We start from the raw sequence: 72,089 nt of genomic DNA, 5'->3' as shown, positions 1-72,089 counted from the left end.
ACCACATATCACTAAATTATCACTTTGTTCACGAGCTAGTCCAAGCTGTGGGAAGCTTCAAGTATCGCATGTCCCAACCAAATCTATCTTTTGTAACTATCATTACATCTGAAATTGTCTTACCTATATCTTTAATCTTTAATTACTCCATGTTGTTACAATAGTTTCCTAGAATCATAGGTTAACCACTTGTATATATTTGGTCATTAGTACTAGAATAAAATTAATTGATTGAAACATATTTCATCAATTCTCTATAATAATAATAATAATTAATAATGATGATAATAATAATATAATAATAATAATGACAATAAATAATAGTTATAATAGTGATGACAATGATAATTATTATAACACTAGTAGTAAAGACAATAATGATAATAATCTCATAAATTATAATTAAATTTTAATCTTAATAGTAATTTTTTTAATTATTATCCAAAAACTATCATTAAATTATCTCAGTTTTTGGAACTGCTAGACAATATATCACTATAAAACGTAATGTTGTATTCAAGTGCATAAAATGGATAATGATTTGCATATATTGGGTACGAACTTCACTCTTCACAGACAAGAATAAAGGAAGATTTCGATTGCTTTTGTTTTTCGTATCCAGCGCCAGCGACAAAAACCGGAAGATGTAAATCATAAGATTTAAATTAAGCTGAATATATACAAGGACATTTCAAATGAATAACTTTAAGAATGAAAAAAAAATGTCCTCATTAACATTACGTTTTGTAGTAACCTTAAACCAGTACTTAATAATTATTTAATATTGAACTTCTGTAGGCGAAACTGTACTCCTCATTCTCTCAAGTGAACACATGATCATTTAATAAATGTAAAAATATATTTTCCAAGAGATCCAGTGCATGCAGGTTGCGTTACTAGTTACTACAAATGGAATGAAGGCTTATAGAGTACACGGTATCCGTTGCTAGCTTGTCGCGGTAGTATACTCTTCGAGTGGAACATATATTCCCTTCCTTTAACCTTTAGTAATATACAAATATTCCTTCCTTGAAGATTTTGAGAACAAACATACCTCCATCTTTAGCAAAAGCAAAAGCTGCATGAAATCATTGCCAAAATCCCGACACTGTCCCTGCTTACATCACATGAATCATGAACGTACAAGGGTTATACCGTAAAATCCAGCGTGGATGTCACAAAAAGAGTTGGCTCATAGATTCTCTCTGCTAAAGCCGTTGAGGCAAGTGTAAACTCTAGCTCACTCTCAGAGTTATAAATAAGCGAAGCAGCGAGAGAAGAAGGCACCACCATTTGCACCAAAGCCTGCGAGAGACCCAAAGAGGCATCAACAATGGCTTTGGCAACTTCACTTTCCCCCACGACCCCTTTGGTCCAAGCCGGTTTGAACCCATTAGGTTGGTCTGATGATCAGATCCTTGAGAAAGTTTACATCACCCACGTCCACACCGCTGAAAGGTACGATGTTGAGTCGCTTTTCAACGTTGCTTCCAACATCATCAGGCGTGCCACTGCTGTTGCTGATACTGTGGCTGTTAAGGTAAACTTCGACTAATTAACGAATCTATTGCTTCCACAAATATGCATGCTTTGTATATAGTTATCTTTATCACTTATAAGTTAAAAAAACTAAGCATTTAATTACTACTTGTTTTGCAGACTGGTACACCCGTTGGTGTTATTGAGGACAAGGTTCCTTTGTCCACTTTCGACCCACCGTTCCTTAAACTTAAGCATATTGCTTCTCAGGTTATAACTCTGCATCATAATATTGATTACTATTGGATTTGTTTTATATGATTTTTGAGGTAATACAAAAACTTTAATTTAGCCCTTAACTTTATAAAATGTTATAAAATATCATTCACATTACTTTTCAAGCATTAATCATGAAAAAAAACTAAAGTGAATAACATTTTGTATTATTTTAATAATATAAAATATTACGACACTGTATTAATGATAATCGAATTTAAGCTCTTGTACATCTAAAGTGAAGGCTTCTGTCGTGTAAGAGATAAACATATTTTATTTATGGATATTTTAATACTACGAGAGACATCCTATTCACAAAATTAAAGACACAAAATACAATGTAACATACATTTATATATATCCCATTTGTGAATAGTGTTGTTAATAATGAATTTTGAGTTGTAGATGATGAACACACCTCACGGTGAGCATCACGCACACCAGACAGCGATGTCGATACTTGAACAGCTGAAAAGCTACTCGTGGGATGGGAAAGCAATAATAGTCCTGGCTGCTTTGGCTTTGGAGTATGGGAATTTCTTCCACCTCGTCCAGGTTCCAACCGGAGACCACCTTGGAAGATCACTGGCTCAAATAAATCGAGTTCACATCATCGAGAGGAACAGGCAAGCCGTTGCTGATTATAACAGTTTGGTGAAGAACTTGTTGATCGCGGTCGAGTGCATCACTGAGTTGGAGAAGCTTTCCACCAAAGGTTATGACTTAAAGGATGTGCCTGCGTTGGCTGAAGCCATGCAAGAGATCCCTGTTGCTGTCTACTGGGCAATCGTCACCACGGTTGTCTGTGTTAATCATTTTGATTTCCTCCTCGGTGAATCGTAAGTTCATATTCCACCATTTCTATCTATATATTAAGGGAGTTATTGTTATTAAATTGAATACACTGGGAACCAACAATTCGTTGATATGAATTGTATTCATCCATCTGAATTATATTGGATTCGGTTTTTTATATAATATTTTAAATTTGAATCTTATTAATAAAAAAGATATGGTTGAAAAAATAAACATCAATCAGTAAAAAATTTTAATCGAGATTAACCATCAATCAAATCTTGAGATACTTTGCATCGTTAAAAGAAAAATTGAATATACGATTTATAATCAACTAATTCTCTCAAGAATTTTATTATTTATGCAACTTCTTTTCAGTATCAGTATCATATGTTAATTTGCAATTATTTATATTTGTTTTTCCCCTTCTCTGATGTCACAATACTAATCTATCCGTGTCGTCAGTATCTTGCAAGATTTGATAAAACAGCATTGTCTAATTATTAATTTATTTTATGTCATTTGTTTTGTAAATTTTCCTATAGGTCAACGACAGTAACATTCATTGGCCTGTTTGCTTTTGATTGGCAGCTGTCCCATTGCACTTTTTTTGTATAACAAATTATGTATATAATATTTCATACAACATTAATATACTTTTGTTCTCTTTATCGTATTAAATACCATATCTCATCTCATACTTTCTATCTTTTTTCTCTTTTTGTCTCATTTCTATAAATAACATTATCCTCGTATTACTTTCGTGCAGGGATGATAGGTATGAAATAGCGAATTTTGACGACAAGCTTGCCGCCGTCATCAGCAAATTAAAGGCGAATCTGACCAGGAGCAGAAAGAAAATAGGTTAGGAAAAATACTATGATCAACCCTTTCATAAGGAGGATAAGAAGAAGAAAAAAGTAAAAATAGAAAGTAAGAGATGAGATAAGTACGATGATTAAAAGAGATAAAAAAAATTAAAAAAATAGAGTAAAAATATGATAGAAGAAAACAGGAGTATAAGTTTATAATTAATTATGTAGCACAGCAGGTTATATGTACTTAGCATTTCTTTTGTATATTTTTATTTTTAAAGGGATAGATAAATACCCAGTAAAATAAGCAGCGATCCACCTGTTCATTAAAATGAGGTTTATTTTGAAAATTAAAATAAAGTTGCACTAGTTAATTAAAAAAATAATATATACTTGAAAATATTGTAAAAATCAATCATATGTTTAACAAATTTTCATATTATTTATCGTCTCAAGAGGTTTATTTTTAATCACCGTAAGTATATTTTATCTTCCAGCAGAGTGCAGTCTTTTCCTTTGAAATAACAAAATCCAAACACGGTATCAACAATGGATGACGATGGATATATAAATTCAATGCTGATATTTAAGGGATCTTCTCTGTTCATTTCAGGTGACCTAGAAGACTACTGGAGGCGTAAGAAGTTGCTCCAAACTCCCACAGAAATTGTAGAGGTTCTCAAGGTTCTGATCTACCACAATGAAGTTCACGACCCCTATGTTTTTGATGGCCTCACTAGACAAATGGTAAGTAAATACTTGAAGGGTATCATCGTTTTGCAAAATGAATCCTTTACACTACAAAGGTAGCTTAATTAGTACTCTGGTGTCTCATTAAATGGTGTACTATTCTTTGAAACATGCATGAGATAGAATATATGTCACCATTAATTCACCATAAATCAACTGTATACTCGTATATATGATCGAGATTTTTAAGAGTTTAATGGTGTTGTATAGTGTAAGTGTAAAACTGTTTATAAAGTAAAATTGTAAACTAATTAGAAATTACTATTCATACAACTTTTAAAAGTAATTATCGTAAAAGTTAATAAAATAATTTATTATAAGTGAAAATTTATGATTGGATAAAAATATAAGTGTATAATAAACTTTTTTAATAAAATTTATATAAAAATTGGTTAGAATAAAGTAATCTAGAATCATGTAATAATTAATCTTGAAGCACCATAGAATTCTCACTTCACATTATTTTTATTTTGAACCCAAACAAACAGGTTACCCTCGAAGTGTTTAGGAAGAAACACGTGTTACTGTTCATTTCGGGCCTGGACAGCATTAGAGACGAGGTTCGGCTTCTGCAATCTATCTATGATGGATTGCATGAAGACCCTAAGGAGGTGAAAGGATACAGGAAGGAGGACTTCAAGATTCTGTGGGTCCCAATTGTGGATGAATGGAATCTTCTACACAAGGCAGAGTATGATAATCTGAAGCTTGAAATGCCATGGTACGTGGTGGAATACTTCTATCCCTTAGCAGGAATCAGACTCATAAGAGAGGACTTGAACTACAAGAACAAGCCCATCATCCCTGTGCTGAACCCTCAAGGAAGAGTGGTTAACTACAATGCTATGCACATGATTTTCGTGTGGGGCATCGATGCCTTCCCTTTCAGACCCTCTGATGATGACGTCCTTACCCAGAAATGGAATTGGTTCTGGGCCGAAATGAAGAAAGTCCATCCAAAGCTACAAGACATCGTAAGTGCAACTTTACATTTAATAATTAAAAGACCAAAACTTAAGAACAGGATGTAGGTGTTATCCGATTAAAATTAAATTTTTAATTTACATACATAAATATATGTTATTGTGTTGCATTAAGTGTAAGTATATATTATGAGGTGCAATTCTAATTTTAATTGAAAAACATGTGTAACTGTATAATTGAAATTTCATAAATTAACATGTATATCATCCTATAGCATCTATTATATGTTATTTCTTTTAACCTTTCTTAATTTAAGTAGTTTTTCTATCTAACGGTATTTCTCTAAAGATTCATCATATTACTTCATATTTTTGCAGCAAATCACTATTTTCGAACAGCTAGCATAGAAAGATACATAGGATGTATCCGTTCCTTAGTCAAAATGCCAACTCAAATCACTTCATCCGTTAAGCCTTGAATGCAATCGATGTGTACAAAAAAGACATAACAATAGATAAACAATTGAACCTTGTTAGCATTATTATCAGACACTAAAGTTTCGTAGAATTAAACAAGCATTTCTTACATTTTTTAATGTTTAGAGTAACATCTTTTGCATGGGGTCTCCGTGTAATGTTTATAGTAACTTTCCTTACGAAATCTGAAGAAGTGTATGTGTAATTTACTCTGTATCGTTGAACTGAGGCAATGAAAATGAAATTGTGTGAATATATATATATATGCTTCAGATCAAAGCAGACAATTTCATCTTCATCTATGGAGGCAGTGACAAGCAGTGGATGCAAGAGTTCAGTCTGGCAGTGGAAAAGATGAAAAGGCACGAGATCATCAAGAGGGCAGACGCAGTAATAGAGCACTATCCCTTTGGAAGAGACGAACCAAGGATCGTTCCTCGCTTCTGGATTGGCATAGAGAGCTTGTTCGCCAACATGATTCAGAAGACACACAAAGACCCTACAATTGATGAAATCAAGAGCTTGCTTTGCCTCAAACAACAACAACCAGGGTGGGTTCTTCTCAGCAAGGGCTCAAACGTGAAGCTTCTGGAGCGTGGGGAACCAATGCTTGCCACTGCAGCTGATTTTGAGATATGGAAAGACAAGGTGCTGGAGAAAGCAGGGTTTGACGTGGCTTTCAAGGAATACTTTGAGCACAAGCGTTCCGACTACCCTCAGGAATGTTCACACATGCAGTTGGCTAACTATCCTGCGGATATTCTTCACCCCATTAATTGCCCGGATGCTACTTGTGGCAGATCCATGGAAATTGCTTCTGTTAGCTACAAGTGCTGCCACGGTATCACTCACAATAAGGCTGAAATTCCCGAGAGCGGTGATGTCATGATTGAGAAGAAGTACGCTCCTTCTTGAATGTTGAGTTAGTTTGGCGGAGGGAGAGACGAACTTACAACTTTGGTATTCATTTTGTGTGCACTGCTTTGTCATATTATCATTTTTTACGTGTCGAATGCTGTGGTGAAGCCTCTTCTGTGCCCTTGTGTGGGTTGAAAATAACGGCTTCCAACACCGTCTGTTTGTTTTAATTTACTGAATTGATTTTGATTCAATTATAAAGAAAAGAGTCGGGCTTGCACAAAATCGAACAATTCTGCGTTGTTATGCTCCTTTTTCTTTTTTGGATATGCTGAGCTACTTGTTATCTATGGGACTTTGGTTATCCTGTCCACCAGAATTCCTTTTTTGTTTTCTAGATAAGCCAAAATATTTCGTTAAGAGCACAGTATTAGAAGTACTTAACCATGCGCAGTCCGGTCATATTATCGAACCTGAAACAAATCTTAAAGTAAAATTCTTAAAATTAATAATATCTTTTAATAAAAAAAAATAATATTTTAGATATAGATCTTGAAAAAAATAACTATATTTACATATCTTTTTAGAGATAGATTTTAAATTTATTTTTAAGAATACAAAAAGTGACTTTTATAAAACTTAAAAAAAAAAAAAATATATATATATATATATATATATATATATATATATATATATATATATATAAATATTTTTTTAAAAGAGTCTAAAGTAAAGGTTTTGTTAGTCTCGTTCTTGAGCTTGTCCTGTACACACCATAACAATGAACAAAAGACTAGCTAGTTTCTTAGATAAATTTTAGAGAGAAAATGTTAAATTGGAAATGAAGTTTTCATTTCATTCAATCCATTGTAGAGAGGGGCCATTTATAGTAGCTACTCTTATTTATACAACTTCAAAAAGATGATTACAAAAATAATAAACTATGACAACGTACACAACAAACCTACTAGAATATTCTATTGTTATAACAAAATGAAAAATAATAAAATGAAATAGTAATATTTGTCATATTACACTCTAATACCCCCCTCAAACTCAAGGTGGAGGTTGTGTTAGAAAATTCTTTACATTGGGTTTGTCTCTAAGAAGTTTAAATCTGGCTGGAGAAACGGGCTTGGTAAGCAGATATGTTCATTGATCCAAAGTTGGAATGTGATAAATCAGAAATTACTTGAATTGAACCTTCTCTCGAATAAAGAAGACATCAATTTCATATGTTTAGTTTGACTATGAAGGACGGGATTGTGAGCAATAGCTAGTACATTTTGGTTATCACATAACAAGACAGGTTTAGAAAAAGGAACCTGGAATTCATGTAACAAAGCTTAAACCCAGGCTAACTTGGTTGAGCTCTGAGCTATACTGTGATGTTCAACCTCGATCCAGGATTTGGATGTAACTTTTTGTTTTCTTGACCACCAAGGAATCAAGTTAGGTCCTAAGAAGATAGTAGAATCAAAGGTAGATCTTTTGTCATCAATATCAAAAACCTAATCAACATTACACATAGTTGTGATTGATACCGGTATGCCAACAACAGTTGGTTGCATGAGAAAACCATGAGAGAGAGTGCCCTTAAGATACCTTAGGAATCTTTTTACAGTCACCCAATGAGAATCTAAGGGGTTTGCCATGAATTGGCAAACTTTGTTAACTACAAAGCTTATTTCAAGTCTTATAAGTTTAGTATATTACAAGCCACCAATTACAGATCTATAAAGAGTTGAATCTTCACTAATGAAAAATCAGTCTTTTACGTCACCTCTTTGTCGTCGGACATACAAAAAACTGACGTAAAAAAGATGCGATGACATTTTTGTAATTTTTGTGAACTCTTTTATGTCGGACTTAAAAGGGTCCGACGTAAAAAAGGTTTCTATATATGCACACATTGCAGGCAAAGGTGCTTAATTGACCAGCATGAAAAAGAAATAGAGTGGATTTTACTGCTTCTTTCTTCCTGTTGATGAAGGCTTCTTTATGCCAAAGTTAAAAAGGTCATGACTTTCTTCTGCACCCTCTCGTTTCTTCTCTTTTCTCTCTTCCTGCGCACACTATTTGTAAACAAGAGAGTAAAGATCCCTGATTTTCTTCTACACCTTCTCGTTTCTTCTGCACGTTTTTTCTGCACCCTCTCATTTCTTCTGCACCCTCTCGTTTCAAAAATCCTGACTTGCATTAGCTAATTTGTTGATTTTGCATCTAGAACGGGTCGTTCTGCAACCAGAATGACTCGTTCTGCTTGCAGTCATTGTGTGTTAATTGTCCATCTGGAACGGATCATTCTACAACCAGAACGGGCTGTTCCAGATGGATAAGTAACACACAATGGCTGCAAGTAGAACGGGTCGTTTTGCTTGCAGAACGACCCGTTCCAAATGCATTAAATTTATGCCATCACAATTTTACGTCGATTCTTGGCTTGTTCGACATAAATTTACATTGGCCATTACAACCGACATGAATTTACGTCTCCCGCATCGATATCAGAGGTTTTTCCGACGTAAAACCCCTAAAATAACAAACGTAGAATGTACATTCTGTACTAGTGCTTGAAATAAATCACCACCAAATTTAGAAAATTTGCAACTAGAAAGCATAGGAGAAGAAATAGGATGAGCTTCAGCCATATAGGTTCTATGTAGAAGATATCTAATGTACTTACTCTGAGTTACAAGTAGAGTTTTGTCAAGTAGGTGCTTGGTCTCAATACCAAGGAAATAGTCCAATTGACCTAGTTATTTCAGAGAAAATGTTGATTTAAGTTGTTTAGTAATATGCTGAATGAGTTGAGATGAGCTGCTAGTGATGATAATATCATCCACATAGACCAGAATAAAAATAGTGTGAGCTTGATGCCTGTACATGAACAAAAAAGAATCACATTTACTAGCTTGAAATCCAAATTGAATGCGAGTGAACTTATGTCTGCCAAACCACTACCTAGGATCTTGTTTCAATCTATAAAGAGTCTTGTTAAGCTTACAAACAAGAGATTTGTCTTCAACATCAAATCCTAGGGGTTGGGGTTGCATCATGTAAATTGTTTCTTCCAGGAAGCCATTAAGAAAAATATTATTCACATCCAATTGAAATAATTCCAATTATTAGTAAAGGCAAAAGTAATGATGATTTTAGTAGTGATAGGTATAATAACAACATAAAATGTCTCATAAAAATCAAAACCATGAACTTGGTGAGATCCTTTAGTCACCAACTGAGATTTATATTTATTTATAGATTCATCTGCATTTTTTTTGACCGAAACACCCATTTACATCCTATTGCCTTTTTGTCATAGGGAAACTAAATCCCATGTATGACTTTGCATTAAAGTAGTATATTCTTGTTGCATAATAGAAAGCCAATTTGGATCAGTTAGAGCTTCTTTAACACCTTTTGATTCACTACGAGCCATAAATAAAGAGGGGTGCAACCTAGAGTTATGAACCCCAATCTTGGACTAGGTTTGCATGGGATGGTTATTAACATTTTTGAGAATAGTATCAGTGTGAGAAAAAGACTCAGGTGAGGATGAGCTCAAACTTGTCTATGATACACTAGGTAACAAGTGGCACAAATGAAAAATTGTCTTGAACACCATGGTCACTAGTTTTAAAAGAAAAAATAGGCTATTATGAGGGTGCAGTAGGATTATGACATAAGGGAGACAAATCTAGATTGAGAGTGAAGTATTGATAAGAAGAGGTATCTTTAGTAGAATTTTGTAGGAAAAGGTAAGAGTAGTATGCAAACTTTTGTTCATTAAAAACCACATCCTTAGAAATATAAATTCTACCTGAAGTAGAAAGACATTTATAGCCCTTGAAAAAAGTTCAATATCATATAAAAACATACTCTTGGGATCCAAAATCAAGTTTGTGAGTAATATAGGGTCTTAAGAAAAGGAAACAAGCACAACCAAAGATCCTTAAAAAATTTGTAATATGGTGTTTTATTCAACATAATAATAAAGGGAATGTCAAAATTCAATGATGCAGTTGGTAATCTATTAATCAGATAAATTATAGTGAAAAAAGCAAAATCCCAAAAAGTTATAGGCAAAAAGGCATAACAAAGGAGAGTAAGACCAATTTCAACAATATGACTATGTTCCTTTCCACCACACCATTTTGATGATGTGTGTGAGGGAAAATCAATCTATAAGTTACCATGAGTGGCAAGAAAGGTAGTAAAGGGTTTGTATTCCCCTCCCTAATTAGATTGAATGCTTTTAATTTTAGTATTTAATTGAAATTCAACCATAGCCTTAAATTGTTGAAAAACAAAGAGAGTTTCAGATTTTGACTTCAAATGTTAGATCCATGTGAATTTGGAAAACACGTCAATAAATGAAATGTAGTAGACATAACTAGAATGTGAGATAACATGAACGGGTCCCCACAAATCAATGAAAATTAATTCTAAGGGGGTAGAGTAAATAAATTCAAAAGCAGAAGAAGGGGGTTTATGAGACTTTCCAACACAATAGGAAGAATGAAACTCATAAATATTTTTATTTGATGGAACAAAATTACAATGATTAAGATTAAGTTTGAAGAACATGAGAATTAGGATGACCAAGTCTAGTATGCACTATAGTGTGAGAACTAGGGTCAGTGACACATAAAAAAATTTATTTACAATAGTAGAAATTTATCATTGGGTGCAAGGTCAAGGTTGGGTGAGATTTAGGTTTAGGATTTTCATAAATTGGTTATTAATATTGGAGTTGGAAAAATGAAAATAATATCTTACCATGTTTTAGTGGGGAATGTCATTTTAAAATGACAAATCAAGTGTTTGATGAAATGTGTCTCTTATTATGTTTGTTTTCAAGTAAGCTTTGTATATTTAAATAAGACCTCCTACCAGGTTTTATTAAGTGGGTTCAAATCTTTTGCTATTCAAAGTTAGAGTAAGTATTACTTAAGTGTTTCATGACTTTCACAAATGGGATCATTGTTATCACAATCAAATCAATCATCGACTTGCTGGTCAAGGTATTGGGTTGATGGGTTACTTGTCAAATCGATGGTGTTACTAGTTGAATTGCATGAACTAGTGTATACAATATATAATATGTTTTAGCTATTGTCTCTGTATATTATTCATATCATTTATTAATCAAGTGGTTAAATTGGTTTGGTGGTGACTTGAATTGTCCAAAATCTTTAGTGATGTGGGTTTGAGTCTTGATTTATGATTCTTTTTACATTTATTTTATATTTAAATTTTGTTTAACAAACACAACATACAAGAAAAGCACGTAGTACGAGATTTGAGAGGTGCTTACAGAGAGACTTGAGAAAAATTGAATTGAGAAGCTAGTTCTTAAGAAAATTTGAATGGAAAAGTAGTAGTAGGTTTAATTCCTAGTTAGATTGGTTTGATCGGCCAATCTTAGACGAGTTTAATTACATTGAATGAGATTGTTAGTCTTGTGACAAATTTAGGGGTTCTAATGGTTTTGCAATAATAACATTTTTTGTCTAAGATTTTCTAATATTATTTTAACATGTGTTTTATGTCTTGTGTTCTATACAACATTATCTATGGAATGCAAAAAAGTCTTGAAAAATATATGAAATAGTTGAAAGGTAAAAAAAAATAACACTTTTACTATTAACTACTTCATTAGTGAAAAAATGATTCTAGTACATCGATTGTTTTGAACTTATAAAACTAGTTGTATAACAACATTGTTTCTGTCAATATAGTATTTGAGCACATATAACATCAGGTGACGACCAATATTACATACCGTATCGATTGTTCATATATACTTAATGTTGTATGGTGCATATACAACATTGGTTATAGTCATAACCAATGTTATTTATTACACATACAACATTGGTTATGATCATAAAATGTTATATGTGCAATTTTTTAAAAAAAAAATGTAGCATGTTTGTTTTGGGTGATCCGAAACTTGAAAATTCAATTTTAATTGTACAATTCGCACACTACAAAAAAAGTTAATTTAGTGGCCAATTTTATTTTCGTCGCTAATAGCGACATAATTAGTTGCAATTTTTATTTAGTGACCGAATGTTTTCAGTAGCAATTTTCGGTCGCTATTCAGTTTGTAAATTACATATCCTTTAATGACCAAATTATATGTAAATTTGCGACCGAATATTTTTAGTAGCAATTTTTGGTCACTAATTCCATCGCTATTCAGTTTATAAATTACATATCCTTTAACGACCAAATATTTTTAGTAGTAATTTTTGATCGCTATTCAGTTTATAAATTATATATCCTTTAGCGACTGAATTGTATGTAAATTTGCAACTGAATTGGTTTCGGTGGCTAAATTAGCGACGAAAAAATTTCGGTCGCTAAAAACAATACAAAAATATTATTTATAATAATGGTAGCGACCAAATAAAAATCGGTTGCTAAATGTAAATTTTTAAAAAAATTTAAGATAGTATTTTTTTAAAAAGAAAGCAAATATCAAAATATATAATATTATTTTTATAATGATAAAAAAATTAATGATAAGAAATAAAAATCATGACCCTTCCAATAAAATTATTTTACTTTTTAAAATAATACATATTATATAATTTAAAATAGATAATATATCATAATGTATTAAAAAATGAGAAACATAATGTTATAAAAGAAATTTAAATAATATTTTATTTGAATAATAATTTATCTATCAAATTTATTCATTTTTCTCTTGAGAAATTTATTTCTCTTTTATCATACTTAATATTTTATTTTATTATATAATAATAAAATACACAATTTATTGTGCCTTTCAATTTTGTTAAGGTAAAAAACTTCTTTTTAATTTGTAAATCATATTTTATTTTAATTATTTTTTTAAAAATTAGACTTAAACATCTAGTTCAGTTGATATAAACGTGTTAGTTACATCAACTTAAAAATAATTTGTTTATATAAGGATTAATAAGAACTTATCAAACAAATCTAAAATCGATCAAAAAATTAGATATTTTTTAAAAATAATTATTGTGTTAACATAACAATAACCATTATAAAATTTTAAAATGTATTTTTCATTTAATTATTCATAAAAAAATACTTTTAAATTAAGAATTCACCAAAAAAGATACTTTTAATTAAAATGTTTTTTTTTAATTTTATTAATTCATTGTCATCCTCTCAATTGATTAAAAAGTAATAAAATATAATTAATGTTCAGTTAGTTTAATAAATAAAAATTAGAAAAATAAATTATATATATACAAATATACACACCAATAACACGTGAGTTATATTACTGATGAAATATTTCTAACAAATTTATATTTGTCAAAAATGTAAGAATTTCATCGATTTAATTATTAAATTAAAAGTTATTAAATTTTACTAATAATTAATATAGAAAATATTGATTAGCGTTGGAATAAATTATTTGCAAACAATATAGTTGAAAATTAATTATTTTAAATTATTTAACTAGAATTTTATTAATAATTTACTATATGATTTTGATATTTTTGTATAACTAATATCTGGTTTTAAACTTGATATGAAAATATTATGATATAAATTGATAAGATTTTAAATTAGTATTTTATGAATGGTTGATAATTAGAAAATAAAACAAGGATAAATATATTTTTTGAATTTAATATCTTAGATTTAAGATGAATAAATGTATTAAGTTAATTAATAATTTATTTAAAATGTTAAAATTTAATTTATAAAAATAATATTTTAAAAGAGAAGGGTTATAATAACACCGGTGTAACTTTTACTAAGTATTACATCGCTCAACAACTTTATATTAAATGTGAATTTTATAAATTCAACCGTTAGATTGAAAAGTTTTTACTCTTAGATCATACATACAAAATTTTATATGAATTCAAGATGATTTGATACTTCATTCTGGTAAAACAAAACTGATGTAATATATACATTTCAAAATATATTAAAATATGAGCACTTTGATTACCTTCAAGTTGTTCAATTTTAACAAAACTTGATATAAACATATAAAGTGATATGAACTTTCAATCTAACGGTTGGATTTACAAAATTCACATTTAATATATAGTTATTGAGCGGTGTAATACTTAGTAAAAGTTATACTAATGTTATTATAACCCTTCTCACTTTAAAATATATAAATTATTATTTAAACTTTTAAATTTATAATAAATAATTTAAATTGTATCATAATATAAATTTTAAATAAAAATAAGTAGATTGTTAATTATAAAAATAAGTATATATATAGATAAATATTAATTAAATATAATATAATATAATAATAATTATTATTAGTAATATAATTATTATATATATTATTATATATTTATAACGGTCCGGACACACCGAAATGAGAAGGATTCAAAGATAATATAAGTACGAGATTGTATAGTTGAGGATGACTTAAATGAATTAATTTGTACTACGTATACTAACAAAATGCATTTGCTTTTCTGTGACTTATCTCATCAGAACTCTACAGTTAAGCGTGCTTGACTTGGAGTAATATAGGGATGGCTGACCTTCTAGAAAATTTCTCAGAAATTGTGTAATTAAGGACAAAACATGCTGAAAAGTGAAGTATTGTGAAATAGAATTCTTGAAAGGCCAAATATGAATGGTTCGTAGCGATCAAATTTGCAATGTCTATAAAATTTAATAAAATAAAAAATAAATATTTAACGACCGATTTAGCGACTGATTTATTTGGTCACTAATTTGTTCTCCATACATATCAGCGACCAAAATCATTTCAATCATTTTGCGACCGAAAAATTTTCTATCGCTATACAACTTTACGACCAAGGTTTTAGCAACTACTTAAATTCTGTCATTAAGGTTAATAGTGACTGATTTTAGTAATTTAGCGACCGACTTTGGTGGTCACTAAATGTCATATTTTTTGTAGTGAAAATTAGATATCAAGCACTCAATGAGTCTTCAATATGTTAAATTACTACATATATTACTAGGGGCTAGAGTTTGTGCATTTCGTCTAGAGAAGGTAACTATTTTGATGTTTTTTCTTGCAAAACTTAGTCCAAATTTTGACATATGGTTTATGGAACCTTCTCTGGATATGCATGAGTTGCTCTCGTAGTAGACTTAATGATGTTGCCTTTTCCAAGACTGTAGTTTTCTTCCTTTTATTTCTTTGCTCGTTACCATTTTTTTTGGGGTCAATTTGATCAAGATTAAATTGAATCAATTTGTACGAGACTATTTATACTTGCTCAATTCCACAATGTTCATTAACAAGTTCATAATTTATATAGCATTTGATTAACTATTCAATGAATAAAATTTCTAATTACTTGTTTGCAAATTAAAGTCATAGTCGAAATTGTAAATTAAGATTTTTAATTCATACACATGCCATCCAAATAAAAGCTAAATTCTCCCAAACTTAAAAGAACCTAAAGTGAATTTTGATTCTGAGTCCAATACCGTCATTTATACGAAGATTTTGAGTCAAGCATAAACCAAAATTACATAAAAATCCTCAAAGTTAATTTCACTATCAATACCTACGAAATCTTCTTACCTTGAGCCTTTGGACAAGTGATGGAAAGCAAAAGGTTTCAGGAAATTACAACAAAGGAAACAAATAATTAATTATTGTCATCTAAGGTTTGTTTGGTAACATTCTCCGGTGTAATCTTCTTGCCTTGAACCCTTAGACAAATGACGTACCATCTTTTTAAAAAGCAAAAGTTTCAGGAAAATTCCAGCACTAGAAGAAAACACAGTAGTTTGTTGATAACACAAGAAAAAGCCAATTATATCCTTTACTATATGAAAGTAATGTACGAATCCATAAGGGTAAAGCTGAACTTTGAATAAAAGTGCGACGTTTCACGTTTGTTACACAGCCAAAAAAGCAAATGCGTATGTTATATGTTTTTTAATTTTACTCTAAATCTCTCTCTTCTCAGCTAAAGTTATTAATTATTCCAAGTGTAACACATCGAAGAATCTTAATCTATAAATAGGTGGAGCGAGCAACAAACGATAGCACAAGCCCCAAGACATCATTTGCATTCAAACCTACGAATTAGGTTGAACTATCGGCATGTCTACAACCAAAACTCAACAAAAGCCTCGGCTGCCTAACCCCTTTAATGATTTGAGCGACTCTGAGATCATTGAAAAGGTTTATCTGTCACACACATACGATGATGAAGTGTGCAATAAGGAGACCCTTTTCAAGGTGGTGTCCAACGTTATCACGCTATCAACTCGAGTTGTTGGGACTATGCTTAAGGTAACAAAATGCAAATTTTAAACTTTTACAGAGACCTTATTTAGATAGTATATGATTCTTGTATGCTGTTTCAAATTTGTTTTTTTTATTGGAATTATTAAAATATTTCCTTTTAATTTATTCTAATGAATTTAATGTTTAAATACAATTTTCGTGTATATATATATATATATATATATATATATATATATATATATATATATATATATATTACTTTTATTCTTTGTAAATATTTTTTGGATTATAATATTTTTAATATATAAACCTACTTTTTTAGCCTTTGATTACAAATCACTGAAATCAGTTACATAGCTTTGACATGTGATAGCATCACATTACATAAACACTTATGTTGCGATGCTTGATAGAGCAAGGAAGTAATTTTGTAATGAAGAGTGAGATGAGACACCAAAACGAAAAAATAAACATTAGATACAAGAATTATAAATATAAAATATACATAAACTAAAACCAAAAATAAGTATATTACAATGAAAAAGTATTGAAGTTTAAATTTCATCATGAAATTTATGCAATTTTTTTTATTTGTTTTCATCATGAATCTTTTTATTTTTTATTTTTATTCCCCTTTTTAATCATTTTTACAAAACTGTCTCGGTTATTAGGAGTTAGGATTGCTGTGGAAAATTGTGTTTCATCTTTACCATGTGTGAAAATTTTTCAAGCTAACGGTAAGAATATAGAAATAAGATTTGTTTCTAGTCCAATAAACTAGAAAATACTTGTAACAAGACTAAGAAAAAATATGGAGAGATAGAAGTGTGGAGGCAAATTTACGTGAAAAGATAAATAGTGTAAGATATAAATGTGATGCAGATTCAGAGTGACAAGTTATATAGCTGCCTGATTAAAATTTTTTGGTGTCTTAATAGACAGAGGAGCAGAATGGATTTATAGAAAGCACAGTCATAAGCAGTGATTTCAAACCAGAATTCTCCACACTGAAGCTGATGTCATGCCAGGTACATATATTTCCATATAATTAGATTTATGGGTTGTCAATAGATGCAATATAATTTCCAAACCTGCCTATAGTATTAGTTCATAAGTAACTCACAGCACCTAACTTATTTATCATATATAAATCTGAAACATAAATTTAGGAAGATGTCTTTACCTTTCATTTTACATTGGTACCTTTCTTTTTAACAGATAGCATATTTTTATGACCAATTTTTTTTTCTTTCATAATATTTTTATGACCATGTCATGGGAAAACTGGTCATTTTTAGTGCAATATCTCTTTCTAATCATATTTCTTTTGTGTATAATACTAGGATTTGAGGTATTATAGATAAGGTGTGGCAGAGTCCAATTCCACTCAGATGTATGATATCTTAGTTTCTCCCTCTATTTAATTACATATTAACTACTAAATTTGTGGATGATATATAACAATTACGATGAACTACATATGTGAAACGTAAGATCATAAAACAAAATTGTTGTTATTATTGTGATGATTAAATGAGCTAGGCAATTTGAATCTAGTTATGATAATTTATGTACCATGCACGTACGGTGGCAGATGATGACAACAGTTGCTGGTTTGGAAAACGTACACCAAACAACATTGAGGATTCTTCAGCAACTGAGAACCTTCTCGTGGGACGCAAAGGCACTGATAGCTCTGGCGGCTTTCTCTTTGGAGTATGGAAATTTCTTGAACCTTTACCAGGCATCAGACTATCTGGGGAACTCGTTGAAAGCGCTGAATCAAATTCAACATAGACTGCAGCTTCAAGTGATTGATCTCAGCGTCAATACAGCAGTGAAGCTTGTATTGGAATCGGTTCAGAAAATCAACCTCTGGGGAACCTGGTCTTCTGATGAACGCTATGACACTGAGGATGTTCCCGCTCTCTCTGATGCCTTGCACCAGATTCCCCTTGTTGTCTATTGGGCCGTCGCTACCCTCGTCGCTTGCAATAGCAACATCCAAAGCTTATCGTAAGTTATGGAATAAACTTCTTCATATATATACTTTTACAGGATCCCAATTTATTTTAATAACTTCTAAGTTATTTTATAATAAAGTATGAACTCAAAGTAATTTATGAAAATAAGGTAGTTTATACTTTTTTTTTTCACTTTTATTCTTACTAATTTACTTGAAATTTATTTTAAGTCAGATAATTAAATATATTTTTTTACGTTAACAGCTAATTTATTAATATAAATATTTTTAATTCCATCGGATGTTTTCAGCTTTTTATAACTCGTATAGCTTGTAAATTTTAGCTAACTTATAAATTTTCTGTTAGTTAATTTATAAGAACACATCTTAAAAACAAACAACTTTTATAAATTGAACATACATGAATTTTAAATTATGGTTCTTGTGAAATGTTATTTAATTGATAAGATTTCGTGTTTCAGGGACTATTCAATCAAGACATTTAGTACCAAACTTTCTACCGCAGTGGAAGAGTTGAGCAGGCACCTAGTGACATGCGAGCTGCAAAGAGGTTGACTGCTTAGTTAAATCTCTCGCATGCTTCCTTCAACCTTAATCTATACTTTCTACTTACGTAAGTTACGAAAAGAAACTCCCTCTCATCTATTGCAGCTATAATATTCGACTACTTGGACCGCAAGAGGAGATTCAGAAACCCTAAAGGCATTGTAGACTTCTTGAAGCTTTTGATCCATCAAAATGGGTCTCAGAACGCTCAAATATATGACGGCAACGCCAAAAAGATAAAGGTTGGTACCATTGAATTATTATATATCCATTTAATTATACTGTTTATCACCATCTTTTATATTTTGCAAATTTTACTACCCAAACTTTAAATTTGTATATTTTTTCACTTAATTTCTTTTCACATAGTTAATTATTAACATAACATATTAACTATCACAGAAGTTAATTAATATAGCATATCATATGAAATGATAACATATGAAATATGAGTAACAAGAAAAGTGCAATTAAGAGTTGTACATATAAGGTGAACTCATGTCATGTATGTTCTTTTAGAATAGTAACTTTGTGCTGTTGTTGCATGGTGGATAGAGTGTTGATGTTTTCAAGGAGAAGCACGTGTTGCTATTCATTTCGGGGCTGGACAGGATCGAAGACGAGATTCGGCTACTGAATTCCATTGACGAGAGGCTGGTGGAAGATCCGAATGAGAAGAGCGGTTACAAGAAAGAGGAGTTCAAGATTCTGTGGATTCCGATCGAGAACGTATGGGGCGGTGCGCGAAGGGAACTGTTGGGAACGCTAAAGGATGGAATAAGATGGTACGTGGTGGAGTACGTTCAGCCCTTACCTGGCATCAGGCTAATTGAAGAGGACCTCAACTTCCGGAACAAACCCATCCTTCCGGTGGTGAATCCGCAAGGTGTCGTCGTGAATTATGATGCACTGGACATCATTTTCGAATGGGGCATCGATGCATTCCCTTTTAGAAAATCTGATGGTGATCGACTTGCCCAGAAATGGAAATGGTTCTGGGATGAAATCAGGAAAACAAATCTTAATCATATACAGGTAAAAAACCAAAATTAAGCACCTTCCCCTGTTTCAAAAAGACTTTAACTTCTGTGCACTCTTAGTGCAAAATTATGATTTAATAAAAAATTTATTATCAATATCATTTTTTAAAAAAGAATTTAACTTTTATGTTATATATCTTAGATTAGTTTCTATCTACTATAAAAAAAAATCATTTTTTATAAAATAAGTTCGTCGTTTGAGACAATAATTTATAATTTTCTTATTTATAAGATTTTTTATGAATATTAAAATTTGAAATTTATAACTATTTTTAACAATTTTTGTATCCTAATATTAATTTATTACATAAAAGTTGATTTTTTTATTTAAATAAAATTAAATATCTTCAAATTACTATATTTAGTATTTACTCTTTAAAAATAGAAAAACCTTACTAAAAATATTTATTGTATAGAAAAAAAATTGATAATTATTTTTTAAAACAATTAAAAGTATTTATATATTTAGTGTTCTTTTAGTGTTACGTTTAGGATTCACTTCGATAATATTTTGTTTAATTATTGATTAAAATATATATCAGCTAGTGGTTACCAAATTAATTACATGCAGAAGTTATTAATAAGAGAATGATGATAATGTGAGACTTGATAAATTTTAAAGAATGATAAACATGTAGGCACATTTATTTAATTTGATGCTACTGAATTAAGCAAATATCCAAATGTAATTAATTGTCTGTGTTTACCATGTGATCAAATAAGGTGAAAGGTGATAGGTATATCTTCATATATGGAGGTAGCGACAAGTGGACCCAAGAATTCACTTTAGCAGTGGACAAAATCAAGAGGCACCCAACAATAAGGAATGCAGACGTAATAATAGACTATTATCATCTGGGAAAGGATGATCCCAAGATAGTTCCTCGATTCTGGATTGGCATAGAGGGGAAGAGACAAAGGAGGCACTACGAGAATTTGGAGCCTGAGATTCAAGAATTTGTCAAGAGTTTGCTTTGCCTCAAGCAAGATATTCAAGGATGGGCCATTCTCACCAAAGGCTCCAATGTCAAGATTCCGGGTCACGCTCAACCCATGTATCAAACTGTGGCAGAGTTTGACTCGTGGAAGGATAAAGTGCTCGTCAAAGAAGGCTTTGACATTGCCTTCCAAGAGTACTATGAGGTCAAACGTGAGGAACTACCTGCTCCTCAACCATGCGCATACATGAACATTGATAACTACGCTTCGAATAATGTCCTAGCAACCATAACATGTCCCAATGCCTCTTGCGGACGTGTCATGGAGGTGACATCTGTTAATTACAAGTGCTGCCATGGTAATGTTTCCGACAAGGTTAAAGTTTGAGTTGTTGAACCAGGTTAGGCTTGTTTTGGAGAAATGTCAACCTGAATGGATTCAAACTCTGTTTTTCTTACTGTATTTATGTATGTGTTTATGTATGTGTGTCTAAACAAGTGCCTCAATTGCTTATCTCTTGCGGCCACTTGATTTGTCCTTAAATGGGCGAAATTAAATAATGGCATCTTCTATATCTTCTGAATTAGATATATGATTGAATAAATAGTTCTGCATGCGCAGAATTTGAAATTAGGAATTGAATTCTCCCTGATCTTTCTCTTCTTCAATGTTCTAGTACCCTACTTCTCTACTCCATTCAATTTCTTTTATTCAGAAAAATGATATATAATATATAATTGAACATAAATAATTTTTATTAAGAAAATTTGGATCTATATATCTATATATATATATGCAATGTTATTAGGACCACTCAATTTAACTATTAGGTTAATAAATTATAGGTTGAATTATTAGATCATTGGTTGAATTGCATAAACTAATTAAATATATAATTTTATATTAACTATATAGTATTAAAATTACTTTTTTGACATATATATAAAAGTCACGTGTTGATGTAGTGGTTTGCTATCTTTCAAATATTCAAGTGACTTTGATTTTACTTCCATAAGACATATAATTTAATAGATAGTTCAAATTAATTAAGTGGTTAATTTCTAGGTTAGTCTGAGTTGACATTTGACACATTGTAGAATGCATTCTTTTTCTCTAGAAACTTTTTGCCTCATTATGAGAAAAAAAAAATTGCATATTAAGCACAATGATATATAGAGCGTAGAACTCATACAAAAGTATGCAAACTAGACATGATAATTAAACTCAAGCTCATGGATACCTATTTGCAACACAATTTTGATGAAAAAAACTTGCTTTGATGAATTCAAAATTTTGGTACAAATTTTTCTCAACTTGTAAATTCGAGTTTATGTTTGATAAAACCTTGTATCTTGCTCTAATTGCTTTGATCATCACTAATGGTAGTTGGTGACCTTTCAGTAGTTCTTTCCTCCATGATAAACTATAACCATCAAACAATTTCATCCATAGTCCATTAACTAAGTTGAGACTTTGTACCTCAAACTTTGTGATTAACTCATTTCAACTTTAAGGTCGATAGGTAAAGTCACATTATCTAGGAATCTCTTAATATTTTGGAAGATTTTTTCATATTTATTTTATCCAAAAATAACATATTAATCAGTAATTAAAAGAATGAAATACCATAGTTTTGAAACCTTAATTTTAAAAAATTTGGTCGACCTTAACAAATTTAGCAACAATCTTTCAATAACCATTACAATAATAAAAGAAACAAGTTTTACCTAGAAAAACAAGAAATAGAGTAAATGTTGAAGATGGAGAGAAATATAACGAACAAGCACTTCCAATTATGAACTCACCAAAAGCTAAAAGGACTTTGTTCGCCAAGTTATGGTTGAAAGGAAACGATGGTAAGAAAAGAACTTTGAAAAGTAAGAACCATTTATAAACCTAATGTGTTATCAACATCAAAAGATGCTTGAAACCACACTTGGCAATGTATTTTGAATTTAAAACACATACCTCCTCAATCGTAAAATTTAAGTGACAGTTATTTAGGATAGCAAATGCATAGTCACAAATCGATTTGTGATAAGTGTCTCAAAGTATAATACATTGAATGATGAGAAATACATCCACTAAGATACTGAAAAACATAAAGTTCGTGAAAGAACTGAGGTCAACACAATCCAAATCAATCATGGTTATCAATTAAATTTTAATGTATTTTAAAATAAATTAACAATAAATAAAATTATTTTGTGCTATAATATTAATTATTTATAATATAATTTATATATTTAAAAGTATTTTTTTATATAAATTTTAAATATAATTTATATATTAAAATATAATGACTATTTATATATATAATTTATTATAAAAAATTTAGTTATATAATAAAAATATTGTATTTGTACCTTGCATAAGCTAAAATAATAATTATGTAAAACCCTAAAAGAAATTAAACGAGTTTTCGATCATATGAATAAGCATAAAAAAAGGGGGTTTTTAAATAAGCTAATTTTAGAAACTTCTTAGTTTCTCGTTTTTATTAGAAATTTTAAGATCTAAGATTACCAGATAATTTTTAACTTAAAAGTAAATTTTAAGTTAAAAACTAAAAAATTATTAAATAACTTATATATTTCCTTGATAACAAAAACCTGAATTAAAAAAAAAATCTTAATGGTAAGATTATTTACACGGGTTATTGCCAAGTAGGATTAATTTTTTTTCTTTGCATTTGTTATCCCCCAATGGGAACGAAGTTGACTAGTAATAGATCTCGAAAGGTGGGTGTTGGGTGAATTCTTGATCGGGGGCTACCACCATCACCATGGTACTAATTGGTTGAAGCTTGATTACATGTATAAACTTTGACCCACGAGTGGTCAAAACATTTTGATTGACCATGTTTTCAATGTGCACGTGCCGCACCCCACATTCTCAACATATAAATACAACCTTCGAAATACCCTTTGTCTCTTATACAACTAAACTAAGCCCAACAACAAGAATACATGGATCGTTTTTTTCCTGAGAAACTTCTCGGTGAGATTTTCTGGGATGGACCTCTTTTGTCCACTGGTCAAAGTGATTCAGTTCAGTATTCCCAAGACATCAAGGGTGAAGAAGCTTTTCCTCTTGCAACTGGAAGCGCTTTCGTCCAATATAGAGACCTACCCAGAATTAAATACCCCCTAAACGGTTCAAACTCACAGAACATGAGTAAGAGAATGCTTGCGTTCTTGAGAAAAAGTTGGCCTGTGGAGAGGAACAGGGTGGATGAGATTGAGAATGAAAGAGAACGTGGTTTCAGGCACATGATTAATGAAAGAATGAGGAGGCAGAGGCAGAGGCAGTGTTGCTTGGCCCTGCATTCAATGTTACCACATGGAACCAAAGTATATATATTTGTATAGAAGATTAATTTACGTAATACATATACTATGGGGCTTTAACTTTTAATTAACTAGTTAGCCATTTTCAATTTTCAATTTCTCTAATTTTTTATTTCTTGTTTATGTTTCCTGGCAGACGGATAATAATTCTGTAATTCAAATGGCAGCCAAGGAGATTGTACGGCTACAAGGATGCAGAGAAGAGTTACAAAGGAAAAATTTTGAGCTTGAAGCTGTTGATAGCAACCAAGGTCGGGGAAGAAGAATTCAATATTTAAGAGTTGCACATCCTAAGTGTGGAATTGATTCTTTGATTGAGAGCCTCAAATGCTTGAAAGACCAAGGAGTGGACACCAGAGGCATCAAATCAACTTTCTCCCCACAAGAGTTGTTTGCACAGTTAGAGATAGAAACTGATGAGGTATATATGCATCATTGTGCTTAGACTTGATGAGGTACTCCTTGGTTCTGGAAAAAGTTATCCAAAAACAAAAAATTGGATCAATTCTCGGCTTCGGCTTGATGAGCTAATCGACTCCGGTCTAGTTAACAATTCGTAGGCCTGAAATTTCCTATTCAACTTGGTATTTTTTTATTATAAAAATTAAATAAAAATATAAAATAAAATGAGTCAATTTAACGCGATTCAATGATTCAATAGGTCAAACTGAATCACAAAATAAATGATCCGTTCGAGCAGAGGCAGATGGATCTATTTGACACCTTTAATTTTGAATTGGATTTTCTGATGGAAACTTGAGAAGAGATGTTAACGGCCTATGATTGTGTTTTTGTTTTTATTTTTTATTATATAATTGTCACTTGTTTTTAATTTTGTTAAAGATGTTTTCGGTAATTTATTTAACGACATCTTTGAAAACAGAAGAAAATTTTAAAAACATAAGTAGACGGATTTTAAATGATTAGTATGATTTGTTCGTGTGAATGATGTCTTGGTATTTTTTAAAGGTCAAAGATGCTGATGTGGAATGGACTACATGGAGAACGCATGATGAACTTGATCGGAAGCTTGACTGCCATGCCCGGGAAGGTTTTAATAAGAAGCAGAAGACTATATGAAGCGTTGGACCAAATTTAGAATTTTATTTTACCCATGGAAAAGTGTACCTTGTATTTGTAAATATTTTTATAGACGCACGAGGAAGAAAAACACGGAGGGGTAATTGACTTTCTAGTGTTTTTTTTATAGTCGTCAAGCTTCTACTCATGTACAACAGTACAAGTCTTTGAATTTTAATTGAGAAACACTTACCCTCTCTAATTTGGCACATGTTAAGTAAATACATAGAATAGTAAGCTGACCTGTGGTAATAATTTTTTTTGGGTCTTGTTGGCTCGGATTAATTTAATTGCGTGATAATAATTTTCTAGCCTATCACATATTTCTTATTTCTTAATAATTTAATATGATATAATATTAATTTATAATTATATATAATATTTATATAAAATATCCATTTTACTTACACATTATACAAGTTGGTTCACCAATTCCTCCTGTTTTTATTAGTTTGTTCAACCGATTAAGTTATTTTATAAATATAAACCCAATTAGTATGATGTCCGTTTTAAGTGCTGAACTGGATGGACCAAACTAATCCAACTAGTTTATAATAGTATATTTGGATAAATTTCTACATTAGTATTTATAGGGGAAAAAAAATAAAACTAAAAGATAAAAAAAAATTCAAAAAGTTAAAATTAGTTTTTAAATATAATAGCTCCTTTAAAAGTTAATTTTAAACTAACAAAATTAGTGAAAAAAATTCATTTTTTCCTTTTTCTTCTCTCTCGGAAATGTCAATGAAAAAATTATACAAATAAATCCTTACAATAGCAACTCGTATATCCAAATAGAAGTGCTCGATGAGAAATTCATATACAAAGCATCCAACCTCACCGCAAAACAATTACAATAAAATCACACATAACAAATAAAACAAAATAATCAAGAATGAAACTACAAAACTTTGCCTCATTTTCCACATTTACCACCGGGTATCGCATTAACTCACAAATATGAATAGTTTAAAGTCAATGGAGAAAGGGAGTAACTCACCCCATAATTAGATCAGATGTGAGAACATTAATTTCCGCAGGACTAAACAACAAAGGGAAAAATGAACAAATTTATTTCATGGAAAAGAAATGAGTAAAAAAATTATACGTTTTTTTCCCACAGTTGCATGCCTCCACTCCATTCCATAGATCTCAGAGAGTCAGAATCTGAAGTCAGGATCCACATCCATTGCCCAAGCAAATTTTGCCAGCAGAGATTTGTTGAAAATCTGAGTATTTCAGACATTAAGTGGTAATGGTTAGTGACAAATGAGAAAAGGTTAGTCATAAACATCAGAGCTAAGTCAGTTTGACACAGGCAAAAACGAATACGTAGTAGACACCTATGTTGGAGAATTTGAAATAGTCAACATGAGATTCTAGGTTCACACCTTAGTGTCGTTATTGTACACCAAAAACCAAAATAACTTACACCTACAGTGCAACAGTTCAGCAATGAACAAAGATATTTAGATCCTGGTGAGAAGCAACATTGCTTTAGGCTAATAAGTGTTAGAAAAAAAATTAGAAAGGAAAAAATGAAATTGTGAAGAAATTATATTGTTTTCCTCACTACAACTACATGAATTGATAATCTAATTATAGTTGAGTAAACTTTAACTATTATATGACTTTCTATTAATACATTAAGTTGCCATAATAACAATAACCCTTCAAATGTTTGGTTGTTACACCACAATAATGTCCCAAATTTCATAGCATACAATAACAACTCTTAATTTTTCTAATTACTGTTTCTAACGGTAAGCACACAAATAATGCTCTCCAACAGAAGCTTGGTTGTTATTTTATATACATACAATAATGAGAAGAAATTTACATACTTTAAGAGTAAGTCTATTAAGAATTACTCCACTTAATAACTCATGTTCTACATCAAATTTTACCGATTCTAAAATTATAAATTCTTAATACATAGATCAAGTTTGTAAATTTTTTAAAAATTTAAAAATTATTTGATATTCTATTTAGTTAATTTAAGTCAATATATAAACTGTTTTTATGATTATCTATCAATTTAAATTAATGAAATAAAATATCAAATAATTATCAAATTTTTTAAAAATTTGCAAACATGATTTATGCATATAAAATTTTTAGTTTAATAGTTGAATTATTAAAATTTGATATAGAACATAAGTTATTGAATAAAGTATAGGTAGACTTATTCTTAGAGTAAATAGATACATTCCGTCTCTACTCTTATCCAACATTGATAACTCACATAATATAAATAGAGAAACAGTCCACACCTTTTCAATAGGAACCTCGTGCCGCTTGCACCAGGCAACTGTTATCCTGGGGTCAAGGTAGTTTACCTTGGAGGTGCTCAATGCCACCGTTTTAAGATCTTCTTTTGTCTTCATGTCACGTTGTATTTTCTCAATTTTTGCATTGGTTTGAGCTATCTTTTTCTCCAGTCTGTAGATTATGTAATTCACTATCATACATCACATTTTATAATCTATACATCTCTACATATAAACATATACATACATATTATAAAAGGAATACATGTAGTAACTACTTTTTGATTTCCATTTTCATGGGACACTTTTACCCCTCTACACACTATTAAAATTTTAAAATCTTCTCACTCTCCATAGTAAATAAAAAAATCACTCACTTCCCTACTAGTATATATAATGCATAAAGATGTTGAGATAATTGTATTACGCTTCAGGATTTAAGTTTCTTTTTATCTTTCCATCCGAACCCTTTAGAGGGGGCTTTCCCTTCCTTGCCCTGTCCAAATCTGTTTTCAGCTCCTTCAAAATGGCCTACAGTTAACGAGTAAATCAACGCCAGTTATATAAGAATCTATGACAAGAAATTCATCCACGCCCAGGTTCCCAAATTTCAAGTATTCTCGTTACCTGAAGCTCATCAATCTTTTCATTCAATCTTGACATCTGTGCAGTGTGAGATTTTGAAACACTACGTTGATGATTACAAATGATAGCAACCTGTTGTGGAAAAAACACAACAATTCAACTTAAACGCAAACAGGTAAAATACATTGATGCATTATCATTGATAACATGGCATTAAAAAGGAATTTTTTAGTCAATTACCTGTTTGTTTGCATTCTGATAAACAACAATCTTTTCTGCAACATCTCCATCTTTAGTTTCCTTGTTCAACTGTTGTCACATTATTCCAGGAAAATTAAATATACAAGTCTACAATTACATGGCACAATAAAAGCTAAAATAACCCTGACTTTCATCCCCCAATATTGGGATACCAGCCTGCAAAGATTTTTTATTTTTTTTTCAATTAAATTAGTACTACAAATTTCAAAAACACAAAATTGGCATCAAATTAGTCCAACCAAAAGATAAATTCGGCGACAATTTTGTATCTTTAAGTAATGAATTTCATGAAAAAAAATCATTGGATGATTATGTTGGTACCTTAATATTTGAAAGACTTGTCCCATTTTTGGTAAAGCTTAATTCTGATGAAATAGTCACTTATCTTTCGAAAAGTCCCTCAACGAACAGAAAAAATAAGCAATAAAGGACAATCATGCACTTATTTGTTAACAGAAATCTCTAGAGGACTATCATGGCGAAACCCTAATCTTTCGAGTACCATATTGAGGGTTTATTCTAAAGGCAATAAAGGTAAACCATTATACAAATCATAATATTCTTTTATAAAATTAATCACATCAGATATTTAACTTAATTTGCTAACAATATATTTTCAGCACGTGTCTATATTACTTGGAGATTTAAAAGCATTTTGACCGTGGATAACAAGTGACAGTAAGAACAGTGTCTCACAAAATAAATGTGCTATTAGAAGTGCAAAGCAATTAATATGTTCATAAATTGTGTAGAAAATTTTTAACATGACCCTGTACAGATCCAAAGGGAATCTTGGTGCAAATTTTTGTAAGAAAAAAGGAAGTGTATGGCTACAAGAGTTCGATTAAAAATATTGTGAACAAATTTTCAATCCTAAAACTTCACTCTAAGAAGATACTCTCCTAATCTGATTTCTGGGGACAAAGGGGTAACTAACTTCACTGTCACATACATACAATGACAAAAGAATAAACTGAGCACATGTAAAAGCATAGCAGAGAACAGAATAATCTATTGTTTTCATATAATACAAGGCAGAACTTAATGTCAAGGCACTTTTTACCATATTATCTAAAGTTATAGATGCGTTGAATGTTCGAAAAACTTTTGCTGTCAGGCCAGGCATAAGTTCCTTCAGATGAGCATTTAATTTACTTGTATCCAGCATGTCAAAAAGATCATCACCAGGGCGTTTATCTGGCAATTAAGAAAAATAAATACGTAATGGCCTTTGTCTCGTAGCAATATATAAAAAATGAGAACCAGTTTCTCACTCTTTTGGAACTTCAAAATTGCATTATAAACAGGAAGCTCTACTTCAACGGTATTTTCATACTTGATAGAGTCTTTACCAAGGAAGTTAAACTGCATTAAACCAGAAAGGAAACATATCATTATTTTCCAAAAGTATTAGCAGCCAACCCCAACAATTTAAGCCAGGGATAACTGAACTTAAATACACACACACAAGGAACTGCAATTCATCACACCCAACCAAAAATTGAGAGAAAATGTAGAGAATATTATAAGCCTGAATACCCTCAGCTTGTTAGGGGCTTCTGCAGTAACATTCTCCACTTTTAATGTACAACAACCAACTGTATCAGCTTCATCATCGTCCTGAGAAAATGTAAATGAGAAACTATACATAATGAGTAAAAGCCAAAGCAATTGGCTGACATTAAAGGCAATGAGAAACAATTGCAAAAGTACATATCTGAACTGAGTCCTTTCATCAACTTCAACGAGTAAAATACATGGTTGTCAAACTCGCGAGTCAACTCGTAAACTCGTACGAGTCAACGAGTCCAGGGTAGCAAAACGAGTTGACTCGCGAATAGACTCGTTTTTGGGTAGACTCGGGTAGACTCGGGTAGACTCGGTCAGAATCGCGAGTCTGAGCCCGAGTCCACGAGTCTGGTTACGTTTTTTTTTTGACCCCTAAATGGCCCAAAACAACGTCGTTTTTGCCTAGGGTTAGTTAGTTAGTGAGTGTTAAGATAATTCTATAAGATATAGTTTAGATATACTAGTTTATCTTCTCTTTAGTTAGTTTTATCTAAATCCCTAAACTTTAGGGATTGATTATGTTTTCTGCCTATTTATTTTATTGTACCTATTCAGATTCGATAATAAGAAATTATTCATATTCAAGTTGGTACCAGAGCACTCTGGTCCAGGAACCCTAATCCAGCCGCCAACATTTAGGGTTTCTAGGGTTTTCGAATTTTGTCTGCGGCTGCCGGAGTTGACACCGCCTGCACACTCAGAGGTCGCCGATCGACCTCTCCGTCGCGATCCACCGTCATCCGCCGCCTCACGCGCTCCCACGCGCGGTTCTCGTTGAGGAAGCTCGCCGGCGCGTGGGCTTCACGCGCCGCCCTACTAGCCTCCGTTTGCGACGCAGTTTCTTCCGTTGGACTCGTCGGCCCTCCCTCTTCTCGTTTTGACCCTTTTCAGGTAGTGGGTCACACTCTAGGTGGTCTGTTGGAGGTCGTTTGGTTGCGGCCTCGGAGTTTCGTGGTCGTTTGGTGTTGTTTGGTTGCTGTCTTGAAGTTCTGTGGCTGTTTGGTTTCTGTTCGTGGTTGATTGTTTGGTGTTTTTCTTCTTTTTCTCCTCATGGCAGAGATTCCCAAGGAGAACCCAAAAATTGAATCTTCCAAAAGGGGGCTGGTCTCCTTTGCCTTTTCTGGATCACCTACTATTACATCTGAAAAGCTTAATGGTAAAAATTATTTGGATTGGTCAATTGCGGTTGAAATGTGGTTTTTAGGTCAGGGTCTTTATGATCATCTTACTAAAAGGGCGTCTGAAGTTGATAAAGAGGTGAGAGATGAATGGCAACGGACAGATTATCAACTTGTATCTCTATTGTGGCAGTCCATTGAGCCTAAATTAATGGTGCATTTTCGTCCGTACAAGACATGCTATGATATTTGGAAGAAGGCTCGAAATGTCTATGCCAATGATATCCAAAGAATATACGAGTCTGTTCATGGTCTGGCAACTCTTCGTATGGTTGATAATGATTTGCCAACGTATTTGAATCGTGCTCAATCCACTATTGATGAGCTCAAGCTAATGTTGGTTAGTGATGATCCTCAACAAATAATAAACAAACTTGATAATATGTTCATGGTGTTTATCCTTCAAGGACTCCACAAAGATTACGGATCTGTTCGAGATCAAATCTTGACAAATCCTGTCATTCCTACAGTAGAAGAACTCATAGATCGATTGATTCGGGTCCCTTCACCAGAGGCAGATCCTCACATAGAATTTGAGTCCTCTGCTTTTATCTCTAGCACAGCTGACCGTGGAAGTCGAGGGCGTGGTCGAGGTCGTGGTCGCGGTAAAGGGGGTAGAGGAAACCTCCATTGTACCTACTGTCAGAGAGATGGACATACACGAGATAGGTGTTATTCCTTGCATGGCTTTCCAAGCAAGACAGCTAATGTGGCTCAATCTCCAACTTCAGCTCCAGAGCTCAAGATTGAACCGGAGGGCAATCATCCAATCACATTATCTACCGATGATTACCAAGAGTATCTTCAATTCAAGGCAACTAAACAGGCCTCTTCTTCCATCACTGTTGCTCATACTGGTAATTCTACAGTCTGTCTCTCTCATTCTACGTCTATTGGACCTTGGGTTTTGGACTCCGGTGCTTCTGATCACCTAACTGGTAATGTCTCCCTTTTCCCTAACCTATCATCACCTAGAACTCCACACCATATCACTCTTGCAGATGGGTCAAAAGTCCAAGCCACTGGTATTGGTCAAATATCACCTCTCCCATCACTACCATTAAAATCTGTTTTACTAGTTCCTGGATGTCCCTTTAATTTGATTTCTATAAGTAAGTTGACTCGGTCACTAAACTGTGTCATAACCTTCACTTCTGATTCTTTCTTGATACAGGACCGGAGTACGGGACAGACGATTGGAGCCGGATCTGAATCACATGGTCTCTACTACCTTCAGCCTTCTACCTCTACCATATGTGCATCTATTGAGTCTCCTGGTTTAATTCATCGTCGCTTGGGTCATCCAAGCTTGAATAAATTAAGGAAAATGGTACCTCATCTCTCACGGTTGGAGTCCTTAGAGTGTGAGTCGTGTCAATTAGGGAAGCATGTTAGAGCTTCTTTTCCTAATAGTATTAATAGTCGAGCTATGTCTCCTTTTGATGTTATTCATTCTGATGTTTGGGGTCCTAGTCGCGTTCCTTCTCTTTTAGGACATAGGTATTACGTCACCTTTATTGATGATTTTTCTAGATGTACTTGGATATTTTTAATGAAAAATCGTTCTGAGTTATTCAATATTTTCCTAAGTTTCTATTCGGAGATCAAAACTCAATTTGGCAAAGTAATTCGGATTTTACGAAGTGATAATGCTAAAGAATATTTTTCAGATTGCTTCAAATCATTTATGGCTTCCCATGGCATTCTACATCAATCTAGTTGCCCTCATACACCTCAACAAAATGGTGTAGCTGAGCGAAAACATAGACATATTGTGGACACTGCTCGTACTCTTTTATTGAATGCCAATGCACCCCCAAAGTTGTGGGCCGATGCTGTCCTCACTGCAGGGTATTTAATAAATCGAATGCCATCGTCTGTCTTGAATGATCAAGTACCTCATTCCCTATTGTACCCATTGGATCCCCTTTATTCTGTTCATCCTCGTGTCTTTGGTTGTACCTGTTTTGTCCATGATCTTTTCTCAGGACGTGCTAAGTTGTCTGCTCGGGCCATCAAATGTGTTTTCTTAGGATACTCTCGTGTTCAAAAGGGGTATCGTTGTTACTCTCCTGCTACGCATCGATTTTACACCAGTGCAGATGTCACTTTCTTTGAAGATACACCATATTTTATTGCCACAGATGTTTCTCCGGTTGACTCAGATCTCCTCTCTTAGGTATTGCCTATTCCTCATTTTGATCATAGTGTGTCTCCTACCACACCTGCTACTTTAGAAGCACCAGATCCTCCCGCACTACCAGAGTCTGACCATCCTCTACACCGATTTGGGATAACTTATGAGCGTCAATCACATACTGTTGTTCCTCCCAATGATTCTTCAATTGAGCCATGTGATTCTACTCCTGCTTCAGTCTCCTCACCTACTCCGGCCCCACCTACCTCAGTTGACTTGCCCATTGCTCTTCGTAAAGGTAGTCGTTCTACTTGTAATCCTCATCCTATTTATAACTTTCTTTCATATCATCGTTTGTCTCCTACCTATTATGTTTTTGTCTCTGCTATTTCCTCTATTACCATTCCCAAGACTGTACAGGAGGCCTTAACCCATCCAGGATGGCGTCAAGCAATGATTGATGAGATGACAGCTTTAGACTTCAATCACACTTGGGTACTTGTCCCACCTCCGCCTGGAAAATCTGTTGTTGGTTGTCAGTGGGTATTTAATGTTAAAGTGGGCCCTGATGGACAGGTGGATAGATTGAAAGCTCGTCTTGTGGCTAAGGGATACACGCAAGTATATGGTTTGGATTACAGCGACACCTTCTCTCCAGTTGCGAAGATGGCCTTAGTTCGTCTCTTCTTAGCTATGGCTGCTATGAGGCATTGGCCTTTGTTTCAATTAGACATCAAAAATGCCTTCTTACATGGTGATTTGGAGGAGGAGATTTATATGGATCAACCTCCTGGGTTTGTTGCTCAAGGGGGGTCTGGTCTTGTATGTAAATTACAAAAGTCCTTGTATGGCCTCAAACAATCACCTCGTGCTTGGTTTGGTCGGTTTAGCAAAGTTATACAGGAATTTGGAATGATCCGCTGCGAGACAGACCACTCTGTTTTCTTTAGACGCTCATCGACACATAGATTTATCTATCTTGTTGTTTATGTAGATGATATTGTGATTACAGGTGATGATCAGGAGGGCATCAAGGCACTGAAGCAACACTTATTTAAACACTTTCAAACTAAGGATTTAGGTCCCCTACGTTATTTCCTCGGGATTGAGGTCGCTCAGTCAAAGTCCGGTATTGCTATTTCTCAGAGAAAATATGCCCTTGATATTCTAGAAGAGACCGGACTTACAGATTGTAAGCCAGTTGACACTCCCATGGATCCTAATGTGAAGCTTATGCCTAATCAGGGGGAGCCTTATCCTGACCCAGGGAGATATCGGAGATTAGTGGGCAAATTGAATTATCTCACCATGACCAGACCTGATATATCCTTTCCTGTCAGCGTTGTAAGTCAATTTCTTAACTCTCCCTGTGAGAGTCATTGGCTTGCAGTTGTTCGAATCCTTAGATACATCAAAAGATCACCAGGAAAAGGACTTGTTTACAATGATAGAGGACATACAAACATTGTTGGGTATTCAGATGCAGATTGGGCAGGTGATGCAAGTGATAGGCGGTCAACATCAGGCTATTGTGTCTTCATGGGTGGTAATCTTGTCTCATGGAAGAGTAAAAAGCAAAGTGTTGTTGCACGATCAAGTACAGAAACAGAATATCGTGCTATGGCTCACACCACATGTGAGCTCTTATGGCTAAAATTCTTAATTCAAGAGTTGCAGTTTTGCAAGGTTGGTCATATGGAACTAGTTTGTGATAACCAGACAGCTTTATACCTCTCCTCTAATCCAGTTTTTCATGAGAGAACAAAGCATATAGAGGTTGACTGCCATTTCATCAGAGAAAAGATCCTCTCCGGTATCATCAAGACCTCCTCAGTTTGCTCCAAGGATCAACTTGCAGATATCTTTACTAAATCTTTACGTGGTCCTAGGATAACATATATATGTAACAAGCTAGATGCATATGATATATATGCTCCAGCTTGAGGGGGAGTGTTAAGATAATTCTATAAGATATAGTTTAGATATACTAGTTTATCTTCTCTTTAGTTAGTTTTATCTAAATCCCTAAACTTTAGGGATTGATTATGTTTTCTGCCTATTTATTTTATTGTACCTATTCAGATTCGATAATAAGAAATTATTCATATTCAAGTGTGAGAAAACCATTTTCCCTGCGCGCGAGCTTCCTCCACCATTCTCACGTTTTTGAGTCTCCCTCCCCACCATTGGAACACCCATCTCCGCAGCAACAAACGCGCAGCTCCGCCTCAACGAACGCGCATCTCCGCCGCTACGAACGCGCGTCTCCGCCGCTGCGAATGCACGTCTCCGCCGCTACGAACGCGCGTCTCCGCCGCTACGAACGCGCATCTCCGCCGCTGCAAACGCACGTCTCCGCCGCTACGAACGGTGCCGCAATCGAACGCCACCGCATACGAACGTGCGTCTGGGAAGGACGCGAGTCTGTTTTCTCTCCCTCCGCCGCATCTTCTGCCGCATACGAATGCCTCATTGCAGCTTCCAGTGTCATCGTGAGTGTTAGTTCTCAGTTCTGACTCTTAACATTTTTTGATTTTTTGGTTTGTTGGTGTTATTCACAATTTACATACTTAGTCTCTTACTCCTATAATTGCAAGATGTCTGAAACCGGTGGTGGCTCAAAGTCTTCAAGTACCCTTATCATCAAATGAAGAGGATGAGGTTGAAGAAAATGAAGATGATGATGATGCACATGAATTTGTTGGAGGATTGGAGTTTGATTGATAAATTTAGATCTTGTTTTATGTTTTTGATTTGTGGACTTATGTGTTTTCGACTTTTGGTTGTTCATGTATGGTTAAGATTTGTATTATGACATTTTATTGTTGTTATTTGACTTATTTCAGACTTAGAATGTTAAAATAGTGATATCATATTGTGTGTGTTTATGTTTTTTAATATCTTTTACTATTAGGTAGACTCTTACGAGTCTACGAGTCGAGTCTACGAGAGCTCCACGAGTTTGTGTAGACTCTCGAGTTTGACAACCTTGGTTAGCATAAACAAGTCCAAGCTAGTATATTTGCAGAAATCATACCTTCTCATTGCCAGCCCTCAAAGCTAATTTGTCAATAAGATACGTAGCAACAGCTATTTGCTTCTTTGAAATATCTTTGCTAGTAAAATCTTGTGTGTATGCAGCCCTAATGTTCCCTACATAACCCTGCACCCAGGTTTCAAGATGTAAAGTATAAATTAACTGGCTCTTTTATATATCATAAAAATATAATGTGAAAATACAGAATTCATAAAAGCTGATAAACATAGCATGAAAGTACCTTCAACATCCTGGCTTTCTCATATTTTTCCTTGTCGCTTTGCCCCTTCAAGGAACTACTAGCTGCCAGAAACACATATTTGAATAATTTAGGATTGATTGGATCATTCCAGAAGGCTAACCAAGTAACTGTTTTGTCATGTCTTATCTCCTTCCATCTGCCAAGGTTACACAATCCAATCATGGTAAAAAAATTATAAAATTGACTTTCAATTTTGCCTTTTAGAATTTTTCTCCAAGGCAATTGGAAAAAATATCATACCTTTCACCAGGAATAGGACATTCAGGAAGTGGTGCATCCTTCCCAATATTAATTGTGATATCATGTGGATGGATGCGTCTTTTCAACTTGCCCATCTATAACATAAATTGAAGTCAATAAGTAGAAGATAATAACACCTGTCAAAGTTCTTAAGATGCACCCACAGTGTATTAAAACCATTATATCTAAAATTAGTCTATATGTTTCTATTTCCTGTGACAAGCATCATAACAACCTTGGGATGCTCTCCACGGCCTCTGAACAATCCTGGTGGCTCAACTCTGAAATTCCCCACCTAAAAGAGATTTAAGGGATATCAGTCATAAAATTAAAATGTTTCCCAAAGAATAACTTTAAATTAATAATTTGCATTATTTAGGATATTCAAAAGTAAAAGCTTGAATAGAGAAAGATCCCGATATTAAATACGACACTAGTTAAAATGTAAATTATCATGAACATATAACCCCTTTAAAGCAACCATTTTCTAGAAACAATAATGAATACAAAAACACTTTTATAGCCCATAGTAGCATAACTGTGACTGTAGAAGACTTTATGTTGACAATACACAGCATTGTGCAGTAACAAAATAAACCAAATAAGACAGCACAACACCACAAAATCTTATTTCCTTCATCCAACCAACAAAATTGATCAAAGCCAAAAGAAAAAAGTATTTTTATATAAGACTCACATTTTTCAAAAAGTTGCATAGAATTGATTTTGTGCCTTTAAATATAATTGAGGTATGTATCCAAATTAATCTCAACCACAAAATATACATTTGATAGTGGGTACGGTGTGGGGAATTGACTTTTGGTCAAAACAACCAAGCCCTAAGTGTGTGTTACTCATCTCACTCTCTTGCCCTGACCCTTGTGGAAATTTATCTATTATTTTGTCTTCTTAAAGAGGTAAGTTTCATTAGCCCGCATTGTACTTGATTACCATAAAAAGAAACAAAAGTTTAAGCCGACATAATATGGTATTGATGCAAGAACCCAATAGCAGCAAGACAGCATAAGCTTAGAGAACAAATCACCTTAGTATTTTAGCTTAGCTCTGATGTCAGAAATTTTTGTATTCTTTTATAACCTTCCCTAGAAGTTGTTAGGAACTTATGAGTGGACTGTACAACACCAAGTTTAGGGGTATTTTATTATTTTTCACCATATATTTGTTTTCTTTTGGTGGGTTGCTAGTGGGCTTGGGTTGTTCTTTAGATGCTTTAGAGTCTTACTTTGATGTCTAATTGTTTCTCAATAGATTAGAAGGCACAAAATCCTATCTTATTAGTTCTATTTCTACCTCATGCTTGTCAGATAATTCATGGCTCTATTTAAGCAGCTATAACTTCCTTTTAAATCAATGATTAGATTAAGAATTATGGAGCATACCGCTCCCTTCTCAGTGATGCAGAAATTGTGCAGAACTGGCATTTTAGATGGATGTTGGGGCCCTCACTGCAATTTTCCATAGTGCAATGGATATTCATGCCTCCAAAGAACCCCTCCCTGCCTCCAACTCATCCTCGCTGACTCCAATGGACCCAACCTTACGCCATTCTAGAAGTTCATAATGAGACCACACCACAATGGTGCATTATTCTATCATTCACCATTTTCTTCCAGCATGTTATTACTTGCCTTAGAATTTAATCTTAGGATCTAACTCAACCCTTCAAAACTAGTTTATAAGGTATGGATTGCCCAAGTTTTATAAGCTTTATTTAAGCCATTTCTTTAGTCAATATGAAACTAAACCACCACCCTTGAGACTGCAATTAAAGCAACCCTCAAAGATGTTGCAACTAAGGAGACTTTCCAACACTCCCTCTCACACCTAGAGCTACCAGCTTAGAGCGTAGCAAATGCAGGTGAGGTGACCTAACAATGGATGATCTTAGAATTTGGATTTTATGGTCTAAATCAACTCCAAAAAACTAACTAGTAAGGTGAGGACTGAGTTTTATAAACTTTATTTAAGTCATATCTATAATCAAATTGGGACTGAACCACCACCCTTGAGGCTACAACTAAAGTGGGCTAGGGGTCACTCGCTTAATGCAGCTTTCCAACATTCTGTACATCATTTTGAGTTTGTGATGTTCTATTTGTTCCTAACACATAAAGTCCACCAATTTTGGACTAGCAATGTTCTATTTTAATTAGGTCAGCTCTTACAAGTTCACAAGTTAAATCTATGATCGCACCACAAGTTTATGTAAACTCTCAAGTTTGACAATTTTTCTATTTGGTGCCTATAAACTTTACTGTTGTTATCCCAAGCTCATGTTAGAAACCCCTCATCTAGAACCGCTCCCCTGCCCTACAAAAAAAACAAAATTAAAATTCCACTGTCCTTCCTACATTAAGAATTTTATTGAACCAAATAATTGAAAGAGAGGATTCTATTAATTTGTTTCTTACTAATTACATTTTTCTATTACCCTATTACATAGATACATTTGTTCCTAAAACAGATAACTATGAAAATAAACAAAAATAAAGGAAATAAGAAAAGATTATAAAATAATATCAAATCTCCTATGATACTCCTATTTACAACACAAATATAATCACTTGATAATCTGCAATTCTAATCTTCCTTGATGTGAATCTCTATTGAACCAACTCTCGCAAATGCTTAATCTGTTAGGTCAAGGCTCATGAATGGTTTTATATCTAACAGTATCAAACTCCCAACTTCATTTATATATAGATACGTTCAAGAACTATAATGAAAAGACTCAACGGGGAGCACAAGGAATGATTTTGTTTTGTCATTTCTTAAAAACTTCAATGTCAACAATTAAGCAAATTGTTATGCAATATACAACTGAATCGGAAATTTTAGGGCCTCTTTATTTTGAGAAAATGTTTTCCTTTTTCATTTCTTGTTTTCATTTATAATCACAAAAATGTAGCATTGTGTTCATTTTGTTTTTTTTTTTTTTGTATATGAAACAATGAATACAATTGTTTCTTATACAAATTTTTGCAAACAGAAAAGTGAAAACAAAAAACATTTTCACAAACCAAATAGTCCCTTATATTAACAAGAAAAAGTAAATGAATAATAACTATACACTACTAGTTGCGACAGTACAATGACTGCAGCTCCTCTGGTCAGTATTAATCACTTCAAATTTCAGTTAGCATCAAATTATGATAGAGATAAAGGGCAAGTGAACATCCAACTTTGTAATACTAACTCCTAATTAATTCATGAAAAGGATAAATCAAGATTAGGTGAAGTAATATCTTTCCATTCACAAAATATAATGGCGGGATCACAGATGGTCATAAACTCTCTGGACAAATTCTAAGACAGAAACCAGATAACATTGTTTTTAAGAGAGATTCAAAGGGGTTTTAGTTGGGCACACCGAGAGAGAGAGAGAGAGAGAGAGGATTAAACCTTCTCTTTAACTCCATCAACAATAGCCCACATGTATTTTTCCTCTTGTTTCATTTTCTCCTCCTTCAAGGCCTTCTTCTCCTGCATGAAAAGAAGACTAAAAAGGTCAACACTTGCTAGCACAATAAAAGACACTAACTATAACATCTCAGGTAAACTAATTAAAAACATCACAAAACTAGCATATATGCAATATATATACAATTATATAGTTATATTATACAAAGCATATCCCAGAAAGAAACACTAAAAATCAAAAGCTTCGCAAGGAAATATAACTTGTATAAGATTAACCATGACCTTTATTTTATGAATAGGCCGAGTTTCATTTCTGCTCCTTTCCAATAGATTGTAAAAAAATTAACCTATAACAATAATGCTTGTAAGACCAAAAAAATATGTACTATGACCAATAGTATGCAGTGGACCATAGTTGTCAGAATCATGAAACAGATTGTAGAACGTATTATTCTATGTGTTGCAGATCTGAATGACACTGATATCAGCGCAGAACTCATTTTAATGGGATTGTAGTAGGATTGCATGCTGGATCATAAATTTGATGGGATTGTGAAATCCATAGATTCCGGCTGATGCACCAAATCCAAGAATAATCCAGCCCAAACCGAGAATAAAATCCAAAAAAGATTAACCCTTTGTCTACCAGTCTAGAGGGAAATGGAAATTAACCAAACAAAATATCATTGCTCAAGGCTGATACAAACTGTGATGAGCATTGACTTAGGTTTTGCAACTGGCAACTGAATATCTGGACTTCAGAGCAGTGACTTGGGTGCTGGGACCTGCAAAGATTGGGTCCTGATGCAACTACCCCTGCTTTGGGTCCCTTCTATTTCTGGGTATTGCCTTTCTTCCATCCATTTCCGGGTATTTTTGTGTAAGGATATAATGCTATCTAAAATAAACACAGAAAATCTTAGAATTATATAACACTCCTTTTCGCTGTTTGCCATTTTGAATTTTAAATGAATTTATTAATGTTAGTTGTAATTATAAGATATCTTGGCCATCTTGTGTTACACGTCTACATTCTCTATCCAATCCTAAGTAGGATCTATGAGTTCAACAAGCATGATTTGGATAGTACAGAACTAAAGCAGATAAAATCAATCAATAAATATATGCATGTGAAACTGGAAAAAAAAACTAATATCTATTTTAAAAAGTAAAAGAAGCTTTGACATATTAATTTCTATCAGTCAAATGAAATTACACAACGCAACTTACTTCTGAACTCATTTGTTTCTTCTTCTCCTTTTCACTTTGGTACCAATCATAGATTGGGGAGAAGTCACAATCTTTCAAATTCTGAATTACATGATTTTTTCCTAGCAGCTTACGCCAGTCATTCCAAAAATTATCCTTGAATCTATCTTTCTGCATGTAATCTGTATCTCGCATGACTGCAAACATCGTGGCAACCTGCAATATATGTTCAAATTCATAATATGGTCAAAAACTCGGAGAAAAGAAAAATTTATAAGATGAGAACCGTTAACCAGGAATACTTAAGTGGCTTCAATTCCTCAAAAATATAAACATGAGCTAATAGCCACCCAAAATCATTAAAGCATTTTTCAGAGATAAAATCCCACCTCCTCTTGCTCAGGAGTCAAAACCACTGGCTTCCCCTTATAGAGCATCTTTACCCTATGAGCCTGGTATGGAGGTGGGAAAATAACACCATTGTGAACCAATGTAGTCCATTTTTTCTGTCCATCACCAGAGCTAGGAAGAAGCTTAGTAGATTTGGAATATTCTGAATTTTTTCCTGTTTTTTTGAACTTCTTGGGCCGTTTCTTTAAAGATAGGGAAGTAGCCCTATTAACTTTAGTGACATTTGTAAACTTCTTCAAGGAAGACGATTTATCTGCAGATGACACTGATTTCTTTATTCTTTGGGAGAGAGGAATATCATCATCATCATCATCATCATGCTCTACCTTTGGCTCAGGTTTCACTGATACTTGTTTAGCATTGATTGATGAAGATGAATCTAAGAGTCTTGCCTTCTTAAATGAAGAGTGTAAGGAATCGATCTTATCTAGTGGTCGCTTAACAGACAGTGTAGATGGCCTTTCCTTTTCAATACCAACCCTCGGTCCAACTTGTGGTCCTTTCTGAACTTTTGAAATTGGTTTCTTCTGATCAGAGTCATCATAGTTACTAACAGATGTTCCCAAATTAGAATTCCACGATAACCTTGCTGACAAAGGGATATCATCGTCGTCGTCATCAGAGTTACTAACAGATGTTCCCAAATTAGAATTCCACGATAACCTTGCTGACAAAGGGATATCATCGTCGTCGTCATCAGAGTCTTCAAAAGATCGCTTAGGAACAACATGGGTTGCTTTGCTAGAATTTTTAGAGTTCACATTCAACCTAGCACCCAATGATTTATTATCATCCTCATCCATAGAGTCTTCACAATTGTTTTTAGGAAGATGTTTCATAGAACTTTTTCTCTCCTTACCATCAATGGGAATTTTCTGTTCTGATATAGGCTTTTCTTTGACGCTCAATGATGGTGACATTGAATTTGCTAAAGGCGACTTCACATGATAGGTCTTGAGATTTGAAGTTGATGCTTGTGAGATACCTACAGTAGATTTCATGGCGGAAACTTTAGAGGATGGGACATTTGACTTCTGACCCTTCTGTAAACTAGAACTTTGGCCATTTGACTTCCTGACTTCTGAATGCAATAGATTTTTCTTTGGTGTGCTCCTTTTGAAAGTTATTGGCTCATCATCATCAAAATCATACGACATGTTTAATTTACCAGAAGCCTTAACAGCCATTACTCAACTATGGAATGTGTTGGCATATATATATATGTCACACCATGTTCTGGAGAGAAAACAAGGAGGAAGTTATAAGTTCCAGCCCTAGTACTACTCTAGCTTATTAAATAAACTTCTCAAGAAACACTAATGTGATAAGCTAGTTTTAGTTAATGGATAAGCTTACTAGTAATTTTTTGAAGAAGCTATGTGAAAAAGCTTCGATAAATTAGCTTATGATAAATTAGCTTATACATAAGCTAATTTTAGCTTATGGAGAAGTATATTTCATGTTTTCTTCCTATAAGTGTTTTTATAGAAATTTATCAAAAACAAACCCCAAAATTACATAGCAAACTTCAATGGCAATTGGCAACACCACGGAAATATCAATTCTACACAACAATTACAAGAAAAGTTAAAAGCAACTTGATGCAGTTTCAAGATGGTGAATTTAAACTTTTGGTATCTTAGCTACATTCTAAAGCCAACTGAAGTTACGAAAACCTATCCTATCATCAATTTAAAATTTTGGCATATAAAATGAATTACAAAGCACATTATGAATTATGTGGTGAGTGAAGAAGAAGATGCTAAACTGAACCAAGAATGCCCAAACACCAATACTTGCCTCTTACATAACAAAATACTAAGTAGAACAAAGTGACTAATTAGATGTGAAGAAAATACTAAGATTCTATCAGATAGCAATCGATCATATGGGTAAGATAGAGGAATGGAGCAGCTGAGCTAGGAATTAAAAAGTGATGAATTAGATGTGGAGAGGAAAAGGGGATTAGGATTATTACCTGTGAATAAGTGAGAGAGTTTGGTATGGAAGAGAGTGGGAAGGTAGCTGGGAGAGAGAAGAGCAGTTGCCAGTTAGGGTGAGAAAATCTCAGGACAGGACAGGTATTTGGGTCGGGATGGGAGCGAAAACATTAAGGATTAAGGAGCTGATACTTGAGAGAGAGTTTCGGACTTGGCATCTGCTGATATCATCATCTAACATCATTAAATTTAATTTCCATTCTCACCCTTCTTAGTTCTTACTTTCTACTTTCTCTTTCTTTTTTTGTTTATTTTTGGCTCTAATTTCAGTTTCTATGTTCTGCTGCCATTTACACTTTCTCCAATGAGCTCATTGTTATACTCCAGGCCAACTTCTACTTTCTCAATACCATTTTTATTTTTTTGTATTTTTTATAAAAAAAATACTTTTTTCTACAAATTAATTTTTGAAACGTATTTTTGGACATTTGTTTTTTCAGTATTTCAGAAACTAATTTTTGAAATGTGTAAAAGATAATATCATAATAGCATTTCATAAATTAGTTTATCTAACAATTATCATTTTATAGTTACGATATGGTGGTTATGTTTAATTAGATCATTTAAGTTCTTTGTTAGTTCGTTTAGTTTTCTTAAGGTTTAACTTATTGTCATGGTTTACACCTAAGTTTCTTTATATATGTAAGATTTTATGAGTTCACCTCTTAGAGCGTGTTTGGATATATGTTGAAAACGTGAAAAATCATGTTCAACGTGGAAACTTTTTACGTTTTCAACATATATCCAAACACGCTGTTAATCCTTTCCAACTCCTACGATAACGTCAAATGCTTGTCAATTCATTCAACACAATAAAGCAATAGAAAGAAATCAAATGGAATAAGAATCACACAAGAGTAGAAGAAATTAATTCATTAATAGGTATACAACGCTATGCCCAGACCTATAGACAAAGAGGACTACTCATAGGTAGTTTATTAACACAACAAAAATCAAAATGGAAGAAAACAAAATGTGGAGACAGAGAGAGATAATCCTTCATTTCCTAGAATTTTTTACTGTAATAATATTTTTTTAAAAAATTCAAAATTGAACCTCCCCTATAATTATTTACCCAAATAAACTTGTTTTCTGTAGCTTCCGAACCGAATTTCAAGAAGTTTATTTTTTTTTTACACAAAAACAGTTTTATTAATTATATGAATTTATATATAAAATAATTTATAAATATAAAAATGGCTTAAATATGTTTTTAATCTCTCAAATTTAAGGTAAATTTATTTTTGGTCCCTCAAATTTAAAACGGTTGTTTTTAGTCCTTGTAATTTTCAAAACTCTTGTTTTAGTCCCTTAGATTACCAATATTATATTTGAAAGTGACTAATTAAGACAGTTATGCGATATTAACCAGATTTAATGTGATATTTTCACTAATAGGAATACCGATAGGTAGATTTTATGCAATAATATTTGATAAATTTTTTAACAAAATTTGAATATAAGGACTAAAATAAGATTTTTTGAAATTACAGGGACTAAAAATAACAATTTTAAATTTGAGGGATCAAAAATAAATTTATCCTAAATTTGAGGGACTAAAAACATATTTAAGCCTATAAAAATTTATAATATTAATAATTTATACTTTTATGAAGCAATAAATTTAATAATTCATAATTTTAACAAATTATAATTTTAATGAGTTATAAAGTTAATAAGTTATATTTTTAATAATTTAAAATTTTAATAAGTTATAATATTAATAATTTATACTTTTAATAATTTATAATTTTAATATGTTATAATTTTAATAATTTAAATTTTAAAAATTGGCCTTGTTTCTTTATTTTTTAAAAATATAGAATTATATTTTATTCATTACATAATTTTAAAATAAAATATTATTATTATTATTTAAAAATTCTGTATATAAAATAAGGTATTATGTTTATTTTTTATTTAAATAATTTAATTTTATAAAAAAAAAAATTAATGGTATAGAAAATTTTATAGTTCATATATAATAACAATAATAATAATAATTTTATAATATTAATGATTTATAATTTTATTAAGTTATAATTTTAATAAGTCATAATTTTAATAAGTTATAATTTTAATAATTTATAACTTTAATAAGTTATAATTTTAATAATGTATAATGTTAATAATTTATAATATTAATAATTAATAATTTTAATAATTTATAATATTAATAATTTATAATTTTAATAATTTATAATAATAGTAATAATAATTATTATTATTATTATTTTATAATTTATAATTTAATAATTTATAATTTTAATAAGTTATAATTTTAATAAGTTAGAATTTTAATAAATTATAATTTTAATAAGTTAGAATTTTAATAAGTTAGAATTTTAATAAGTTGTAGTTTTAATAATGTATAATTTTAATAATTTATAATATTAATAATTTATAATTTTAATAATTTATAATATTAATAACTTAAATATTATATTCATAAAGAGAGAGTGCATTAAAAATAAAAATTCATAACATTAAGACAAAGTGAATATTATATTAAGATAGAGTGAATTACATAAGGTTTTTAATCTCCGTAATGGTGCCCAGCTCCACAACGAGGGCGACATTTGTGGGTTACGTCGTGGTGGTTGCTGCTCAATAGGATTTGGATCATCATCAATGACTGGTTGTTGGAAAGCAACTAAAGAACTACCAGATTCATTAGCAAAATTTGGTTGGTAAAGAAATTGTATATATGATTGTGCTAAAAATGAAGTTCTAAAATATACTCCAAATAAGTTTGTAAAAAAATTCTTTGAAGTTGTTGCAAAACGAATGTCTTCTGTCAATTATGTTTGCTTATAATGTGATGTTGTGTGAAGGATTTGATACATGCTAGTGAGTCTCTTCATACGACGACATGGAAGTCGCACCGATTTTAAATGTTGTGGAAGTCTTTCACTGTTGGTGGGTCCTTAGATCTTGTAGTAGTCGTGGCACAAATAGAAAATAGATGGAATTGGCCAAATACCACTCCATGTATTCTCGTGTGTGAAATAATGGGTCTTGCATTGGATGACACCATGGTCTATTTGTCCCTCTATTAGAGGTTTTTCAAAAATGTCTGCGATCAAGTAAATAGCTCTACGAACAAATGGATCGTATCAAATTGAAAAATAAAAAGATTTGAACAAGTTATACCCTTTGTCGCCACTTTATGGAAATTGTTAGGTATCAATATGTTAGATACTTAGGATTGCTTAAATTATGGGCTCAGAACATAAAAATTTAGTTGGGTTTAATTAATAAAAGGATAGAACTTGACGGCTCCAATTATAATAGAAAAGCATAAAGCAATGAACTTTCTTTCATTTTTTTTATTTGAATGATTATCCCATCTAATTGTACATTAAAATGAGGTTAGATAACTTAGGGACGACTAATGTGGAGGTAGGTTACTATAACCTAGATCAAGTCCTTAACTCATAAGCTGGTGTTACTTCCTATGGAGGTCACCATGACCTAGTACAAATTTTACTTTATTAACATTTTCCCCAACTTTGACACTTGTTACAACAATTATGTCTTACCCAACACCTGTATAATTAAGCTCTAGTGTACCATACTAAGCAAAAACATATGAAGAACTTCAAATAATTATTTCTATTCTTGCAATCACTTAACACAAACACCAATTTTGCCATCCATGTCCTTATAGGTGTCACCACCGTAATTTTCCCAAGTTCGTGATCACCACAACACACACTGCCGAGACAACACTTCGTGCCCAACATCATAATAGATCCTATTCCAATTGTAGCTTCATGCTCATCTCTTTTGTAAATATAACTTGTATCTTTTGTATATATCTTTTATTCTATCCAATACAATAACTCGTTACTTCGATAAACCCCCCCCCCCAATACTAATGTTTTATGAACTTTGAACTCACCTAGGTGGGGTCACAAGCGTCACTAATCAAAACATTTGATAAATGGAATGGAATGGACTCTCACTAATCAGCCTTTTTTTCAAGCTTGTCTCTCTTAATCTGTGGCACATAAGTAAAACACAAGCATCCAAATACTTTAAAGTTTTTTTTAAAAAGGTTTATAGCCATACCAAACTTCAAAAGGAGTCTTCGCGTCAACGGCTTTGGTGGGCAGTCTATTTAGCAAAAATATTGCAGTGTTTGCAGCCTCTACCCACCTTAGGTAACCCTTTCTCATGAAGCATACATCTGACCATTTCCATTATCGTTCAATTCTTTCTTTCACTAACCCCATTTCGTTGAGGGGTATCAAGAGTTGTTAATTGATGCTCAATGCCAGCTTTCTCACAATACATGTTAAATTGTTTTGAAGTGTACTCCTTGCCATCATTAAACCTCAGAGCTTGAATCATGCAGGCACTTTGCTTTTCAATCCACTACTTAAATCTCCAAAATACACCTACAACTTATGACTTAGGCTTGAGAAAGTAAATCCAACACATTCTGGAAAAATCATCTATGAAAATGATATAATATTTACTCTCTTTAAGTGAAGCCATCCTTTGAGGTCCAGCTAAATCAGTGTGAATTAATTGCAGCCTCTTTGTTGCTCTCCAAGTTGCTTGCTTGAAGGGTAATCTTGTTTGCTTGCCATATTGACATGCTTTGCAGCTTGGTAATTCAGAATCTAAGTGAGGTAAGTCACGAACCAATTCCTTTCGTTGCATATTCAACTCAGTTGCATGATGAAAATGACCCAACCTTTTATGCCAAACCTCTATACTATTTATAGTAGCTGGATATGTTGCATGCTCTTCCTCCATGGGATCAAGTGTGAAACTTCTGTCACTCATTTTAATACTGAAAATTTCCTTGTCATTGACATCTTTAATAAAACAATGCTTTATTTTCAAAGTTGAGTTTAAATCCTTTCTCAAGTAATTGTCTGACACTTAGCAAGTTTTGATCAATTTCAGGTACATAAAAAACATCATAAATTAATTTTGTACCTTTGCAGCTTTCAATGGCTACGGTTCCCTTTCCTTCAGCAGTAATGAAAACACTATTACCAATTCTGACTTTTGATACCTTTGATCTGTCTAGCTCTCTGAAAAGCTCTTGATCATGGGTCATGTGATTGGTACAACCATCGTCTACTAACCAACATTCAGTTGAGCTACTGCTTGTAAAACATTTTTCTACAAACAATTGTTCTTCCTCTCTCAACTTTACGATTCTCACCATAAAACCTTCAAATTGGTGCCAACCAAGTATATGGCCATTTGCTTGATGAGATTACCTAGATTTAGGTAGCATTAATCGCTAGAAGTTGCCATTTCAAGTTTATGTAATAATAGCTGGATTCATACTTTGTAATAACAAACAAATACAAGTGCCTAATGTGTTGGTGATCTTCGATTTTGATTAATCAATAATGCATCCTATGCATTTGCTGGAATGTACCCTTTTTTGTCTTATCCAAAAAAATAATAATAATAATAATAATAATAAAATTTCAGTTACAAAAGCATAGTTTTAACACTTCTCCTTGCTTTGGGAACTACAAACTCCAATTTTTTTTCTTAGAAGTTCAAATTTGCTAATAGGCAATGACTTTGTAAATATGTCAGCTTTGATACCAATTTGAAGGTTTTATGGTGAGAATCGTAAAGCTGAGAGAGGAAGAGAAAGACAATATGTATTGTGGAAGAGAAAAATGAATAATTGATTCTTTCACATATTAATTCAATGAGCTGCAATACAATATATAATTTGAAAATAAAACAAAAAACAAAATGCACCTAATCGAGATTTCAGCAAAATTAAAACAAAACTATCTTGCTCCTAACGTTTAGGAACCACTTATTGACTCAGTTAATGCCTAATAAAAAATAATAATAATTAAATTTTAGTTACAAAAGCACAGTTTTAACATATTACATATATAAAAAGAGACTTTTTTTATAAAAAAATGACATTGAAAGTCCATATATGCTATTGTAAAATACAGACCCTATTAACCTCTAAATACCATGAAGTAGATGACAACAAAGCCTCGATTACTTCTTGGAATCATTCATGCTTTTTCTTTCAAAAAATTCACCCAAGATTCGCTCCAGATCTTCAGCAGTGTATTTGAAGTATCTCTGAGTACTCTTTACATTCTCCACTAGTAACCTGCGATGCACAAGGATCTCAATTATAATTTATATCATAATAGCACATACCAGAACTACAAGACATTGAATGCCAACAAATTAACCCTAAAGTAGTTGAAGGAGTGAAAAAATCAAAAAATTCAGGTACTTAGTCTAGAGGGAGGAAAAGTCATTATTTCTCATTCATGCATATATGTTCCCGCAAAGTAAAAATAAACTGAGTAGGATACACTATACACTCAAAGATACTTATATGACAATCATCGCCTCTAATTTAAAAAATTAGACTCTTCTGAGCTTAAAGATGGAATATGATGTATTTTGTTTATTTTAGTGTAAATGAGCCCCCTTGGTAGTAATAAGAATAATGAGCCTCCCAATAACATTTTTCCTCTGAAATTTTTACCATCTTTGGCAACTATTTTTGAAAAAATAAAAAATGAAACTTTAGACAACCCTATTGTATAAATTGTTAAATTTTATCTTAAGTTCAATTGATATTAAGTGAAGTTGTCCAATAAATATATAAACCACATCCAAAGAATTGATGCAGGCAATGTGGGACTTTCCAACACCCCTCCTCCACAAATGTCCGCCAAACCAAACAATGTCTACCAAAATAGGCAAACTAAGAAGATGGACTCTAGACTTTAATACCATATTAGATTTAATCTTAAAACCAATTGGCATTAAGCGAAATTGTCCAACAAATACATAAAGTTGGGAACCTCACCCAAAATCTCCATTTGATTTACTAAAGTTCCAAAGCTAATACAATAAAGGTTCAAAACTACTACCAATGATGCCTACAATCACACGAGAGAGAAAAAAAATTGCCAAAGAAACTGGTCCAATTGGACTAAGTAATAACACATGAATCTCTAGGAAAGATAAGTGTAATTTAAGCATTTATCAGGGGAGGGGATGCAATTTGCCCGACATCGAGTAAATGATGCATTCATATAAAACGGTTAAAGGAATGCTAGTAACATCCTCTAACACACTCTTAAATATTGGATGGAATTCGTTGGGAATCACAAAATTATGTGGGTCTAACTCAGTTTAATGAGCCTCTCGTGATACTGTAGCTTCTACTTTCTAATAAATTTTAGCACATAATTGAGATTTGAGAGTGTGTTTGAAAGAATACATTAGACAACGTGTTACTAGAATTCAAACAGTTAGTTAAGAGGAGAATACATACCCAAATCATTTCACAAATGATCGGCAGGCAACAAGACTTCAGCAACTACAAGAATAAGAGACTCTCGCAACTGTGTCTGGTACTGTCTATTGAGATTATTTCTGATGAAGTTCCTCAAACATAGTATTAAATGTCTTAAACCTGAGAACATGGTCACATTGACATGTCAAAAGATTAAGGAAGGGGACAAATGCTATATCTATCTATTTATAATATAAAAGTTAAGTTATACTTTATTTACGTCGATACATTATTATAAAATTAATTTTATATGTTGTCATGTAAGGATATTTGTATATATGACAAATTCTCTAAACTAATTAATTCTTTAAATTTCTATTTTCTATCATATTTTTTCTTTACTTCTATATATTACATTTCTTTGCATTCTATTTAATCTAACTCTCATTTTTATATTGTCTAATTTTTATTTCATCATCAAAAAGATACTATTTTTTTTCTTCTCATTTCTCTATTATCTAATTTTTATTTCATCATCATAAAAAAGGTACTACTTTTTTTATTCCTTTTTGTTTCTCCTCTACCCTTTATATTATATATTTATGTTCTATCTAATCTATCTCATATCCTTTTTGTTTAATTTTTATCTCACATACAATCTTTCTCAAAAATGAAAGATACTACTTTTTCTTCCTTTTCTTTCTCTTCTACCTTTTATATTACATATTTACGTTCTATCTAATCTATCTCTCACCCTTTTTGTTTATTTTTCATTTCACATAACAATATTTGTCAGAAATAAAAGGTATTATTTTTTCTTCTTTTTTTTTTCTCCTCAACCCTCTATTTCACATTTACATTTTATCTAATTTATATCCTACCTGCATTGAACTTGGATTTTAAATTATTTGTTAATATGTAACAATTTGTTTTGCAGAATAATGAAGGAAAAATAAATTGTTAAAGTGACAATGATATATTATCTACATAGTACTTTCTATAGTATTATTTTTATGGTCCTTCTATATTTATATTGAGTAACAAATAGCTTCAAACTATATTTAATTAATAAACCAGTAATTATATAAATAATCATATTAATTAATAATTAAGAGATTAAATTTAATTATATTTTTTGTTATAAAAAAAATAAAATACAAAAAATATTTGTTATTAATTATGAGTAACATAAAAAAAACACTTTTTTAGTCAAAACTATAATGTGTGATAATTTAAAACTACGTTTAATATGTAATTATATATGAATTAATTATTTTATTAATTAAGAGATTAAATTTTGTTAAATTTTCAATTAAAAACAAATTAATTTTAATTATAAATGAAAAATGAAATAATTTTAATTATAAATAAAAAATGAAACAATATTAATTATAGATTAAATATTCAATCATTAATTTATTATTTAAGAAATTTAATTTGATTAAATTCTCCGTTTCAAAAAAATAATAAATAATATAGTAATTAATATTAATATTAATAGTAATATTAATATTAATTATAAATTATTATTAAGAAAATTGTTTTATTGAAACCTAATAATTATTATTAATTGACATTTATGTTCATTAATAATAAAAATAATAAAATTTTGATTAATATTAATTTCAAACAACAATAAAAAAAAATTGGACAAACTCTCAACAATTGGATTTGTATATGAAGAGTTATATATTTGAAAATAATATATATATATATATATATATATATATATATATATATTCTTTATTATTAATTTATTAATTTCATAAAATATCGAAATAGACTATATTTTATATTTTGGTTATAAAAAAATATTTATTTGGATATATTACCTTTAGTTATGTACTTTTAAAGGGTTATCTACTTGAATCTTATATTTTTGAATTTGAATCTAACAAAAAAAAAATAAAGGATGAAATATTATATAAATATAAATATAAAAAATATTTATAATAATATTTTTTTTCTTTACAAACCCTATTACAAACAATAATAAATTTATTTTTTATAAAAAAAATTAATAACAAAGTTATATTACATATTTTAAAAATATTATATATAAAACTTGTATATTAACTAACAAAATAATATTTTTCTAAAATTTAAATAATTTCTTTTTTATTAGCACATCGCGCGAATCTATGTCTGGATTATCTCAAAAGTTAGACTCAACACCTTGTCATGATATGGAAAACAACTCGAACAAATCTTTCAAGGTGCCACAAAAATTTAAAACAAACAATAGCAAACACTAATGAAATTCATAGTGTATGACTAAGGGGGCAACTAAAGATTAACTTTTCAATCTAAGTTGAGAGTCTGGAAAAAAAAAATCCTAATTTCCTTGATCACATTTGTAACATTCTTTACCCAAAATACATAATTAAAACAATTTGAAAAGTTTCTTAATTAAACAACATTTATTAAAACATTTTTTTGTGAGGAAAGAGTAACACATTCAAAATAGTTTTGTTATCTTTATTAATGGGCTTAGGTAACCTTCAAGACTACACTATAATAGGAAAAATATTGACTTTGTAAAGAGTTTTCACTCATTTTAAAATCTCACTTGGAGTAATTCCAATGAGAATTGTTTGTCCCATAAAGCAACTCAAGTCCCAGTTTCTTACTATTGGAGGATTCTGACGTGACAACATTATTTGCTTGAAGAAGAGAGAAAGTTGCTTCCTCAAGCAACCGTTCCCTACCAGATTTCAAGCAGATTTTATTGAACATATTTGGGAACGTTTCAAAAATAATAATGATGAAAATTAATTTCGTATAATATTTATATATTTACTATTGCTTTATTTTATTTTTAATATCTACTTATTGTGTATTTTTACTCGTAATTTATTTTCTTTTATCGTAGTGCAATTATCCTTTTTAATAAAAATTTAAATTTGGTTCATAAATGATTAGAAAAAAAATTTTAAAAGTTGGATTTCTTAAAGTTTCTTACCATTGGAGTAAATTTGTGTTTGAGTTGCTTAATGTTGACATGACACACTAGAGATCACTTTTTTCATTTTTTAATGCATGAAGCAACTCAAATGAGTTGCTTGCATTAGAGATGCCCTTATACACTGCCAGTGTAAAGTTTTTTTTACACTGGCAGTCAATCAGAGCCATTAATAGTGCCTTTTCATTTGTTCATTTAATTAAATTAAAATAAAAAAGGTATTATTAACGACTCTGATTGACTGCCAGTGTAAAGTTTTTTACACTGACAGTGTATAGGCGATTAACTCAAAGTTTTGATGTTTTGTGAGAGAAAACTCTCTCTACATTCTATCAACCACCCTTGGTTCTTATCTTCAAATTTTCTAATTCAAAGTGATGAATCTTTCTTAACTTATCAATCCTTAGGGATTGTGGCATTGTTCTATCATTTCTTACATTAATCCAATTTTCCTTTTTGATTTCTTTATTTTCTTAAAAAAATTGTCTATGTGTGAGATGCTGAATTTATATGTAAATGGTTCATATTATTTGAAATTAGAGCATTAGCTCCTTGAAATTTAGGTTTGAGATTTTTATTTTGTTCTTTTTCTTCATTTGTGTTCATCTTCTTTATACCTTGTGCCATTCTGTTTTATTTCTTTCCATATTGTTTTTTTTTTAGATTCCTTGTTCTCTATTTGTGCCTTTCTCATAATCTTATTTGTGTTTAGCATCTAATTGCTAGTTAAATTTTGAATTCTTTTTCAAAATAATTAGGTTATAATAAAGAGGACAAAAATTGTTGGAATCATTACATTCTGATCGGAAAAAACAAGTTGTGAAAAAAAGGAAGATTCAAAAGTACATAAACAACATATGCACAATTTGTTATTAAAAAAATGGCAAAGCAAAATTTTATTGAGAATTGAAAGAACTCAATTCTTTTCTTTTTGTGAAATCTAATCTTGTATATTGTTCATTATCTTATTTGTATTGTATTGTCTATCTTATTCTTGTTTTTTTCTTGTTGGCCTTTTTGTTCATTAAATTCTAAGTCACTTGATTAACTCCATGTTATCTTGAAAAGAGTTATTTATAAGGTTCTCTCATAAGAACTTATAAGAGGGCATTGAGTGATGAAAGACAAGTGTGCACATTATAGAAAAAGCCTTAAAAAGAGAAAAACACGTGAATTTTGAGTGATACACTAAGTTCAATTGGAATGAAATATGAGTTTTCTCCTTTCATGAGAACTTCCTTTGTTTCTCAAGTAAAGAACTAAATTTGATCTTATCAATGCAACTTGCGGTGATCAATCGTATGACTTATCACTCACCTTCTCACATTTTTCTTGAGTGTAACATCAATATCCTTCCCTAAAGAAAAATTAAAATATGTCTAAATCTAAATTATTCAAGGCGATTCATTCCTTTCCATGTTCATTTCACAATATCTCATTGACTTACTCAACATGGTCATGCATAAATTGTCTTACTCAATCAAGATGACCCATACAAATACTACTAGTTGTACAAAGGAGGTACAAATCTCATCTGTATCACTCCCATTCATCTTCATAATTCATTCCATGTCCAATAACTAGCTTTATAATCATATTACATGTGACTTTTATTGGTATTAAAACATAAAACTTCTCTATTAAGAATCATAGTGATTTTATATCAAAGGACTTTATAAGTATTGTCACATCGAGACATGCTTATACCTTAAATATAATTTTCTATGTAATGTTATGATGGGTAGTCACTTCAGTACATCTTATCCATAACGACCAGGGGTTTATTCACATACTAGTCATAATGTATTATTTGTGTTCATATTGACAATAATACTTGACTAAAAATATTAACGAATAATATAAACTATTATATGAACTTTATCATGTCCAATAAATACATAATAACTTAAATACCTCTTTATTAAAACCAAGCAAGATATAAATATAAACCACACATAAAAAAAGTATTGGTTTTTGAATATTGAAGAACAACTAAGAAAAAATTTCTCAAACTTCTAAAATGGCACAAATGTATTTAGTATTTTCATTATCAATATCAACTTTCAGTATTATTGATTTAGTGATCATGTTCATGTATTTACCAAATATAGAAAATTTACTATTCTTGAACTTGAATATGTACAAATGTTGATTTGTAGTAAGAATTGTTTTCACAAATTTCGCCCCAAAGTTGTAATAGTAAGACTTTGTATTAAATATTTTTAAGATCGCGTAATATTTGGATAATCATCTTAATATAGGTGATCTAACACTACAACACAAATGGTATTTAGTAACATTTGCAAAATGTTACTTAATTATGTATAAATGTTGCTAATTTGTTTTAGCAACATATTATCAAATGTTATATATAGTCCATGTTGCTAAAGAATTTTAATAACATTTTTGCATAATTAGGTAACATTTTTTAAATGTTACCAAAATAGTATTTTTGTAACATTTTAATAATTTTTTGTAACATTTTAATAATGTTGCCAATATTTTGTTAATCTTATAAAATAATAATTAATTTTAATTTAAATATTAAAATCAATTATTATATTTTTATGTCTCTTAAACTTCTAAGAATTCCGTAAGTTTTTAGGGAAAGACATTTTTAGTTAGTCACCACTAATTATATATAAAATATCAAATTTCATTTATCTTAAATATAACTATATGAGTATATATACTCTTTATAAGTCATTAATCTATTCGATGTGGGACTTTAATTATGAGTTACAATTGAGAAATATACTTTTTTTTACTCGATGTGGGACTTTGATTTTAGAAGCATTATAGTAACATTTTTCAAAAAAATGTTGCAAAATAACTTGTGTAAAAAAAATTTACTCGATATGGGACTTTGATTTTGAAAACAATTAGAAAGAATAGTATTGAAATAAAAAATGTTACTTTATCTATAATGACATTTTTCAAAAAAGTGTTACAAAATAACATTTATTTAATATATAGTAACATTTTAACAAACGTAAACAAGAAAATGTTGCTAAAAGATTAAAATCTAGGAGTGTAAATATGTCTCACTTATATTTTTTTATAATACATGCTTGAATTTGGTGATAAACAATTAGATTTTAATATTTGAATGTTACTCATTAGATAAAATGTTAATTTTATTTTAAAATAAATTTATCTTAATTTAATAATTTATTTATAAAAAATAGAATTGGATTCATTGACTCATGGAGTGAGCTAATCCTTGAAATAAACTAGACCAACTTTTCGTAATAAATAAATTTCTTAAAAGTTTAGGCCTATGGGGGACATTTATTGACTTTCATTCCTAGGAATAATACTTCCAGGAATATAATGATATGAATGCAATTCTGGAATATTTTAAAATCTAAAGTGAATGTGAGAAAAATTAAAATGAACAATAGTAAAAAAATTTAATTATCACATCATGAGATTAACTTACCCATTCCCTTAAAAATAAAATCATGAGAATATGAAAATTATTTCATTCTAAAAAATGTACTATATTCAAAAATAAAATGAGAATATGAAAATTATTTCATTCTAAAAAATGTACTATATTCAAAAATAAAATTTGTAACATTGTAACATGGAAAAACACATTCCTTATTTCCAACTTTACATTTTTTTAAAAACACAAATATTTAAAGTGGACCAAAATTATCCCTAATTCTTAAACCTTAAACGTCCATATTAACTGATCCTAACCCTAGAACTTGGTGGAATTTTTGAAACTATGAATTATTTTTTATATAGACTTTTCTGACCGTGTGTTTTACCTTAACTTGCTAGTGAGGACTAAATAAGGGTGAAATGAGTCATTTTGATAGTTCTACTAAAAAAAAAGGTTTAACTTGTGAAATATTGGTTATTCGTAAGAATATTTGATTTTCAAGAATAAAGTCAACATAATTTTGGTCCACTTGAAGTATTTTTGGCTAAAAATTGGCATATGCATATATATATATATATATATATATATATATATATATATATATATATATATATATATATATAGGGAATGCTAATATACTTTTATCTATTTTTTAGTTAGAGTATGTTAGCAACCTAAACTAAAATTTTAGGATAAAAAAACCACTAATTTCTTTTGATTTGGTTAATTTGTATAAAGAATATTATAGTAATTTAATTTAATTTTAAATAAAAATAAAATATTTTTTCTCTTTTATTAACTTCATTCTCTAAGTCGTTTCTCTCTCCTATTAAATTCTTTTTCCAACCCCTTTCTCTTTCCTATTAAATTCTTTATCTAACTTATTTATCTCTCTTCTATTAAATTCATTCTTTAACTCATTTCTCTCTCATCTCTCATGATGTCTTCCCTCTCTCTCTGAACAAATAAAAAATTAGTTAATAAAAAAAGAAATAAATTGAAAAATGAAATTAATAAGAGAAAAAATATTTTATCTTCTTTTAAAATTAAATTAAATTACTATAATATCATTTGTACAAATTAACCAAATCAAAAGAAATGAGTGATTTTTTTGTCCTAAAATTTTGGTGTAAGTTACTAACACACTCCAACTAAAAAATAGGTGAGAGTATATTAGCATTCTCCATATATATATATATATATATATATATATATATATATATATATAGAGGAGGGTTCAAACGACACCGGTGTAACTTTTACTAAGTGTTACACCGCTCAATAACTTCATATTAAATGTGAATTTTGAAAATCCAACCGTTAGATTGAAAGTTCATATCTCTTAAATCATATATATCAAATTTTGTTAAAATTGAACAACAACTTGAAGGTAATCAAAGCGTTCATATTTTAGTATATTTTAAAATGTATATATTACGTCAATTTTGTTTTATGAGAATGAAGTATCAAATCATCTTAGATTAATATAAAATTTGATATATATGATCTAAGAGATATGAACTTTCAATCTAACGGTTAGATTTTCAAAATTCACATTTAATATGAAGTTATTGAGCGGTGTAACACTTAATAAAAGTTACACCGGTGTCGTTTGAACCCTCCTCATATATATATATATATATATATATATATATAAAGAGAGAGAACGATAACACCACAACATGTACGGCAAATAAGTTTGTTAAACATGTCCCAGCTGAGTAAGGAATGTTATGTTTTCTTATTACGTAATTCAAAATAATTATACAAGTATTTGTACATGAATTGTAGCACATGGTGAAACTTGATTATCAATTGTCAATGATGAAACCCCAATACACGTCTTCTATCATTAACAAATGACCATATTAAAGGACTTGCTCTCCAATCCAATAGTTCTGTCAAAGTACTGGATCACTCACATTGACACAACTGTTTTGGAACATTCACTCTCTCTCATCCATTTGTTTCTCTCTCTAGTATATATATAGCCTGTTTGCTTTTACGTTTGAAAACTTGGACGTGATTTTGAGAAACAACTATTAGTTACTTTTGCTGCGTTATAACGTGAAAATAGGGGAAAACGTGGATCTCAAACGTATTACCAAACACGCACATACTTACATACTTACTACCGATACACCACCTCAAAGCACGCAAGTTCATACAGAAGGGCCCAAAAACAAGGACCCAAGTGTCCTCAATATGACTCCGAACAACAAATTGTGTTATTGACAAGCTCTAGTATAGACATTTTTCCACGATTTTACAATCTTATTTTACATCAACGTATTATTTTGGGGCCTTTCCATTTCTCCCCTTTTCTTTTTTGTTCAATAACATAAAAAAAACGATTGACAGTATTTTAGGAGTGCTCTAGAACACCGAAACCCAAAGTCTAAATTTATTAATTTCGGTTATAGCTCATAGAAAAAATCTTGCATCAATGCGTTTTATACTTGGCCTATGTTTGGTTGGATGGATGGAAAATGTGAGGAAAGAAAAAAAATTGAACTTCAAACTGAAGAAAAAGTGAAAAGAAAATAATATTTGAATTTTTGTCTCTGACTGCCAACTTTCCTCTCTGTCATCCTTTCACTCTCTCCAACCAAATAAAAGAAAATATATCATATTTCACGTTTTCCTTTCTCTCTATCTTCTTTTCTTCCATTTTCATCTCTTCCAAACATAGGGTTAATTCTAACAATCAAATAAACTAACTCGTCAGTGTCTAGTTTATAGAATCTGCAAGCTTCCGGACATTAAAATTGATCTAATCATTGTCTAGTTGATTAAGCTATTTGGTCATTTCATCAATGGTATTTCTCGGCAAATCCTTTCTTTCGCCAAGGGCAATAAAGCATTTAATATTACAGTGCTAAATATAATCTCAAGCACATTATCGACGCTAAGGTGTTCATTGTAGATACACCATTGAAAAATTAATTACTTCAATATTAATAACTTGAATAGTAGTGATAGAATGTAGTCCCTTCACCAGAGTACCAACAAATTATAAGACCTAAAAAGTTGTTCCCAAGTTATATCAATTGACCTGCTTTTCTTCTATACTGTACCTCTGCAGGAGTTTTTGCTCGTGCCGATTGGTCAGCACTAGATGCTTTAGCATTCAATATATGCTTTCTAATATGAGAAATTCTATTGATATTCTCGGAAATTTAAGTGTGTTGGTATTGTTATTGAGAAACTCTCTTCCTCGGTGTGCTTAAACTCATTTAACTATTGGCCCAAAAAACAATTGTAGCAAAACCCTTATTTCTAAGGATGCCCTAGCAACCCTCTCGTAATATCAAGTAGTCTGTGATCTGCACATCAGGGACAAAGGTTTCCATGCGTTGTTAGTCTTGGGAATGAAACAAATAATTTGTATCAATTGAAAGTACAGATAACGAATCAATCAACAAGTTTCAATCGGAGGAAAATAGGAAAACAAATTATGGATGCAAAATTATTGTTGCAGAAATTACATTGAAGTAAATAATGAAAAAAGTTACACAGGCTTGGCACGAACCAAATTTGAGAACAGAGGAAGAAAAGGTTACCTGACCTGGAGGGTACAAGTGGTGAATTTGGCACTACTAATTATTCCTCAATAATGTCTACAGAATCTGGTTCTATTTGTGTAAATAATGACCTAAAATGTTGCATTCGACTGACATATGAAGTTTCCCAAGAAAGAGATTCAGCATTGCAATATTTTGACCACTGTAACGCGGTGGGCGGTAATGCAGACTCAGCCTTCAAAATGACCTGTATAGTAGTCGAAATTAAAGTCAATAACTTCAATTAAATTAAAGATTTAATTTAAAACAGAAAGCATCATATCATACCTGTACAAAGTGACAGTTATGCACAAATCCAATGGCAATAAGTCGGTGACTTGACTGAGATAATGGTGGTCGACCTCTAAGAGGGAAAAAGGTCATGCTCTCTTGTAAGGATAAAGAGACTAGGACCACGTTATATCTTGAGGCAATAACATAACCCATATCTGGTATGGTCATCCACTTATTGACAGATGCTTGCTTGTCAACATACAAAGATTGCCTTAATTCAGCCACTCGATCATTGCTACCAAAGATTTTGGCATAATAATCTTGCCACTGTTGAAGCTCTCTAATCAAATCCTGACGTACTAGAGCCCACGATTCCTCACCCATACCAAGTTGAGCTGCAACTGCACGATAACCACAATTCGCATCTGCTTTCACATCAATAATGTCTTCAATAAATGGATGGATCTCAACCGGAAATTGGTCTATCATTGGCAGAACACTCCTACATTTAGACTCATGGACTGATTTTTGAGATGAAGGGTGAGCCAATGTGCTATCATGGGCAGGATGCAATGCATCAACATTCTCCCAGTATGAAGAATCACATCTAGTTGATTTGTCTCTTTTTAACACTGGACCCTCTATTGTTAACATTTCAGGAGGTGGACACAATAAACATGTATCAGGAAATGCTAGTTCATGCAATTTAGCCTTCACAATAACTTTCCCAGCATAATCAAGTTCTTGAAATAGCTTGTGCAAAGCATCTATTTCATGTTGCAAGGATAACTCAGACCCCTCATTATTCATTCCTGGGTCACTAAAGTGTAACTTCCTCCAATGAACATGAATTGCCTGCAAGGGAATTGGATGACTCACCATACCGTACCTACCAAGTTCACATGCACAAGGTAGCCCATGTGTAGTTCTAACTGTGCAGCCACATATAGAACTATCAATTCCAACTGTCTTAACTCGATCATACTCATCAGTTATATGACCCAACGCATTCCTTGATACAAATCCCACCAATTTGATGTAGAATGAAGTATTATGCCTATGTTCCACAACATTTATGCTTTTCTCAAATGACTCCTTAATCTCTGTGTGTTGCAATGTAATCATGTTGTTCATAGCATTCCAATAGCTACACATATCCTCCTTGTCATCTTGAAGTAATTTCTTCAACCTCCAATGTGTTGCCTCAACCCTGTCAAGTAATAAATAATAATAATAATAAAATTATTTATAATAATAATTAATGTAATAAGTAGTATAATAATAACTATTAGAATAATTCTATAACAAATAATTATAACTAACAGTAATAATTATAATATAATTTTTGCAGTAATTATTAAAAATATAAGTTTGAGCATACCTATTGGTGGTTGTATTACCCAAATGCATCACTTGATTTGTCCATGCAGTGACAAATTTTTCCTTGTGTGGAATCAGCCATGTATTTTTCACATAATCACTAAAACCCGGAAAATCTGAGCAAACTTTTTCAAACAATGTCAGATGCTGCATATAATCACCCTCATTAGGAGAATTCATAACACTATCCCATGCATCGAGTACTAGGTCCTGCTTCTCCTTTGGTTGAACTATTGACTTACATTTAGCTTTCACAATCTTGCTGATACGCAAACGACATAACAAATTAGAAGAGCTCGGAAAGACCACCTTCACAGCATTCATCAGAGCAATGTCTGTGTCAGTCACAATCACTTGGGGTACGTCATTGTCTTTGACAATCAGTCCTCTTAACTTTTGTAGTGCCCAAATGAAGTTATCAACTCGCTCTGACTCCATATAAGCAAATGCCACCGAGAATGTCAACTCCGTTGAAGTAACACCAACAATCTCAAGTAATGGCAACTGATACCTGTTGGTTTTATAAGTAGTATCAATAAGCAAGACAGTGTTGAAAGCACCCAGAAGTTTAATGGCATCTAGATGTGTCCAGAAGATATCTTTGATAATATCAGAATCGTCCACCTTTCTATGCCAGTACACATACTGATCATGTTCTAATAATCTCAATAGTTGTCGCATTTCTGAACCTTTTCGAGAGGATCGATAAGCTTGTCGAGCATTGTAAATCTGCTTGATAGAAGTGACATTATCCACATTATGATCTTTCAATGTCAATAGTATGTCTTTTGGCTTCACCATGTTCTTTGTCAAATCATCAACCAAAGACTTCTCTTCAGCACTCAACCGACCAGCGTATGGATGACCCACTAATGTTTCTGCCAAGTCATGGTTGTGACAACCACTCATTACCTTAACAATCCATCCTTCAGACTTTTTCAAAGCTTTTCCCCTTAGTCTAAAAGGACAATCACACTTTCTGCTACCATTCACCTTGCGGGATATTGCATTCTTGTGTGGTCTTCTATATTTTCCACTTCTATCGCAACCCAAAATAACAAATGTCTTCCTTTTATTACATTTTGTAGATGTCTCTGACCTCAAAATAATAAGAACAAATCCATTCTCTTTTGCAACATCTCGAGCCCAATTCAATAGAGCATCTCGGGAAGGAAAAACCTGAAAATGTACATAAATATTGAGATTTACATGGTCACATGGTGATAACAAAATTAATTTATCATTCAATTACCTCTTTAGTGTTGAATGCATCACTACAATCAACAGACTTATTTGTTGCCCCATCAGTTCGCATATGCACCTCCTCAGACGTCTTACTAAAATGGTCTTCCATGTCTAGCCATAAAACAAAAATAAAGAATAATGTTATAACACATGAAAAATTCTATAGAAAAGATTCTAGAAATTTATTTCTGAAACTGTTAACAAAAAATTATTACAGAAATTACTTTCCAGTCCTAAACTAGAACATGAGATAAAAATTATCATAAGAAATCAATGTTCCGCAATGTAAAACTGGTGAATTTGTGTCCACAAACAAAAACACATAATTGCGGAATTGAACCAATGATCACAAAAGTGGTAGCAATAATGGAATCATAAAATATTGGCTTTACCTGCATGCCAAATTTAAGAAGACATTGGAAATATTTTTTAAGAAATACAGCAATCAACAAAGGAACAACCTGATAAGAGAGAATGAAGAGACATTTGAAAGGAGGTGACAAAGGAACATCACAACCAACCAGAGACAGACAGCATTTAAGAAGAAAGACTTACTTTCAATATTGAAATCAATAAGCCAGTTACATCCAGAGCTCCATATTTACCAACAATTTTGGCTGTAAATAAGGGAGTCATGATCCACAATGTTAATATTTCAGATAGACAACGTAAGAAAAAGTTTACACCTTAATAAAAGTACTATTTAATCATAAAATATAATAACTCGGTTACTATTCAATATTAAAATATTTTGAAAAACTAAATAACAACTCGACATGATGGAATTTAATAGAGGCCATGCTTCATTATGCATCATGCAGAGGAACCTTTAAACTAAGGCAAATCGTAGTCTCTGGGAGCCCACCTCCAATGCAGAAACTATGTTAGGCTTCCTATTTTTAAAGCAATTTTGATGAGCTTCAATGAGGTTTCAACAATCGTTGGTTTAGAGAATATAGATAAAAACAACTTTTATCTAAGTGCTTACATGATAAGTTCTTATTTAATAAGTGCTTAATAAGCTATTTACCCAAATCCACCCTTAATCTATGTAACAGACATAATCGTTTGATTGTACAAGCTATGAACAGAAAAAGGTATTCCATTCTATCAACTAGATTACAAGAAAAATAGGTAATGGTGATCTCGACCATTAAAGTCCTATTATAGATTTGGTATCTTTGCAGTTACAAGGGTTTTCACAATAGTCTTTCATTCCATATGCAGGACGTAGATATAGAAACAGATGTCAAGGATATTAGACTGAATTGAAATAAGTTCTATGTCTCTCTCTCTCTCTCTTTCTTCTACTTTTCATTTCTTTCTTTATTTTTCAATATTTATGGAGAAAAAGAAATCAAGTGTCCAGGTTAGTGTGTAGTCTTTTCAGTTGGTACTTACATTTGTGTCTCTTTACAGTTTATACTTCAAATTAAAAATAAAGATAATCACTGTTCCACTTATAACTGAACAAGACTTTTCAAGGGCTTGTACTACTTTTCCTCAATCTGTTTTTCAATTATGTGCCGTAAAAGGGTTATGGCAGGGGTAGACCAGATCAGCTTATATCATTGATAAAGGAGTAGTGCTATGCTAGCCAAATATGATCACCACTTGACTGTAATTAACTAATGCTAGTAGTGAAGTTAATAACATAACCTATATTAGAGGGACAGCTAAGAGGTATTACACATGTGAGATTTTATTAAGGGATTCTTCATAGAAAAGAGAGAGAGGTACAGTTAATCTTTTTGTTCGATAAAGACTTTTTAAAGAAAGAAATAGACAAACTGTTGGCAACATACAGAGAGACCTGCAGTTGTTGTACAGCTGTTTTTATGTTCCCCTTTACTGACTCAACTCTTCCCTCTCCCACGTATCACGATATATACTCCTATTTCCGCATCAAAAGTTGTTCTAGCAGGTTCCAATTGTAGCTCATACATTTGTATTCTTATATTAACCTCAAAGGCTCAAAGGTCAAGTGCCATTTTAATTATGATATCCCATTCTTTACATTCTCCATTTCAACATAGCCTCATTTTATGTGTAGTTTGCTTCCACTATTTTAATCATTTAACTGCTCTAATGAAAGAAATAAGTAACACTACGTCAAAGGCTCCAGGGTGATGTTAAAGCTATGTTCAAACTTCAAAGAGGACAAACAAATAGTTTAACTCAAAAATATTGGTTTTAATTGATAACAGAAATATATATCTCAAACTTGTTACTACGTGCTAGTTACAAAATCATTTGTAAGAACAGTTAATTTTCAAGAATAAAGTCAACATGTCCCAGCTGAGAAAGGAATGTTATGTTTTTTTATCACGTATGTCAAAATAATTATACTAGCACAAGTACATGAATTGTAGTCCATGATGAAACTTGATTAATTGCCATTGATGAAACCCCAATACACATCTTCCATCATTAACAAATAACCACGTTAAAGGACTTGTTCTCTATCTAATAATTTTGTCGAAGTACTGGAACACTCACACTGACAGAACTTCTTTGGATCATTCACTCTCTCCCTTCCCTTTGTTTTTCTCTCTAGTATATATACTTACTACTGACACACCACCTTAAAACTCGCAACAGAAGTTCATACATAAGGCCCCAAAATCAAGACTGAAGTGTCCCTGATATGACTCTCTGAACACCAAATCCAGTTATTGGCATGCACAAGTACAAACATGTTATATTTTCCCATGATTTTACAAGCCCATTTTACATCACACATATTTTTTGGGTCTTTTTCTTTTCTCTCTCCTTTTCAACTTTCTTTAATATCATACGGGACACAATTGACAGTGCTTTAGAACAACGAAATCCAAAGTCCAAATTCATTAATTTCAGTTTTATGGAGCAATAGAAAAGCCCTTGCATCAATGTGCTTTATACTTACTGCTAACGATCCAATAAACTAATTGGTTAATAGAACCTCCATTCTTGCAGACAAATTAAAAATGATACAAGCATTGTCTAGTTTATGATACCCTCAGAAATTTAACGGTTTGACACTGTTATTAAGATACTCCATCTCTCTCCCTTAGTGCACCTAAACTCATTTAACTAGTGGCCCAAAATACAATTGTATCGAACCCCTTAGATATCTACTGGTTTGGTGGTGATCCACTTGTAATATTAAGCATTCCGCGATCAGAACAACAGTGCAAAAGGGTTTCAATGTGGTGTTAGTCTTAGGCTTGACGGTTGAAACAAATAATTTGCATCAATTGTCAGTAGTACAGATAACAAATCAATCAGCATTCTTGTTGCGGGGATTACCTGAAGTGAGTAATGAAAATACATGACACAGGCTTGGCAAATACCAAATTCAAAAACACATGAGAGGAAGAAAAGGAAACCTGAGCTGGAGGGTACGAGGGGCGAATTTGACACCAATGCAATGGAAGACTTCTTCCACTACCAAAACTCAATGCGAGTGAGTGGGGACAGAAGATTCTGCTTATAATTTGGAATTTGAAATGCGAACATACAATCTTGATTGATGATAGTGAATCAGCTAGTTGACGTTAGATTTTGTTAAAGCGTAGGGTTTCTTAGGAGTTAGGTCTGAAGTTTGATTCCAGAATTTGGGGATTTTTGAGTTTTTCAGCCTTCAGAGGTAGCAATTAGTAAAGCGGGGTCGATTGTTAAAATTGGATCGGGCGAGTTGGCCCGCGGTGAGATGTGGGCTAAAAGATGTAAGCAATTGTTATTCGGCAATTACTCGATAAACCGCTTTAAATTACTAAAAGTTCTTTTTTTTTTTATAGAAATAGCAAAATGGACCTGAATTATATGAATATCAACAAAAATATCCTCGTAGGAAAGATAAATACATGTTTATATGGACATAGAGATGGGTATGGGACAGATATAGATCCCAAAATTTAATAAGTGTTGCGGGTATGGGTATAATGATATTCAACGCGTCTCACCCCACAGTAATGAATATATATAATATTGTTATTATTTTAGATATAAGTTAGAGTTGTTGGAGTATTTTTTTTCTAAACTATATGGTAGTTTATTTTAAATTGAAATTAATAATATTAAGAAATTGTGTTACTCATTATTTTGAAAAGTATAAAATTAAAGAGAAGAGAATAGCAAAAAAATTCAATTTCATGAACAAATATCAATAAATCAAACTTGAATAATCTAAATATTAATAATATTCTTAATGATTATGACTTATTTATAAATGATACAATTGAAATACAAACAAAGTTTGAAATAGAACTTTACTTGGAAGAAAAATGTTATCTAAGAGTGCTACTTTTGATGTAACACCCCTCAACATTGATGTCTCAACCACTCCACTTCATAAACCAACACAAGACTTTTCAAAATATTTTGTCCTCTCTCGCGCTTAACTATGGAGTTCTTATGTGATGAGCAATCAAAAAGTAAAATATCTTATTAGTATAGGTAGTACAAATTAATTCTTTTAAGTCATTCTCAACTATACAAATCTCTAGATACCTCTCATTTCAGTGTATTCGAACTCTTAGATTTGACATTCTTAGATGGTGGAAAACAAATGGAATCAAGTATCCAATTTTGCAAAAAATAGTTAAGGATGTTTTGGTAATCCCAATTTCAATCGTAGCTTTAGAATTTGTATTTAGCATAGGAGATAGATTTTTGAGTCCTCATCATTCTAGGTTCCATAAATTTACTCTAGAGACACTTATGTGGACACTGAATTAGTTGAAACACAAGTAATAAGATATAAATAATTAAACTTTGTTTATTTAATGAAAGTTGTTTTATTTTTTATTTTAATTATTAATTTAAATTATCTAATAATTCATTTTCTTGTCATATAATTTCTATTGGTATTATTGGACCAAAACAATATATAGACTTAGAAGACAAGCGTTTGTAAAAATATGGAGAAGTTGATTTTGATGATGAGGTCAGGTCATGATGTTGGAAATATAATTACAACTTTTATTATTCATAATTTTTTTAAAAGTTTATTTACAAAAATTAAATATTTTGTAATCTTTATTTATAAGAACTGATGTGTTAGATTTTTATAATTTTAAAGACGTGACAAATTAATATTATGTTTGTTTGTGTGAAATATTATCTCTTTATTGATTTATTTACTTTATACATAAGTAAATTACGAGTCGCAGATACAGGTATGGATACACTACACAGATATCCAGGGAGAATAGGAATGGGGATTAAAATTGCTACCCGCACAAGTATGAGACTAGATACGGGTATTGTTTTTAAACATGAATATGGGGACAAATATTATAAGACCCCCCAAATCCTACCCATTGTCATCCTTATTTTTGTATTTTTTATATATTTTTATTAAGGATTGCATGTGTTTATTTAAGGACATGATTGAATATGTTTTTAATTTATGTGAAATAACTTTTACATTTGGTCCCTATAATTTTATTTTTATTTTTCATTCCTATAAAATTGAAATTGTTGGTTTTAATCCTTAGTATTATATAATCTATGTTAACTACTTCTATCTTTATAAGATGGTTAACTAATTATTTCAGGTGACACCCACAATTGTATATAATATCATATTAACATGTGACACTTCTATTTTTTTAATAAATTATGAAAACAAATGTTATCTATCTACCTTAAAATGAATATTAAGGACCAAAATTAATGACTTAAGATTTGAGAGGTGTAAAATTAAAAAAATAATAATAATTGCTAAAAGTACTTCCTTTGGTATTTTACTCTCTTTTTTATATATATTTTCTCAAGGACTAAATATGTTTTTTTAAGACATGATTAAATATGTTTCGGTTTATGTGAAACGAGTACCTTTTGTTTATGGTTCCTATAAATTATTTTCTCTTTTTTTTTTCAATCTTATAAAATTAAAATTTGTGTTTTTAGTCCTAGTATTATATAATCCTTGTTAAATAAATACTTATGTGGTTATCAAATAGTTAAGTAATTATCTCAAGGGTAGATGTGTCAAAGTGAGTCTAACTTACTGGGTCAACTCAGCTCACCACAGGTCCAAGCTAGATTGTGTTAGAAAAAAATGTATATAAATTTTTGCTAAATTCCAACCCAACTCACTTAATATAACACCCTAAGTTTTTTAAATAATAAAAAGAATGCTTTAATTATTTATGGAGTTTTATAATATAATTTAGAAACTTTTAAAATAATTATGAGTGTTTTAAATTAATAAAAAAAGGGTTTGAGAAATTATTATATTTATTTTTAAATTAAGTGTATTTTGAAGAAAAAATTGTGTTTTTTAACTATAGGTTATTCAATTAAGAAGATAAGGGAATAACTGTTTTTTGTAAATTAGGGCTTTGAGCATTAAATTAGGGCTTTGAGCATAAACAACTTACACTTCTTATTATCACGCTTACACCTCACTCCTTATGCTCTAAAGAAACTGAAGAACTGCCAAGAAATCCATAAGGCAAGGCGACCACCCTAGAGGCTTGCATTTGTCTATGATTTCTTATCAAGGTAAGAGGAGTGAGTAGTCTCACTCTAGGATATGGGTTGTATGCTGGATAGAAAGATTGGCCCCCAAACTCTTATTTGTTCATGTATGTTTTGAGGGGAAATCTCAATTTTGATTTATAAACCATGAATTTGTGTTTCATACTATTCTTATGTGCATTATTTGTGATGATTGAGATATATGTATAATCAATTTTGTGTGAATTGAAGTATGTGTGGATCTATAAGTACATGTAGTTCTTGTAGGAAACCTTGATTTATGGAGCAAAGTGAAGATTGGTGTTAATTGCATGAATATGTGAAATTGATGTATGACTTAAGTAATTCGTGGTATAATAGAGTAGTTTTAGGCATTAATATATATTTTTACCAATTAGATGAAGATTTGGGATTTTGAGGTTTGACTTGTGTGATTTTCCCACACCTACAAGATTTTCACGAACTAGTGTTGTGTCGTGTGCCATATCTAGGTTCGACATAAAATGTTTGAAATACCTAACATAGAATGTCCTTGGCACATTAGTGCCATAAGTATTCAATGTGCTCTACTTGCATTATCGTTAGTACGCTTTAATGAGACATGTTCTCCACACTCCAAAAAGATTTTCGATACAAGAGATGATTTTACTCTTTGATCTCCTACCATTTTTATTGTCTGATAAGGGATCCTACTCTTAAATCTACCAATAATTATATTGGCCAACACATGAACTCTAACACCTATAAATTTTTTTTTATAATTTTTTTTTTATAAGGTCCCTATAAAATATTGTTTTACGATTTTAGTTATTGATTTTCTCTAATAGATGATCAGCACATCATCAATAATAGTGACAAAGACTAAAATCATTAAAGGATCAAATCAATATGTTTTTAAAGATTCAAATCATAAATTATGTATACTACATGAGTTAAAAACATATTTAAACTAATAAATATTTGTATTTAATGGAATGTATCATTTTTAATAAAATTATATATTTATTTTTTATTCATGTATAAAAAAATTATTTATAAGTTTTTCGTGTGTATAAATGACAAGATAATCTTTATCCACAAATATCATAAAACTCTATTAGATTTTAAATGAATAATTAAATGGATACGCACTTAATAATGAAGTAGGGACATATACTAAGGTACTCATACCAGTGAGTACCTATAATTTAAAAATATTAAAAATACTCTTAATAGCTAATATACAAAGTAATTTGATTTAATTTATTTTTATATTAAATATATGTGTCATAATTATTTTATTTTTAGTATAAATATATTATAAAATTATTTTTAATATAAATATATATTTTTTAAAGTTATTTATTTCTAATTTTATTTTATTTCCTACATTTTATTTGAAATATTATATTTTATTAAATATCTATGAGGAGATATCAATTTACTTGAGGAGTAAGTTT

General features: G+C 31.4%; 5 protein-coding genes across 12 annotated transcripts; 3 read left to right on the top strand and 2 right to left on the bottom strand.

The window, feature by feature from the left end:
* Positions 1 to 1,276: 1,276 nt before the first annotated feature.
* LOC109815607 (protein SIEVE ELEMENT OCCLUSION B) lies at positions 1,277 to 6,658 on the top strand. The gene is made up of 7 exons (XM_020380364.3): positions 1,277 to 1,540; positions 1,660 to 1,749; positions 2,161 to 2,594; positions 3,320 to 3,414; positions 3,979 to 4,112; positions 4,604 to 5,089; positions 5,789 to 6,658. The coding sequence occupies exons 1-7, from the start codon at positions 1,334 to 1,336 to the stop codon at positions 6,428 to 6,430; spliced, it is 2,088 nt and encodes a 695-aa protein (XP_020235953.1). The 5' UTR covers positions 1,277 to 1,333; the 3' UTR covers positions 6,431 to 6,658.
* Positions 6,659 to 16,347: 9,689 nt separating this feature from the next.
* On the top strand, positions 16,348 to 21,734 carry LOC109815604 (protein SIEVE ELEMENT OCCLUSION B). The gene is made up of 7 exons (XM_083060470.1): positions 16,348 to 16,640; positions 17,534 to 17,623; positions 18,190 to 18,611; positions 19,041 to 19,129; positions 19,231 to 19,367; positions 19,681 to 20,160; positions 20,889 to 21,734. Exons 1-7 carry the CDS (start codon positions 16,449 to 16,451, stop codon positions 21,489 to 21,491), a joined length of 2,013 nt encoding a protein of 670 aa, XP_082916596.1. The 5' UTR covers positions 16,348 to 16,448; the 3' UTR covers positions 21,492 to 21,734.
* A 2,294-nt stretch (positions 21,735 to 24,028) lies between these two features.
* On the top strand, positions 24,029 to 25,736 carry BHLH92 (basic helix-loop-helix (bHLH) DNA-binding superfamily protein). 2 transcript variants are annotated; one of them, XM_020380371.3, is made up of 3 exons: positions 24,029 to 24,457; positions 24,591 to 24,875; positions 25,424 to 25,736. In XM_020380371.3, the coding sequence occupies exons 1-3, from the start codon at positions 24,074 to 24,076 to the stop codon at positions 25,532 to 25,534; spliced, it is 780 nt and encodes a 259-aa protein (XP_020235960.1). In that variant the 5' UTR covers positions 24,029 to 24,073; the 3' UTR covers positions 25,535 to 25,736. The 2 variants fall into 2 exon arrangements, with proteins under 2 accessions (XP_020235960.1, XP_020235961.1); XM_020380372.3 differs by having other exon boundaries at positions 24,591 to 24,909.
* Positions 25,737 to 26,430: 694 nt separating this feature from the next.
* Positions 26,431 to 44,396, bottom strand: LOC109815601 (DNA topoisomerase 1 beta). 5 transcript variants are annotated; one of them, XR_014427662.1, is made up of 17 exons: positions 44,113 to 44,396; positions 42,113 to 43,370; positions 41,745 to 41,939; positions 40,497 to 40,577; positions 37,309 to 37,368; positions 37,074 to 37,168; positions 36,813 to 36,969; positions 36,572 to 36,697; positions 30,190 to 30,270; positions 29,925 to 30,015; positions 29,714 to 29,847; positions 28,630 to 28,698; positions 28,432 to 28,521; positions 28,232 to 28,335; positions 27,808 to 27,976; positions 26,926 to 27,010; positions 26,431 to 26,763 (listed from the first exon to the last, which is right to left on the bottom strand). XR_014427662.1 is itself a non-coding variant. In XM_083059391.1 (17 exons), the coding sequence occupies exons 2-16, from the start codon at positions 43,319 to 43,321 to the stop codon at positions 26,963 to 26,965; spliced, it is 2,667 nt and encodes an 888-aa protein (XP_082915517.1). In that variant the 5' UTR covers positions 43,322 to 43,370; positions 44,113 to 44,396; the 3' UTR covers positions 26,431 to 26,763; positions 26,926 to 26,962. The 5 variants fall into 5 exon arrangements, 4 of the variants coding, with proteins under 4 accessions (XP_082915517.1, XP_020235943.1, XP_029130653.1 ...); XM_083059391.1 differs by having other exon boundaries at positions 26,926 to 26,968; XM_020380354.3 differs by lacking the exon at positions 26,926 to 27,010 and having other exon boundaries at positions 44,113 to 44,393.
* Positions 44,397 to 60,691: 16,295 nt separating this feature from the next.
* On the bottom strand, positions 60,692 to 67,860 carry LOC109815602 (PKS-NRPS hybrid synthetase cheA). 3 transcript variants are annotated; one of them, XM_020380357.3, is made up of 8 exons: positions 67,551 to 67,860; positions 64,735 to 64,796; positions 64,572 to 64,640; positions 64,187 to 64,290; positions 62,936 to 64,113; positions 61,609 to 62,764; positions 61,321 to 61,528; positions 60,692 to 61,083 (listed from the first exon to the last, which is right to left on the bottom strand). In XM_020380357.3, the coding sequence occupies exons 4-7, from the start codon at positions 64,286 to 64,288 to the stop codon at positions 61,361 to 61,363; spliced, it is 2,604 nt and encodes an 867-aa protein (XP_020235946.1). In that variant the 5' UTR covers positions 64,289 to 64,290; positions 64,572 to 64,640; positions 64,735 to 64,796; positions 67,551 to 67,860; the 3' UTR covers positions 60,692 to 61,083; positions 61,321 to 61,360. The 3 variants fall into 3 exon arrangements, with proteins under 3 accessions (XP_020235946.1, XP_020235948.1, XP_020235945.1); XM_020380359.3 differs by lacking the exon at positions 64,572 to 64,640 and having other exon boundaries at positions 61,326 to 61,528; XM_020380356.3 differs by lacking the exon at positions 64,572 to 64,640 and having other exon boundaries at positions 67,551 to 67,859.
* Between the last annotated feature and the right edge of the window lie 4,229 nt (positions 67,861 to 72,089).

This window comes from Cajanus cajan, chromosome 7 (assembly GCF_000230855.2).
Source record: "Cajanus cajan strain Asha chromosome 7, NIPB_CcT2T_4, whole genome shotgun sequence".
NCBI lineage: Eukaryota > Viridiplantae > Streptophyta > Magnoliopsida > Fabales > Fabaceae > Cajanus > Cajanus cajan.
This window is presented reverse-complemented; position numbering and strand designations above follow the sequence as displayed.

Bases quoted from the DNA above. Each gene is read 5' to 3' on its own strand.
- LOC109815607 (XM_020380364.3), top strand. From the start codon at position 1,334: ATGGCTTTGGCAACTTCACTTTCCCCCACGACCCCTTTGGTCCAAGCC. The intron at 1,541-1,659 runs GTAAACTTCGAC...CTTGTTTTGCAG, and splicing joins CTGATACTGTGGCTGTTAAG to ACTGGTACACCCGTTGGTGT. The intron at 2,595-3,319 runs GTAAGTTCATAT...ACTTTCGTGCAG, and splicing joins GATTTCCTCCTCGGTGAATC to GGATGATAGGTATGAAATAG.
- LOC109815604 (XM_083060470.1), top strand. From the start codon at position 16,449: ATGTCTACAACCAAAACTCAACAAAAGCCTCGGCTGCCTAACCCCTTT. The intron at 18,612-19,040 runs GTAAGTTATGGA...TTCGTGTTTCAG, and splicing joins AGCAACATCCAAAGCTTATC to GGACTATTCAATCAAGACAT. The intron at 19,368-19,680 runs GTTGGTACCATT...CATGGTGGATAG, and splicing joins GCAACGCCAAAAAGATAAAG to AGTGTTGATGTTTTCAAGGA.
- BHLH92 (XM_020380371.3), top strand. From the start codon at position 24,074: ATGGATCGTTTTTTTCCTGAGAAACTTCTCGGTGAGATTTTCTGGGAT. The intron at 24,458-24,590 runs GTATATATATTT...GTTTCCTGGCAG, and splicing joins TGTTACCACATGGAACCAAA to ACGGATAATAATTCTGTAAT. The intron at 24,876-25,423 runs GTATATATGCAT...TATTTTTTAAAG, and splicing joins TAGAGATAGAAACTGATGAG to GTCAAAGATGCTGATGTGGA.
- LOC109815601 (XM_020380354.3), bottom strand. From the start codon at position 43,321: ATGGCTGTTAAGGCTTCTGGTAAATTAAACATGTCGTATGATTTTGAT. The intron at 37,369-40,496 runs GTTTAATCCTCT...AATCTCTTTTAG, and splicing joins TTGATGGAGTTAAAGAGAAG to GTGGGGAATTTCAGAGTTGA. The intron at 28,336-28,431 runs GTAACGAGAATA...CGTTAACTGTAG, and splicing joins AAAAGATTGATGAGCTTCAG to GCCATTTTGAAGGAGCTGAA.
- LOC109815602 (XM_020380357.3), bottom strand. From the start codon at position 64,288: ATGGAAGACCATTTTAGTAAGACGTCTGAGGAGGTGCATATGCGAACT. The intron at 64,114-64,186 runs GTAATTGAATGA...GTACATTTTCAG, and splicing joins ATGCATTCAACACTAAAGAG to GTTTTTCCTTCCCGAGATGC. The intron at 62,765-62,935 runs GTATGCTCAAAC...ATTACTTGACAG, and splicing joins GGTAATACAACCACCAATAG to GGTTGAGGCAACACATTGGA.